Source organism: Scyliorhinus torazame, chromosome 21, assembly GCF_047496885.1.
Source record: "Scyliorhinus torazame isolate Kashiwa2021f chromosome 21, sScyTor2.1, whole genome shotgun sequence".
NCBI lineage: Eukaryota > Metazoa > Chordata > Chondrichthyes > Carcharhiniformes > Scyliorhinidae > Scyliorhinus > Scyliorhinus torazame.
Window position 1 is genome coordinate 29,012,157 of NC_092727.1, and position 71,942 is coordinate 29,084,098.

Sequence of the window (71,942 nt, forward strand, 5' to 3'; positions counted from 1 at the left end):
CTCGACTCCAAGGTGACCCTCATGGAACTGCTTGAGCACCATGGCCTGCATGCTGTGGGGGATAACAATTCGATCCAGTTTCAGAATGATCCCTTCAACAACCGTCAAATCATCCTTGACATTAAAAAATTGGGGGCATTGCTCCTTGCGCCACCCATTAGCGAGGTGGTGCATTACCCTTTGCAGCAGAGGGTCTTTGGCAGTTTCTGCTCATATCTGGTCGACACGTTCATCAGTGGCCGGGAAGTTGCTGGCGCACATCTGCACCTCGATTTGGCGAATGAAGTCTACATGTTCGCAGGGCGTGGTGATGGATCTGGATAGGGCATCCGCGATCATCAGCTCCTTGCCCGGTGTTTAGACGAGGTCAAAATCATATCGGCAGAGTCGCAGAAGAATGCGCTGTAGCCGGGCCGTCATGTCGTTTAAGTCCTTCTGGATGATGTGGACTAAGGGTCAGTGGTCTGTTTCCACCATGAACTTTGGCAGACCGTATACGTAATCGTGGAATTTAACGATTCCTGTTAGGAGACCCAGGTACTCCTTCTCAATTTGTGCGTACCTTTGCTCGGTCGGAGTCATGGCCCTGGATGCGTATGCCACTGGAGCCCAGGGCGAGGAGTCATCTTTCTGGAGGAGCACCGCACCAATGCCGTCCTGGCTTGCGTCCGTGGATATTTTTGTTTCCTTGGCCGGGTCAAAGAACGGAAGGACTGGGTGGTGAGCTTTGCCTTGAGCTCCATCCACTCCGCTTGATGTGTTGGTGTCCACTGGAATACTGTGGTCTTTTTTACTAGATGCCGGAGGGCTGTGGTGTGGGATGCTATGTTAGGAATGAATTTTCCCAGAAAATTCACCATCCCCAGGAAGCGTAGTACCGCCTTTTTGTCCTCTGGGGTCTTCATGGCATTGATTGCCATTACTTTGTCGGAATCAGGTTGCACACCCTGCTGGGATATTTGGTCGCCCAAGAATTTGATTGAAGACAGACCAAATGAGCAGTTGGCCCTGCTTAGCTTGAGGCCATTCTCGTGGGCCCTTTTAAAGACCTGTTTGAGCCGATCTATGTGCTCCTCGGGGGTCGTGGACCAGATTATCACGACATTCACATAGACTCGCACACCCTTGATGCCCTCCACCATTTGCCCCATGCCATTATGCGGTGAAAGACCTCAGAGGCTGAAATGATACTGAAAGGCACACGGTTGTAACAGTGCCTGCCGAACGGAGTGTTAAACGTGCAGAGCTTCTTGCCGGAGTCGTCCAGTCGTATCTGCCAGAATCCACGTGAGGCGTCCAGCTCGGTAAAGAATTTGGCGGGTGCCATCTCAGAGGTTAATTCTTCCCGCTTCGGGATCGGGTAGTGCTCCCTCATGATGTTGCGATTCAGGTCTTTGGGATTGATACAGATTCGTATTTTGCCTGAGGGCTTCTTCACGCAGACCATGGGGCTGACCCAGTCTGTTGGTTCCGTGACCCTTGAGATGATGCCCTGGCTTTGAAGCTCTTGCAGCTGCACTTTTAAACGATCCTTTAGAGGAGCCGGCACCCGGCGTGGTGCATGAATGACTGGGGTGGCATCCGGCTTGAGTAGTATTTTGTAGCGATTCGGGAGCGTGCCCAGCCCATCGAACACATCGGGATATTGCGTGAGGATGTTGTCTATGTCGTCCTGTAGATTCACATGAGATGAGGCAGTCGGAGGTGCAGAGGACATGGCATGGATTCGCTGTACCAGATTAAGGGGTTTACATGCACGGGCACCGAGCAGGGATGCCTTGTCAGGCCTGACAATCTTGAATCTTAACGTCGCCGTGATTGCCTTGTGGGATACAACTAGATGACATGATCCACTAGCAGCTATGGCATTGCCATTGTAATCACGGAGCTGGCAGGCTGGTGGAAGAATTTTGGGTTGGTCTCGGATGCTGTTGAGGTTTGCCCGGGATATGAGGTTTGCAGACGCGCCAGTGTCCAGTTTGAATTGGATTCTGCACTGATTCACTTTAACGACAGCGCGCTATTCATCACCAGAATCCACACTTAGGATTGAGAGGCGCTTTGCATGAGTGGAGGAGACATTCTCACGTGCGGTGATAATGCCCACCTGATATGGAGACTCGAGGCAGTCATCATTTGGGTCCGTTGGGCTTTCGGGATCGGAGTCCTGCATGCCTTGCTGTATGCAGTGGACAGGTCTGCGTTGCTGCTGGGATCGCTGGCTTTTGACTGGTGAAGCGGACCTGCATAAGGCCGCATGATGGCCAGGTTTTCCACATTGGAGACATCGCCTTCCTTTGGCTGGGCATTGCCGCTTTAAGTGGGCAGAGCCACAATTTCGGCACGTCATGACGCTGACGTCAGTGCGTTCCGTGCACCTTCACGCATGCGCAGTGCGGTCGGCCGAAGTTCGCACATGCGCAGTAGGGTTTTCGGCCGCATTGTCCTCCCAGTCACGGTGCGCCTGCGCGCGGCCCCGTGGCAACCCGCAAAACGCCCACTGAAGCCCGCAAAATGGCCACTCTCTTCAATGTTCAGGCCCTGCAGCCTAGCGATGGCCTGGACAGTTTCTGCCTCATGGGAGGCTAGTTTTGCCGTTTCTGCTGCCTTGATGTGGGAGTAGCGATTTCTGGCATGTTCATGGGCAGAGCACATTTCGATGCCGATTGGGAGGGTCATACGTTTGATTTTAAGGAGCTGCTCCCGCAGGGAGTTGGAGTGGACCCCGAAAACGATCTGATCCCGCATCATGGAGTCAACAGTCGAGTTATAGTTACATGACTGCGCTAGGATGCGGAGATGGGGCAAAAAGGAGTGAAAAGGTTCGTCCTTACCCTGAAGCCTCTGTTGGAAGATGTACCGTTCAAAGTTCTCATTCACCTAGACTTCACAGTGGCTGTCGAATTTTTGCAGAATGGTCTGGAACTTTGCTTTATCTTCTCCTTGGGCAAACGTGAGCGAGTTAAAGATGTGGATGGCGTGATCCCCCGCCGTCGCCAGGAGCAGCGCGATTTTCCTGGCATCTGATGCTTCCTCAAGGCCGGATGCTGCGAGGTGTAGGAGGAACTTATGTCTGAAGATCCTTCAGTTGGCGCCGAGGTTGCCGGAGATCCGGAGCTGCGGAGGGGCCTGGATCTTTTCCATACCGCTGGCTGTTTGCTACTTGCTTTTCCGATCGTTTCAGATTTACTCGAGGTATGTCCGTTAGAGTTGATAGTTTCCTGGTACCATGATGTGTTATCTGTTTGGATTAACACGGACCAGGCTTCCAACACGGTAGATGGTTCAACACTGCTTTATTGAACTTGCCGAGTAATGTACATAGTTCGCTGTGAGTCGACACTCTATCAATCTAAGCTTTCTAACCTTGGTCTGGATTGCCCAGACTTGCCATGTGCCATGTGTATTAGGTGCTGACTGTACTTTGCAACCTGACTGCTGCTACAGCTATCACCAGTACCGAGAGCCCGAACCTTCCTGCCTCGTGTGTTTTATACTGGTAATGTACCCTGTAGTGTCCTGCCTGGTGATTGGTTGTTCTGTATTCTGCGTGGTGATTGGTTCCTGTGTGTGTCCATCACTGCCTGTCTGTATCTCATTATGAACATGAGTGCATATTATGACACACGGCATGTTACCCGGCGATGGAGTCAGCTCACCAATGGCCGTGGTGGGATATTCCTGTCCTACCGATGTCTGTGGCCTTTTGCATGGATTGCCTGTCCCACTACTGAGAAACGTGCCTCAGGGGGTCAACTTTGGTGGAAACGGAAGATCCCGCTAGTGTGAAGGTCTGTAAAATCCTGCCCATGAGCTTATTGTCACCTTTGATATTTTCAGCTGTTGCAATAGTTTGTTCAGTAGATCTCACACAGAAGTACGGAGGTTGAATATCAGTGTTTATTGGCATTAGATGACTATATTCGTATGTATAACGTATAGTCCAAACTCAGAACGAACTTCATGGTGGCCTCCATTCGAGTCTCTCCATACAACTCTGTATCATGTCTACTCTCATGTTTCTCTCTACATCATACAATGGGCGGTACTGTTCGCCAGTCCCACAGCAATTCTTGCTACGTGAACACCCTTATACTACATCAGCCTCACTGCTGTCCATGGTCATTCCAATAATAATGAACACCAATGGTGATAAGGACCGCAATTTAGTTGCTGCTGTCTCTGGCTCGGTGCTACCTCGTTCTGCCATTTTGGTAGGTGAGTGATGAGGGTGTGGTGCATTGAGCAGCATGTGAGGCTAGTGGTATAGTGGGTGGCATATGTGCATTATTGAATGTAATTCATCATCTTCTGAAATTACTGAAAAATGAATGATAACAGAATATAATACCTTTTCTTCTGTATTCACCAAATATCTTTGATTAAGTTCTTTGTAACACCTTAGAACTCTATTTGGAGCAATCTTGTAAGTTTAAGAATTTTGCACAAATATATTTTCTTGAACGCTAAGGAACATGGCAACATGTAAGGCGTAAACGATAATAAGGTTGCTCTCCAGCTTAGTGGAATATAAACTTCACGCTTAAACATCCCTGATGGTTTGGAGATAAAATCACCATCACTGAGCTGTGGAGACCAGGAAGATCGTTCTACCCTCAGACTGTGCTGAGTGAGCTGATCGCAGCCAATGGATCACCCTCAGTTCCCTATCCTATTTACTGATCCTTGGTGGAAATAAGTGTAGGGTCACTTAGTAAGGATAGATCAGACTTAGTCGCAAAGTACTCCATAGTTGGCGAGCCTGCCAACATTCAGGTTGCATTTCCAACCCTATCGGAAAAATCACTTCCAACTGGTATTCTTATTTCCCTAATGTTAGTGGATTTTTTTCCCTTTTGGAATGACAATTTCCCCAACTGTTTGCTGTAATTTCAGTCAGAGATCTGTGGAAATGGAGGAGAAATTATGCCGTTCACGCCATTTCTCCACAATCTCAGAGGATCTAAGATTGAAAGAACTCCCCCCAACCATTGGAAATTCAACTCCTCGGTCCAAGGCTCACAACTGATTAATGGGTATCGGGGCACAAACGTTGCCTTAGGGCCTGTGCCTAAGGAGGGGAGTCAGCACCTTCAGCAGAGGTGGGGGGGAAAGCCAAGTGGAAAGTACATCAAGAAAGCAAAGCCTTGTCTGTCTTTGAATGTCTACTCGATTACACAGGATACAAAACCCAACCCAACAAAATCAATCCATATCCCCAGACTTTTAGTGAAATTAAGCAAATCCTTCAAATAGTCCGTCTGTAAATAATGCTAACATTCCAATGTCTGTATAAATGTAACATGAGAAAAATCATGTTTAACATTCACATAGCTCGACAGATTGCAGCGAATATCTGTGTAACATGTGTCACCTGTGTTTTAAACCACTACACCACAATGTAAATCTAAGATGATTTCTCCATAATCATTCTAGGCAGTAAAATACCCAGTCACTCATATAAAAATAAAACTTCCACCTCTAGGCTGTATAAGGAGAAATTAGTATTAAATAATAGAGATCATAAAGTGAAGTTTCTCACTGACAAGCTATGTAATGTTTTATATATAAAGCCGTTCCTTCGACAATTTACTGGATAGTTTGAGCATTAATCTGTCGGTTTCCATAGCTAGTTATTCCCAGAACAGGTTGCTAGTCTATCGCCAGGGGCTTATAACTTGAGGGATGCCACTCCACATTAAGCATGGCTGACCAGGAGTCTCTCCCGCTCATATCGTCTTCCAATTGTTTTGTTGGAAAGATTTTTGCAGGTCCGCACTCAACCTGTCTGGCTGCATTATGAACACATCTTCCTTGGCCATCAAGTCCTGGGGTGGGATCAAACCCAGAGCTTCTGCCGCAGAGGCAGGGATGCTGCCCACTATGCCACAAGACCTCCATACCCGGTGAAATAAGAACGTTTAATCAGTAGTGCTATTTCAATTCACACGCATCACGAGGAAACAAAGCACAACATCGGGATTGTTGACAGTAGGCACTTCAACTAAGTTATTGTAGGGTGATGGTGGCGTAATGGTTTTGTTATGAGGCATGGACTAATGATGCTGAAATGTGAGTTCAAATTCCACCTTGCCACTTCGGAAATTTAAATTCAATTAGTTAATAAATTCTAATTAAAATGTTAGTATCAGTGATGATAACCATCAGATTGTTCCAAAAACTCATCCGGTTCACTGATGTCCTCGAGGGAAGGAAATATGCTGTGTTTACACCGTCTGGCCTCCATGTGTCTCCAAGCACAGAGCAAGGTTATTCACCCTGATCTCTGAAATGGCCTCGCAAGCCATTTAGTTGCACTCAAGAAGGAGATTCACCACCACTGTGTCAAGGACAATTAGGGGTGGGCAGTTAATGTTGGCCTTGCTGGGCAGGACGGTGGCGCAGTGGGTTAGCCCTGCTGCCTCACGGCGCCGAAGTCCCAGGTTCAATCCCAGCTCTGGGTCGCTATCCGTGTGGAGTTTTCACATTCTCCCCGTGTCTGCGTGGGTTTCGCCCTCACGACCCAAAGATGTGCAGAGTAGGTGGATTGGCCGAACTAAATTGCCCCTTAATTGGAAAAAATTAATTTGGTAATCTAAATTTATTTTTAAAAAACCAAAATGTTGACCTTGCTAATGATACAAATTTTAAAAAATATGAATACATAAAACATTTTAAGGTGGGTTATGAAGGTAATACCGTAAATGATTTCAAGAGGTATTTAGATGTGTAATGGGAGATTGTAGTTTCTATGGAAGAGTGATTTATGTGGACCAGGCAATCTCCATCATCAGTTAATGCACAATATAACAAAGAGATTAGCACTTTTCAAGGCAAAAGTCATTCTATTTACATGAACGCATCAATGGCATCTAATCTGTACCTCTATTTGGCTCCCTTGTCTCACTGAAAACCCAATTTACATGTCACACTGCACAAAAAACACTTTTCAGATGGATCGTGTAATGTCAGATTGAATCTACTTAATTGGTCATGTCAAATAACTATGTAAATAACTTGGCATTGATCAGGAGACCAGCACATTGTGGTTTGTAAAATAAAATATGACTGGATGAATCGTGGTTTAATTGGATGCAATTGCTGGCTCATTTAGAGACAACATTTCCAAAACAAGTTGTTGCCGCTTGAGCTTTACATTAGGTTATCTTCTGTTACATTTATGGAATCGGGGAATGCTGTTGAATAATTCATTAAGGATATTTGAACATTAAATGAATGGATAACATTAAATAAGTGGTAACTTATGCAAATAGCGGGGGGGGGGGGGGGGGGGAAATGTTGATTCCTTATATTCTTTGAAATCCAGCAAATAAAAACTACATAGAGCTGGCAAGAGCCATTAATTTGTTAGCACTGCTGCAGCATCTTTCATATCTAAATATTTTAATGAAAATCGCTCATTTTGCTGTACATCCCTATAGGCAAGGTTATGCACTAAGATCTGCCTCATCTGCACTGGTTTCCTCTGTATCTCTAGTGGTTGCCTCAACCAAATCCGGGATATTGCTGCATAGGAAATTGCAGATGCCAATCATTCTGTATTCCTATCTTCTGTGAGATTTCAGTGCATCACAGGTAATTTAAGTGGACTGTTTTGACGTTTTATAGTCCATTACAATTGTGCGCCTTTTCCATAAAAGTGTTACAATCGCATTTGCTCTGACTCCATCGGCATACCAGTTATTAAATGCTCACAATAAGCCGCAGGATGCTACTTACAGCATTCAACAAAAAATAAAATGTGTTCCCCACCCTCCCTGCACCTCTGGAGCTGGGATTTCTGCTCATTGTGGGAACCTGTCCTTTCCTGTCTGAGATCCAAGCACTGCTCATGAGTCATATTGGTAATTTAATGCCATTCAGTACAGGAGCTGAATGAGGGCAGCTCCAAATATAGCACCAACCCGAGGGAAACAGCACATTCACATCATCCTGACTTAAACTGAATGTAATCTTGGTGCGGCGGCTGCAACAGAAGTGGAGGTTTTGTTGAAAATTGACACAATTGGACCCTTTAAATCAATCCATCTCGACGTGCATATTATGCATTTTGATGTAAGTATATGTTACACTGGCTTCTTTTATTGATGGATTTAACTATCCACAGATGAATTAGAAAGACTGGAGATAATTTCTTCAATCACGTTCAACATCTCTGTGCAGCCTGCGGTGCAACAGCGCACAGACTGAATGTAACATCAGAGCTGCAAGCAGGCAACCCTCTCAGGAAGTGACGTCAGCACTGTGCCAACCGTACGTTTGCCACCCTATTCCCCTGAAACTCTGACAAGGACGTGACCATCCTTCCTACTAACTGCGAGCTTATTATATTCAACACTTAAGAAAGTGTGTCATATTTATTCATCAATAATGCAAACTATATCACTGTAATTCACATTTCTCTTTTAATCATTCACTCAGGTCGACATCAATATTTGATAAGATTCATGAGTTCCCCCTTTGTTCCTTGAATTAATAATCCTGAAGGCCTAATAGCTATTTTGGTGACTGTTAACTAATCAAGGTGAGGAAGACATCATTAACATTTTATTGTTTGCAGTATGTGTTCATGGTTAGATTTAAGACAAGTCAGTGAGCTCTCCTGTGCTTCCTTTGCATATGATCTGAGGGTTCCCGCTTCACCTTAGCCTAATCCCCATTTCCCAAATTGCCTAGCCTCTCTGGAGAAGATTTCTGGAATAATGTCAGTTAGAATCCCTACAGTGCAGAAGGAGGGCATTCGGCCCATCAAGTCTGCACCGATACTCCCAAGGAACACCCTACCTAGGCCCACACTCCAGCCGTATCCCCATAACCCCACCTATCCTATTGGACACTAAGGGGCAATTTAGCATGGCCAATCCACCTAACCTGCACAACTTTGGCGTGTGGGAGGAAACTGGAGCACCCGGAGGAAACCCACACAGACATGGGGAGAACGTACAAACTCCACACAGACAGTTATCCAAGGTCGGAATTGAATCTGGGTCCATGGCACTGTGAAGCAGCAGTGCTAAGCACTGTGACTGTGCCATCATGCTAGTTGGTGTCAACTGAAATGGTGTTTTGCTGAGAACGGTCATGCTAATGAAAGCCAATCAAAATCAGTTCACAGAAGCAAAAGCATTAAAGAATAATTATCCTCTGAAAAATATTGAACTTGAAAGTTTGATCACAGTTTTTTATGTAAAGCTGTGGCTGAAGACTTAAGCTGATTTAGTGGGGCAACGGATGAGAGAGGGTGGAATGAGGTGGAGGGTGTGTGGAACAGCAGGTTGGCACTGCCAGGGCACTGGGAGCAGCACTCAGGCAGAGCATCTGGTCTTTCTAGAAAGAACTTCAGAACAGAGGAAACCCCAACAGAAAAAATCTGTTGGAAACAACACCTGCTTTTTCTACGAAGCACTTCAGAGCAAAGAAAAAACCTCTTTAAAAAAAATGGGGGCGATTCTCCAAAATGGAGACTAAGTGTTCGCGCCGTCGTGAACGCCGTCGTGTTTCACGATGGCACGAAACGGGCGCGGGGACGACCGATTCTGTCCCCCAGGGGGGGCCAGCATGGCACTGGAGCGGTTCACACCTCTCCAGCCTTCCTCCCCGGCGGCAAATGGGTGCCGCGCCAACCCGCACATGCGCAATTGGGCCGCGCCAACCTGCGCATGCACGGGGGACATCTTCAACTCTCCGGCCCCGCGCAACATGGCGCGGGGGTTCTGGGGCCAGAAGCGGAACAAAGTAGGCCCGGGGGGGAGGGGAGAGGCCGGCCCGCCGATCGGTGAGTCCCGATCGCAGGCCAGACCCCATCGGAGGCACCCCCCCCCCCCCCCCCCCCCGGGTGAAGGAGCGTTTTCCCTGCCCAACAGGCCGCTCCCCGACCCTTCGCGCAGGGTTCCCGCTGGCAGCGACCAGGGGTGAACGGCGCCGGCGGGACTCTGCCATTTCCGCGTGGTCGCTCAGCCCATCCGGGCCGGAGAATCGGCGCAGACAGCGGCCCGCGACAGGTGCCACACCAAATGCACCGGCACAAATGGCGCCGATTCTCCGCACCTCGGAGAATCGCGCACCGGCGTCGGGGCATCGTGGCGCGGTTGCGCCGATTTTCCGGCCCGGTGTGGGGCTCGGAGAATTGTGTTTAGAAACAACACCTGCTCAAAAGAGGTAGTGCTTCAGAATTAATGGACTGTGAAGAGCTACAAAACCAAATAAAGCTTTGAAGTAGCCTGGATTTCAATAAAGAGACTAGCAAAAGGCAATAGACCATGAAATTGAACATAAACATTGCAGTTCAAAACTTTTAGGCTTCTCAGCAAGCCCAGAGGACAAGGGGAATGAAATTAAATGTGAAAAAAGCACTTCAAAAGGAAGACTTTTGCCTTCATTTGACTGATCTTTGAAATAGACATCCTGAAAAAAAGTTTAAAGGTTTTTAAGGCTACAGAGGGTGGACTTGCCATATGACCCCCATCCCATGAAAGATCCGACCTAAGCCCCTCCAAACCAGCCCAGCACCCAAGAAAGAGGCAATCAGTGGACATTTCCATCATTCAAAAATATGCCCACAGGTTGACACCCAGTTAAGGAGGTTGATGAAACGTATGATCAAATTGAAAAGCTAATCAAACAGGAGATTGGAATGAGCTATGTGGATCTGGGAGATTAGAGCAGAGCAGTTGCTGGAGAAGGAAGAGATGATGAAGTAGGGGCTCATGGACTCCGAAAAATAAATGAATGGGGCATAAAGCTGGTAGACTTTCGCAGAAGAACAGGACTCATGCTGACAAATACATGGTTTAGACATCATAAAATAAGATGATGTGCATGGAAAATGTTTGGCATCACAGGAAGATTTGAAATAGGTTAAATAATGATAAGACAAAGATACAGGAACAGTGTTCAAAACTTGAAAGCTCATCCAGGAGCTGATGAAGATTCAGATCATAATCTTGTGAAAATTAAACAATATTTCGACTGAAGAAGATCCAAGGAGGACTCTGCAGAAAATAGTTGAACCTAGAGGCTGAAGTTAATGAAAAATTTGTGAATGAAGTAAACACAGCAGTAGCTAGAAGGGATAAGGATACCCGGCACAAATGAGCAATGAACACAGATGAAAGAATCTCAGAGGTTAATTTGAGGTCAAATGAAAAATGAATCTTAATAGCCAGTAATCAGCATGAAACTCAATCTCCTTTTTACACTCATGGTAACTTCTAACAGTTACACATTCCCAATGAGATGAGGACAGAACCATTCAAGTCAAGACAGAACAGATTCTCTGCAACACAACAGCAATGTATACGGGAGTATTTCAAAGACAATCCACTGCATTATTGAAATGTTAATTTAATGATATCTGTGACAATATGATAATCCAAGCAGTCCACATTAGAATATGAACTGTTTAATCATGGATTGAGTAATTCATTTTGCAGGAGGATCACGCTTGTGCACGGTGATACCTCAATGACAGCACAATAACCAAGATAGCAGATGACTCTCTATCTGCAAAAACCAATACAGCTATGATTAGAAAAATGCACCCAGGAATGTCTCTTTTTCAGGTGCAATTTCATTGCCCTTGACATTTACAAATTCAGATGCAAGAATCATGGAGAAATGCCTTAGTTAAAGAACTATTTTGGTTGGACGGAATTGAAGCTTAAGCACTTGGGGTCATTAAAGGGCAGCATGGTAGCATAGTAGTTAGCACAATTGCTTCACAGCTCCAGGGTCCCAGGTTCGCTTCCCAGCTTGGGTCATTGTCTGTGTGGTGTCTGCACGTTCTCCCCATGTCTGCGTGGGTTCCTCCGGGTGCTCCGGTTTCCTCCCACAGTCCAAAGGTGTGCAGGTTAGGTGGATTGGCCATGCTAAATTGCCCTTAGTGTCCAAAATTGCCCTTCGTGTTGGGTGGGGTTACTAGGTTATGGGGATAGGGTGGAGGTGTGGGGTTGGGTAGGGTGCTCTTTCCAAGAGCCGGTGCAGACTTGATGGACCGAATGGCCTCCTTCTGTAAATTCTATGATTCATGATTCATTAACAGGAAGATTGCTGCACTTTGAGTAGGTTAATATACCTCCTGTTCTTAGAGGTTTATTACATTTTTATTTCTGTCAGCTACTAGGCCTGATGGGAATTTAATATGCATCTACTCTTTTCAATTTTGGACACTTGTCAAAACTGGCTTGTTTTAGGACATCTGTACACAGAAAAGACAGGGGAGAGGAAAGCTAGTCCTATGTCAGTAGAAAGATTTTGACAACCTGGGGGAGTAAATGAACAAAGATTGTGGTGGGTGGCATTGACATCTTGGGTGCGAAAAACAAGAGTCCAGTTTTGGATGAGTTTAGGGGGATGTCTCCAGGAGCTTGCAGCGCTGAGAACCACTCCGCTATTAAACGGGACTCTGCTTCTTTTTCGGGCCTCGGCGAGGAACGCCAGGCTGCACTTAGACTAATTTCCTGCACTAACGTGCTCAGTTCACCAGTGGAGGAAGAGATCGGGGTGCCATTTCTGAAAGCCTGTTCGATCCTGCGCCTCGAGTAACTCCAACGCAGGCATGTTCAAGTGAGACTAATTACTCACTTGAGTATGCAAATCTGGATGATGTCCTCAGAGATCACAATGCCTTGCGAGATCTCATTAGATCTTGCAAGGCATAACGTGCATCATAAATCCCGTAACACGCCTCTCGCAAGATTTAACGGCCTCCTCGCGTCCCGAGTCGGGCTGATATGGCAAAGTCTATTGTATTATAACAAAAATGTAACTTTACAGTCATTAAAACTTGCCATTTTAAAGGCAGCTATGTGTTGTAAAAAGTTGTGAGATATTCAAATTTGATTTCTGGATTAATATATGACTACAGTACAGACATGCTATCCATTTTGATATTAAGTCCTTCAGCTGCAACTATGACAATGACACACTTTCTTTCTTAATAAGTTCAAGTTTATTAATAGACTAAAAATTAGTGAAAATAATTTTTTTAATTTGCACCAATTGATGTGGTGCTACACAGTAATTAAAACAAGCAATAAAGGAGTTAATTTTCATTGCACCATATCTGACCTACTTTTAGCCGAAAGAAAGGCTACCTTCAAGGTAGGCCGAATGCTGGCCGACCCGAGAGTATAGTCCTGGATACATTCCAAAATCTGAGAGTGCATGCTGGATGGAAGTGCAATAATTTGCACAGTTCGGCAGATATTGCCATTTGAAATAAAGCAGAGATTTAGAGCTCAAAGCAGGTGAATCTGATTTAAGTGCTACTATTTCCACAGCTGTCAAAACAGTGTAGTTCTTCAGGTCAACTGAAAAACACATGTTTTATTTCAATCACCACTTTTTGATAATAGGAGATGTTTGCTATAAGAAAGGGAATGTTAAAAACTGCTCTGATAGTTAATTCATTATTTCCTTTATTTAAAGTTTGAAAGTTAATTACAACCCTCAATTTAAATAGTTCAGGTAAATAATTAGGGGCTTATTCAGTGTGACAATACTGGCGTAATTTACAAACAGGCAGGGGACCGTTATACAGTTCTGAAAATGGCGGGTGTTAAAGTGTGGCAAACATACAATCAAATGACGCGCTGCAACTGGCGCAAACCAGTTGTCATTATATTTGAGCCTGTGGGTTTTACAAAGCTTCGAACTGAAACAAAAAGAGAAACTAAGCAATGAAAGCAAAGGTTTTGAATGCCATGAATCAGAGACAACATCTGACTGTACATCATAGAAAGAGTGAATAAAGTTCTGAGAAGAAGTGTTCAAATGATTGTACATACGACCAAATGCTGTAGCTTTCCTCGCCCAGGCTGTGGTATGGTCAGCCGATGCAGAGCATGGCAGAGTGTGCTGAAATTCATGAAGCTGCAAATGTGGACCCAAGATGACAATTATACGAAAAAGTCGCTTTGCTTTGATGAATCCTGTGGGAGAAGTATTTCCTTTGGGATCTTCCAGAATAAAATCTGCACTCGTTACTGTGAATAGAATTTGAAACTCAGGTGAGGTGCACCCATTTCAACCCAGCAATAAAGTTTAAAATTACTGTTGTATTCATTACGTTCTTTATTTTTCTTTCTAATGAAGACATTCACTACTGTGGTTCCTCCTTAAGGACAGAATGAGAACATTAGTGTTAACTCACGATTGGATAACGCATATTGGAATAAAAATTGTTAGATCCAAAGAGGAACATGGTTGAGAATATTAAGCGCAGCATGACCCAGCAACACATTTTAAAAATATTATTGTCTAATAATAATCTTTATTGTCACAAGTAGGCTTACATTAACCCTGCAATGAAGTTACTGTGAAAAGCCCCTAGTCGCCAAACTTCGGCGCCTGTTCGGGTACACAGAGGGAGAATACAGAAAGTCCAATTCGCCTAACAGCACGTCATTCGGGACTTGTGGGAGGAAACCGGAGCACCCGGAGGAAACCCACGCAGACACAGGGAGAATGTGCAGACTCCACACAGACAGTGACCCAAGCCGGGAATCGAACCTGGGACACTGAAGCTGTGAAGCAACAGTGCTACCCACTGTGCTACCGTGCTGCCCATATTGAGCTTTTCTCGAGTTGAAGTTTACCCACGTGAAACAATTTTGTTGTAATGATGGTTAGGGTATATTTTAATACTTTTTCTTTCTGTTTCTTTTAATCTCTCTCTGTCTTCTAATCTTATCTATCTTTCCCTCTTTTTGTTTCATTTTCAGTACATGATTTTGCATTCAATTACACTTCCTGCAACAAACCCTTGGCTGCTCAGTAACAATTCTTCAATCTGGTTAGTTAAGGAAATACAAAGTTGCTCCCCCTTTTCATACAGATCCCAAATCCCCTGTAGAGGGCACTGCATTGACTATGTAATCACCACAGGCTCCAGTGCAAAACCCCATGTAAGGAGAAGGCTTGAGTACAATGAAAAATGGACACCACCCATTCACCACTGATCACAAAGTCTAAACCGTTAACCTATCTTTCCTTCTTTCGGGTGCAGTTAGTATTTGTACTTCCAACATTTTATGTTGTATCTCAGATTGTCAGCATTCATAGATTTTGTCTCAATCTTTCCAAAGTATGTTGTCAAAATAATTGGTAATATATTTGGTGTGTAACATTAAGGAACCTTAAAAGCCATCCTATTTACAATAATTAACCATTGTAGAAGATAGAATTATTAATCATATCTACAAATAGGATTAAATAATTGTCTCCAATCAGACATATGATGAAGCTTAGCACTTTGATTTTTATTTGCAGGAACAATTGTCCTGATTTAGTGTGATGTTCACATAATTCTAATTCAGTGAGTAGAATTACCCATTAATAAAAACAGCACTTTGTTCAGCCTCAGCCAACATGGTGAGTGCTTTTCAATGAGTTTGATGGGATTATTTTTAGGCAGCCCTTTCTACGTCTGAATTTTCAAGCCTCTCAATTGCATCCAAAATGTTTTATGACTTGGACCTATTGATTGTTGTTGTCTGTAAATTATCAGACACTGCGACCAGTTTATTATTAAAATGTTTTACCCATGTGCCCTTATTTGTGAGACGAACAAAGGAAAAAACAGGTTCGTGATTCAACCCAAATGTATTCACAATTTCAATAAATGTTCACAGTCACTATCACAAACTACATTAATCTTATTGGCCCAAGATTCCAATACTACCCACGCCGATGAACTTGATGGAGCCGTGGGTCCAATTCTCTGAGTCTCTGTAGTCTCAGAGTTCTCATCAGTGAAGGTGATTCTCGCACACCCTCTTCCGTCCGAATCTGGGTTGCCACCGAGTCTTGTCTGTAGTCTCTGTGTCGAGGCTTTGCTGGGGATGGTCTTCAGGTCTCCCTTCCTATCCCCCACTTTGCGCCCTTCCAGAGGATTCTCTAGCCTTCAGCCAACATGGTCACTGGGTGGGGGTTGTAACGGCCAGTTGTGGATTCCAAATCTGTAGGATGCCAAGAACCCCCCCCCCCCCCCCCCCCCCCCCCCCCCCACCCTCAGGTCCATCATCAGGTGCATTGTCTGCACATAACACTATTCCATGTCAGGTAATGGCGGGAATCTTAGGTGTCAGAAAGTCTGGCTGAATCTGGGGAATTCACAACTATCACTCTTATTTGGACAGAGCCAATTATCTCTGATCTCCATTTGCAGGACAAGTTCAGACTTGCCCTGGGTTTCCCATCTTTAGCCAGTCAGTGTATTCGGACTTGGTCCATTTAGATTCCCATCAGGCCTGGCTGCAGGCTGTTGGCTGTGGTTTATTTAAAGTGTCCAATTCTGCTGTGTTGGGCCGACATTTCAGGCCGTTGGCCATCTGACCACATTATCAAACACCTCAAATAGTTCTGGGATGTTACGATCACCTTCTTCACTCCTGCTTATTAATTATTTACCAATTATGTTTAATTATTTGCCAATGATGGACCTCAATTAGAGTTTTACTTGAGCACACTTAAAGAAACTCTTGTTGAATCATGGTATAGTTGGCTAAGGAAGTGTGTGCTTGTAATGTTTCACTCTGTAAATAAATGTAAGACTAAATGAGGATTGGCTCCAGGACAACCATTCGCCAATTAACTTCCTGGAATAGAACGCAACCAGTAGATACATATGGCTGGAGAATTCCTACTGCCTTCCTGACTTTAAGCACTCATAATAATTGAATAATTTCCCAACATAGATTTCATCCTACTTTGTTTCCTCCCAGAAAGGTGACAGATGCGTGACCTATAATTTTGTGCTTAAGTTCTAATCTTTTACACCTTCCTTAAACCTGATGCAGGCATGATAGCAGGGGTTTATGTATGGGTATTGGATTGCAATTAATAATGCTATATTATTGGAGATCGGGGGCGAAATTCTCCGACCCCCCGCCGGGTCGGAGAATCGCCGGGGGCTGGCGTGAATCCCGCCCACGCCGGTTGCCGAAGTCTCCGGCACCGGATATTCAGCGGGGGCGGGAATCACGCTGGTTGGCGGGCCCCTCCGCTCGATTCTCCGGCCCGGATGGGCCGAAGTCCCACCGCTAAAATGCCTGTCCCGCCGGCGTAAATTAAACCACCTACCTTACCGGCGAGACAAGGCGGCGCGGGCGGGCTCCGGGGTCCTGGGGGGGGGCGTGGGGCGATCTGGCCCCGGGGGGGTGCCCCCACGGTGGCCTGGCCCACGATCAGGGCCCACCGATCCGCGGGCGGGCCTGTGCCGTGGGGGCACTCTTTCCCTTCCGCCTCCGCCACGGTCTCCACCATGGCGGAGGCAGAAGAGACTCCCTCCACTGCGCATGCGTGGGAAGCTGTCAGCGGCCGCTGACGCTCCCGCGCATGCGCCGCCCGGAGATGTCATTTCCGTGCCAGCTGGCGGGGCACCAAAGGCCTTTTCTGCCAGCTGGTGGGGTGGAAATTCGTCCGGAGTCGACCTAGCCCCTCAATGTTGGGGCTCGGCCCCCAAAGATGCGGAGCATTCCACACCTTTGGGGCGGCGCGTTGCCCGTCTGATTTGCGCCGTTTTGGGCACCAGTCGGCGGACATCGCGCCGTTTCCGGAGACTTTCGCCCCAGAAGTTCGGATCTCATGGTGGCATTTTATGAAATGTAAACAATTAAATCTGATAGTTTGTAGGCTGGGAGTAGAAAAACCATGAAAATTTGCAGAATTCTTGTTAAAACTAATAAGTTCAATAATGAACGTCAGCCAAGGGAATATGCTAGTCCCACCTGATCTAGCCAACATTTACATTTGATCCACAGTAACTGGTTGAATTTGGGGAAGGATAAGGGATTGGAGGGAAATGGGGGTTTGTGTAGAGTCTATTGGGGCTGAATAGCGTGCTCTTATTAAAGCCCTCTGAACTGACCCACCAAGCCATTTAGCTGTAGAAGTAATTACTCAACAGGACGTTCATTGACGCTTGGAGTTGGCAATAAATGTGATCTTAGCAGCATCGCCCAAATCCCGAAATCAAATTTAAAAATATAGATGGAATGTTTTGGCTTTAGATTAGAAAGTGATTTATACACAGGCAAGAAACATACCTCTCAAGAAAATCACTTACAATTTGTAAATCACAGCTTAAGTAGTGCTTCTGTAACAAGTTCAGTTATGTCAATTTGCATAAACATACTTTATAGTGACAGCTAGGAGTGCTGGACTCTCAACTGGGAGGTCCCAGTTGGAATCTGACTTTTTTTTTGCATTCCAGCTCCAATCTTCCTATCCTTATGCTGCTGTCGGCCGACAGAATTATCCTCCAGGTTCAGGGTAAAATGACTGCGAGCATCGAATTTGGGAGAGGAATGAAAATGGAGAAAAGTACTTTGGGGGATTTTCTAAAATTCCAAAAAATTTGTGGCGGAAGTAACATTTGAGGAATGCAGACTTGTAATCCCAATGAGCGAGCAAGTGTATTTTGTTCCGGTTTTCTGGTAGGCACGTCCATTCCATTAGCTTGAATAGATTTTGTTTCATGTTGCATGTCTGCACAATCAACGAGATGGCTGTGCCAGGAAGCAGTACAGAGCAGGGCATTTGATTAAGGAGTACACAACTGAACAAAACCCGACAAGGAATAGCATGCAGAATATTGTTGACTACTTTTTTGCTTTCCTCCTGTTCTTTTATTCATTGCTATTGACAAACCTTCTTGTTTTGAACCCTTCTTGCTCAATGTGTTTCCAAAATCTCTCCTTATCGGTTTTGTTTTCAGTGAGTACCAACTAAATGTAACATCAACAGACCTGGGGCTTGGAATGTGAATTTGCGATAGTGTGCTATGATATATTGTTAAGCACTTGTAGGAATTACTACAAGCAAATTGCCTGCAGTGTACCAGGTAAAGTGTTCTGTAATGCAATTTCATTACACTTAGATTGTGTTCTTGCTTTTAATAACGTGCTTTTGCCATTATTTTCATTCTTTGCAATGTAACGAAAGCTAAGGGATGGATCATGCTGAATATGAGTTAAGCATGTGAACTAAGCTCACAGCAGTCAATGCACCTTATTTACATTTCTGACATATTATACAGCATCCTTGGAGAAGTGCACAAAAGCTGTTTTGAAATGAGCAGCTCACTGGGAAGACGTGGAGCAGACTAATTCTCTGAACATCCAGATATCCTCTTTCAAAAATGCAGCTAAAACTCAAAACACCTACCCTTTTGCTGTAAATACAGAATTACGCCAATTATCAATACATCCTTCTTCTCAAAAGAGAATAAGCTTTCAAACAAGGAACACTTCCTCAGCAAGAACAATCAAATCAATGTCATTGATGAAGTCCTGTATCTCCATCATTAATAATTCAGACCTAGTCACCGATAGTTAAAATGGTTGTTTGTGGTTTTCACCTGCCCTTGACGGGACTGGAAAATCTTGGACATTGTGTTCCTGGGACACTTTTCCATTTGAGATGCCAGTCATGGTGACAGTGCCTGCGGGCTGTTTACTGTGACTGGCTGAATAGACTCACTCTGCCTCCTGGAGTGTTATCGTTGATCTTTTATCAAATAATTATTAGCGTAGCTGCCTTATTTTCCTCCCCAACACCGTTGGTCCTTCAGACGTTAAACCAAAGTCCCATCTTCCCCTTCAGATGGATGTAAAAGCTCCGATGGCACTATTTGAAAAAGAGTGGCGAGCTCCCTCTCGATGACCTGGACAACATTCATTTCTCAAACAATGTCACTAAAAGAAGGGTCATCTGGTCATTATCTTTCTAAAAGTAAATTTAGAGTACCCAATTCTTTTATTTTCAATTAAGGGGCAATTTGACGTGGCCAATTTACCTACCTTGCCCATCTTTGGGTTTGTGGGGAGTGAGACCCCCGCAGACTTGGAGAGATTGTGCAAACTCCAGACGGACAGTGACCTGGGGCCGATTATGGCCCCGGGTCCTTGGCGCCGTGAGGCAGCAGTGCTAACCATTGCGCCTCGGTGTGACCTAATTCTGGTCATTCTCACATGTGGGACCTTGTATGTGCAAATTGGCTCCCAAATTTCCTCCAATCTGACAGTGTGCAAGCTTCAAAATTACTTAACTACTTAATCAGGTGGGCTTACGGGGATAGGGGGCTTAGGTATGCTGCTCTTTCAAGGGTCGGTGTAGACTCGTGGACCGAATGGCCACCTTCTGCACTGTAAATTCTATGATTCTATAATTAGCTGTAAAGCATTTTGGGACATCCTAAAGCCATAACAAGTGCTGTATTAAGTGCAAATCTTTTTTTTCAACTTTGTTTCTTACATTGATGGGTCTTGCATTTAGCATTGAACTTGTGGTGGCAACCAAATCCCTTTACCTTTTCGCTGAATTCTGAAAATATCTTCGAGGAACATCATACATTTTAATATCTTTATTACAGACCTAGGTCTGTTCGTTATTTCTGGGGGATTATTTCACTCTTGCATCACTCACAGTACAGTCAGGAAAATTGAGACCCTTGTCCACTCTCCTCCACCGACACCTGAGATGCTTCCAATGTCTCCCACCACTTTAACAGTTGCTAGTTTCCTGACGCAAGCCAGCTCCTTCTCAACATGGCTGTCCATGTCTTTATCTCCCAGTAGGAAAGCTCTGGGCCCCCACTTTTTCATTGATCAGAAGGCCAACCAGTCTCCATCTACCAACACCCTTCTCTGCCTGGGTGAATTTGATCTTACATTGGGCAACTTCTCATTCGACTCTACTCACCACTTCCAAAGAAAGTGTAGGGCTGAGGCCTACAGCCAGGGGGGAGTAGAGTCTGGGGAGGGGTGGGGAGTGAGTGGGTTGGGGCACTGGGGTGGTTGTTTTCTCTTTGTGCAAGGTTTGTTTGGGCTGGGGCGTGTTCTCCTTCTTATGTATAAAATGTTAAAATCTTAATAAAAATACTTTTAAAAAAACATATTGTTAACTGGTAAGACCTGGACTTTTATCCCAAGGGTTTTTTTGCACTTCATACTCACAGCTGCTGTTTTGTTGTTTTGCCTGAACATTGTAGAGGGCCGTTAAAAAACAAGGCAGCTATATTTTTGTCCCATTGTTTTAAAAAGAGGAACTGGTCTTACTATATTGACCCAAATGACCCTTGGACCACAAGCCAGGACGATGAGTGGCCTTACAAGGGATGATCAACTGGTGTGGTCATCAGGAGGTGGAGTTTGATTGATGAGCATTATACCTGATCGATGGCAGATGAGAAGGCACCATCCAAACAACTTGGATATTGAAGAGTCTTCATAATCTTGCTGTGCCTGTGAGGAGAATAGATAAGAACTGAGATTTGTTTTGAGAACGTCTGTACCAGGCCTCAAAAGATTGGAATGGAACCAGAAATCTGGCTTGGGGGGACATTGCTCCCAGGGCTCATAGCTGCAGCCAGAGTGGAACAGTCACCACTGGAGATTATGGGAGGAAGGGCCAGGAGCGGGTGACCGGATGTAGTGCCCACCCATTAGGTAAGTTATTCAGAGACTTTACCTGAACTCTCATGAGAGCGAGTGCATGATGCCCGTAATCCTGAGAGTCAGCGGTGGACATATCCCTGCAGCCTCCGACAGGCCCGCTGCCATTTTACGCTCAATTGAGTGTTGATTGTCAACAGGCAGGACTTCGGTCTGCCCTTGGTCGAAAGTCCCGTCTTGGAGAGCTGTTGGTCAATCGGATTGGCTGACAGCTCTCCAGCCCCTCCTGGCACATCACTGCAATGGCTAGAAGAAGTACTGCAGGGCTGTGCCTGAGCCCAGGTTCCATGACCACACTTCAGGTAAGTACAAGGGATCCTGGTGTTTGGGAGTAGGTCAGGCTGGGAGGGAGGGCTGGAGCTCTAAGATCCCTGATGGAAGGGCACCCCATATCTGAAGGGGAGTTAAGTGTATTCTAATCATGCCCCTTCATGCTTCAGTGATGTTGAAGTGCTGAGCAGGAAATTGAATGCACTTAGCTCTCTTTGATGTGGTGAATATTTGTAAACATTGCGGTTTCAGAACTTAGACTTATTCATCCATGAGGAAGATGAATGGAGCAAGGCTCACAGCTGCCTTATGAAAGCATTCAATCACAGCCCAATGGCAGAAATGAATGAATGGCTTGCAGCTAATGGATCTGAGGGGTTTAATCACAAGTCACAGTTGTTCTCTTTCCAAGACTGGACACAGAGTGCTTCCAGGTAAGTGTAACAACTGTAACTTTTTTCACTGCCCTGGTCTGGAATGCTCTGTAAATTCCAGATAGGTATCCTTTTTCTGGGGAAAGGGGGTGGTGTGTGTGGGAGTCCCTCAATTCAGGGGTTCTCTGTGGGGGTCCCTTTGGTTAGACGATCCCTTGGAGGGGAGAGATCTCCCTATTAAGGGGGCCTCTGTGGGATTTCCCTATTAAGGGGGTCCTGGGGGATCTCCCTATTTAGGGGATCCTGGGGAGGGGGTGGTTGGGCCGGGTCACTTCCTGCACCCAGAAATTCCGGGGGAGGGTGGCTGCTTTGTAATGCTGGGGCGGCTGATTGGTGGTGGTGGGGGGGTTGGCCACAGGGCTGCACTATCGGGCTGCCCACTCAAAATGGCGGCCCTATAGTGAGATTCCTTCGAGAATCACTCGTATTCCTCACCATGCATAAATTTGCTTGACGAGGGACACTGAATTGCTCAGTGATTTGCGCTCAAATCATGTACAATTCAGCTTTGGCAGGAGAACCTAGTCTACCAAACGGAGAATTTCATCCATTACTTGACATCGTCACTGTCATTCCTGTTACATCGCAGGTACATCTCTGAACTTCAGTGAGAGTTCAAAGGAATTCCCATGTGCCCCTTACAGATTTTTGTCAAGCCAGCCAGGAACCGAAAGACAAACATGGATGAGATCAAAGAGAAGTATCTTAGAGCTAAGTCACCCCTGAAGGAGGGATGGATTTGACTCACTGAGCAACCGGATGGTCCAGTCTTTGAGGCCGAACTCTGGATGGGGGGATCCACTTGTAAACTGGGGCTGTTAAAAGTGGTCAGAGAAAATGAAACGATTGTCCAGTCGACGAACATACTCAGGGTCAACTCCAAATGCAGAGGGAAGGGAGAAAGAGGGTCAAGGAAATATATGCCACCATTGGACAGGAGAGGTGGAATGTTTTGAAAGCTGGTGTCAGGAAAAATAGTGATGACAGGAAAATATCCGGGAAATCCAATAAATTGGAATATTTTTGGCTGGTTATATATTTTTTAAAGTGTGGGAAAATGTAAGCTGCTTAAGGCAGGGACATTTGGGTGATGCTAATGGACCTAGTGCTTTTGGTATGTTAATGAGCCTAGCAACACTGTAAATAGATGTTTACCAAAGGTAAGTTGGTAACAATAGCTAATAGAACAAAGGGTTTTTGAATATAGTGTTACAGGTTCAAAGAAAAAGAAAAGGTGTGAAGAGAGGGTCATGAAGGGACTATACTTTACCTCCACAATTTAAAAGCTAGACTTAAGAAATGAAAGTAATTACGTTTGACTTCTGGAGAAGTTAGCTCAGATAAGGGACTATCAAAAGGGAAAACTGTATATCAGTAGGTTAGTAAACCTGTGCAAGTGTAGCTGTTCTTTAGACCTCAACCACAGCAGGGATAGCTGTTCTTAACTCCCAGCAAACAGTGAGTGTGAAGAAAGCCTGTCTTGTAAAAACTAGCTGTTTTGTTCCATCTCAGAAGCAACGCCAGCGAGATATAACTGCCTGGTGTGGTAACCGTTAATAGATTGTTAAAAATTGTTTTTGAAATCTATAGGGTATTTTGGAATATTCGGGGAAAATTAGCTCCAATGGTAGTTAAGCAAAGGTTATTTGGGGCTGGGTAAAGTTACTGATGCTGTGTGTAGCCATTGTTATAGTTAAATATACTTCTAGTTGACTTTATTCTTGTCTACTGTATTGCTTAATCCGCCTTTCTTTTTATTTAAAATCATCACAAAACGCCTGGGACATTATCCTCTGGATTTGAAACCTTTCCTCGCGTTATACCAAATTGAAAAAATACTGTTGAGGGCAGTTGTTTCACATCTCCCGTCTGGGATTTGGAATATTTTGGCATTTTCCATCAGCCATGTCTTTGATACCAGAATGCAGAGCATGTGGAAAGCAGAGAGATTTGGAAAAGTCAAATGAGGATGTCAAGAAGGTGGCAGAGAAAGGTTAGGAGGAATTGAGTTAAAAGGACCACAATATGTTAAATGTTTTTGGAAAAGACAACTTTAAAAAAAAGGAAAAACTTGTGTGTAAGTTTTTGATGTGTACATTATTAGTATTCTGTGGCCTGGTTCTGCCTGTAGTTTAAGTAATTTAAAATTCCTGAAGCATTTTTTGTAACAGAATCAGAGAAGGGATGCCCCTCCCGGAGGATTGGGGTGGTGGGATTAGGTTGGAGTGTTAATAAATGACACTCAAAGTACAACTCTGAACCTAACTGAGACTCCAAAGGGACTCTCACGTGCCTCGTACAAAAGACGATGTTGTGGGAACCCAAATGCATCCTAGTTACAGCTGCCTTTCTTGGAGAAATGTGGAACTGCTATGGGCGGCGCTGTGGCACAGGGGTTAGCACTGCTGCCTCACAGCGCCATGAACTGGGGTTCGATTCCAGCCATAATTGACTGTGTGGAGTCTGCACATTCTCCCTGTGTCTGCGTGGGTTTCCTCCGGGTGCTCCAGTTTCCTCCCACAGTCCAAAGATGTGCAGGTTAGGTGGGTTGCAGGGAAAGGGTGGGGGAGTGGGCCTGGGTAAGGTGCTCTTTCAGAAGGTTGGTGCAGACCCGATGGACCGAAATGGCCTCCTTCTGTACTGTAGTGTTTGTATGGATTCTATGACTGATCTTTGTTCCCTGGTTCACCACATTTTCAGCTACATGAAAATCGTATCAATTCCGCTTCCTACTCTTATCCCAAACTGGGAAACATTGTTAGGTTTGCTTCCAATTTCCACCTTGCCTTTGCCTTAATAGTCCCTCTCTGACTCTCCTTTCCTTGGCTTCTCTGCCTCCATTCCTGGAGATAGGCTATTGAACAACATCTGCTATAAACCGACCGACTCCCAAAGCCAATTTAATAATACTTTGTCCTATCCCACTTCTTGTAAAGATACTTTTCTGATCTCCTGGTTCCGCCATTTCTGTGGTAACTGTTCTAGAATGCCACTTTCCACATCAGTGCATTCGATGGAATATATCTTCTTTTTTGCTCAGCCGAGGATTTCATGTAACTATGGTTGGCAGGGCTCTTGACCATGTCAGCTCCATTTCCTTCTCTTCTGCTCTCACCTCTTTCTTTCCAACAAATAACAGAGTGTTTCCCCTGTCCCTACCTTTCACCTGCCAGCCTCCACATTCAATGAATCATCCTCTGCCATTTCTGCCACCTCCACTGTGTTGCCATCACCAAGTATGGCTTCCCCTCCCCTTCCTTTAAGCGTTCAGACAGGACTTTTCCTGCCATGATACACTGATTCAGCCATCAGTCAACTCCAAAACCCCTTCTCACAGCATATTCTTGTGCAAGCACAGATCTTTAGCTCCCTTTCTACCATCTAGGACCCAAAGCTCCCACCCACATGGAACAATGGTTCTTTCAATTTAGTATACTCTATTCACTGCTCACAATATGATGACCTGTGGAAACCAGAAACGTCTTGTGTGACCATTTTGCAGAAGACCTTTGTTCAATCCACAAACTTGACCCCAAGAGTCTAGTCATTTGTCCGTTTCATTCTATGCCCATCTTTCCCTCTGACTTCTCTGTCCTGTGCCTCCGCCAGTGCCTCAATGAAGCTCAGCACAAGCTCAAGGAATAGCACCTTGTCTTTTGATTGAGCACTTCACAGTCTTCCGGACTCAACAAAGCTCAAATTCAGATCATATCCTCTGCTCCCGTTTTTCCAGACAGCAGCTGTCGGTAATGATTCTGCCGCAATGATTTGCTGCTCCTCCAGACCCATCTCTTGCCCCATTCCCACCTCCTTTTGCCTCACTGCATTATTCCATTTGCCATTGAATCACTCCCCCCTTCCACCCTGTCCCAGGCCTTGCCGTTTGCTTTTCCCACCATCCCCATTCCCCTTTTCTCTGAATCTGTACTTGCTTGCAATCTGTTACATCTGATTGCTCCCTGCTCTGATGAAAGATCATTGACCTAAAGCAGAACCGTTACTCCCTCCACAGACCACTGCATGAGCTGCTGGAGGCATGTCAGACACATATCATTCTGTTAAACTGATGGAATTCAGGTGAGTTATAAGGTTGGCCATTCTCGGGTTTGACATCCTTTGAAACACCATGACCTTCCAAATGACGTTTAACCTTAGTTAGAGTGATATGACATGTTTTTAAGCAGTTCATTTCAGAGTCAGCACACACAGTGTACTTGCTTCCAGATGCTTCAGGCAGATGACAACCCATTTGTTCCAAGATCTTGCACATATTGGCTAGAGCATTCGTTTTGCTCTTTGGTGTACAAGTGCTGGCAAAAGTAATGCGTGACGAGGTCTGTCTCAGCGTTCTTGCTCATCAGGGGCAAGGAAATTACTTCCCCAGCTCTCTGGAAGCAATGCTGGCTCTCAGTGTGACTTGGGTGAACTCTGCTCTTCATCTGTGCTCCCATCCAAAGTAAAATAACTACCAAAGGTCCCTTGGCTGTCAGTCCATCCTGTACATTGCGTTCCTCCACAATGTTGTAAACCATGGTAACTTGGGATAGTTCTTCACTTGGCTTACGCCGTCAGCTGTTTATTGTCATTGTGGAGAAATAGCAGCGTCTGGGGTTTCCACAAAGGCACAATCAAAATGCATTGCTGGACCTCAAAATGCGCTCATTCTACATACATTCCTGATGCAATGTGTCACGACTCTATGCCCCTTTATTTTTGAAGATATGTTTTTTTCAACTTTCAACTGGAAATTTTTCAATTTGAACTAAGATAGAGCAAATGCCTTAAAAAATGCATGGCCACATTCCAAGGTGAAGGTGAGAAACAACCAAATCACCCTCAGGAAAGTGTGAAGAGAGAGATATTTCCTATAATCCAGACACCCATCAAGACTCGTAATTGTCAAAGGAAGAGACATTATAAAAGCAAGGTACTGGATATTGAAATAATGACCACCTAGACAGGCCCACCCACAATTGCTTGACAAAATACACTGGGTGAAACATTTCAAGGCAAAGATTCCCAGCTACTAGAGAGATTTCAAGTGACACAGGCACTGTCAAGGAGGGCATCAGCAGAAGAAACAGGCTGGCGGTTTCTCTCTCTCTCCCTCTCATGATGTAAGTGTATCGCCCGCTTTGAGAAGCCAACTTGTCCAGAAACCTATCAGTGAACTGAGATCTTGTAATAATTGCACAATGTTCTACATTTGATTGGATCCAATTAATTAATCTTTAATTTGTTCATGGGATGTAGGTGGCGCTGGCTCAGCCAATATTAATTGCCCATCCCTAAGGGGAATTAAGAGTACACCACATTGCTGTGGATCTGGGGTCACATGTAGGCCAGACCAGGTAAGGACGGCAGATTTGCTTCCTGAAAGGACAGTAGGGAACCAGATTGTTTTTATTTATCATAATGGTCATCAGACTTTTAATTCCGGATTTTGTTTATTGAATGCAAATTTCACCACTGCCATGTTGGGACTCGAACCCAGATCCCCAGAGCATTACCCGAGATCTTTGGATTGCTAGTCCAGCGACAATACCTCTCCGCCACCGCCTCCCCAAATAGAGTTGGCCACAATGTTTTAAAGCTGTACCTTACAGACAATCAACGAATGCTTTACTTTATATACACTTACCTTTATATATTAGACTCAAACTCCCCTTATTTCTGATACATGCATGTGTGTGCATGTGCGTCTGTGAGCCCAAATGGCTGACTGAGGGCCGAATGCTTGATATGGCATTTTTATTGGGCCTGACATTCCATGGAGTGGCAAACAATGTCATAGTTCCTAACCTTAAAATGTTTTTGATCTGTCTGACCCAACCTTCCGACTCAGGCCAGGTGATAACTGTGCAGGGCAGTGTCATGATATTCAGGTAAACATCATGGTACAAACATACATACATACTGATGGACAGATCAACGGACCAATCAACAGACACACAACACCACAGCCAATCACAGGCAAGAGCATACACATTACAAAACAGGGAACACGACACTTCCCGGGGATTCCAGCAGGAGACAGCTCAGGGCACAGAGCTCACAGCAAGCAACTCAGACATCCACCATGTGCTGAGTGCCACTCCAAGATAGTATTAGGAATAAATCCACAGATTCTAGGGTTATGATCGAACCTCAGTAACCAGTTTACCACTGTAAATAAATGTTAGTAATAAAACTGTGTTGTACCATTCGCAACCGTGCTGGTTCGTCTGTGTAGCCGAGTACCCAACACATCAGGCAGTACGCTCCTGAGGTCTTCAGTTGTGCATTGCTGAATTGGTGGTATGGTATCCTTCTTTACAGCACCGGCTGCCGTAAATCAGGTCAGTTTAAAGGTCCGTCCATTTTCTATTTCTTTTCATAAATTTAGAGTACCCAATTCATTTTTTTCCAATTGAGGGGCAATTTAGTGTGGCCAATCCACCTAACCTGCACATTTTTGTGTTGTGGGGGCGAAACCCACGCAAACACGGGGCGAATGTGCAAACTTCACGCGGACAGTTACGCAAAACCGGGATCGAACCCGGGCCCTTGGCACCATGAGTCAGCTGTGCTAACCACTGCACCACCATGTTGCCTCGGTCCATCCATTTTCAACTCAGGGAGTAGGTAGGTCTGTCAGGTAAGTTGTTAGAATTTGGGGTAGGGGGGATCAGCCAGTTGGGGGCGGGAGGTCTGCTTGCCAGGCAGTGGAACAGGGTATTGACCAGGTGGGGCATGGGGGGAGGGTCAGGGGAGGGCAGTTGACTGGGGGAGATGTTTCAGTCATTGGGAGGGTGCGGAAAGGTGTCAGCCTGTTGGGGAAGTGCGAGTTATCTGCCAGTCAGAGAGGGGGGAGGTTGTGCAGTTGGCCGGGGGGGGGGGGGGGTTGAGTTGGGTTGGGTGGGTTGGCCAGGCCTGGGAATTGTTTTGGGGAAAGTCACTTGGAGGGTGCGAGTCACATCTGGGGGCAGTCAGGGAAGGGGGGGGGGGGTGAATTGCATGGGGGTTAGTCAGGAGGTGGGAGGAGTCCAAGTGGTTTTAATTCTTCTGATTTTTTTCTGGGTAACTATTGCTGAGTGGCAATCGGAATTATCTAAAGTTTGCAATTTAAATCACAATATTTTTGTGTTTTGCAGGGTGATTTCCCAATGGACGTTTGCGCTTCTTAGGCAATTGCCATGAAATCCGTAACTGGGAGCGTCCGACGTGGTGGAAGGAATCCCTAAAGAATCTTTGGGTTATCCTCCAGATACAATACTCCTGAGTTCGAAATTATTTCTCTCAGGTTTCGTTGTTAATAAATTTACTCTTTCTTTGACTCAAGAAAACCTAGTTCGATTGTCTCCGCATTGTTCACAGCTTCAATAGTTCGATACATTTTCATTTGGGTAAAGCACATCCTCATCGAAAATAAACTTAAACCTTCATTGGGACCAGCCAAGGAGTTTTGAATAGAGGGTAGCCAGTTCACCCCTTCCCACCCGGTCATAACACTTGGGGGGCTCATGTCTGTGATTGTTCCGACAGATTGACTGAAGAATTGTAGTGGGAAAAGTAAATTGTTCCTTCAAAAGCAATTTAAAAACTGCAAATGCTTCCTTGAGAATGAAATGTTAAAGTGCCAAACTGTCCACATTCAATGCCAATGTTTTCATGGAACTGAATGAGAAAAGCAGCGAGACGCTAGGAGCACTGTCCTGGGAAGATATAAAAGACTTAAAGGTGGAGTTCGGCCTGTAGGCCAGAAAGATGGAAACTTTAAAATGGAGGGCGAAAATTGTAGAGGAGGACATTGGGGACACTGAAAAGTTAAATTATCGGCGGAGAAATTAAGATTGGAGCAATGGAAATTGCAACTGGAAATTGTGGATACAGAGAGGAAGGCAGGAATGGACATAAGAGAGAGAATTCCATGAAAGGGAAAGGGAGTTTAAGTGAGAACAGCTCGAGCTGAGAAGGAAGGATCCCACGGTGCCCACTCTCACCCCCCCTGAAGACCCCCCTGGTGAGGGAACAGCCCTCAGCTCAGAATTTTCCCATTTAATCCCTAAGTTTGATAAAGACGAGGTGGACACCTTCTTTATCTATTTCAAAAGGTTAGCACAGCCAAAACTGACCAGGCCAGCATTGATCCTTGCTGTTGCAGAGGAAGCTGACAGGGAAAAGCTCAAGAGGTTTACTCTCTCTTCCATAGAAGAATCCCATAGAATCCGTACAGTGCAGAAGGAGGCCAATCGGCCCATCAAATCTACACTGACCCTCCAAAAGAGCACCCGAACTTAGGCGCACACCTCCACACTGTCCCCATAACCCCACTTGGATACTAAGGGGCAATTTAGTATGGCCAATCCACCTAGCCTGCACATCTTTTGACTATGGGAGGAAACCGGAGCACCCGGAGGAAACCCAGACAGGGGAAGAATTAGTAAACACCACACAGTCACCCAAGGCCAGAATAAAACCGGGTCCCTGGCGCTGTGAGGCAGCAATGCTAACCACTGTGCCGCTGTGCTGTCCTCTGGTCTAAGGAAAGTACAACGAGCAATGAGGTAGCAAAAAGGGGCTATTTTAAGCATGTAACAGTTAGTGCCAGAGGCGTAGCGTCAGAAATTCTGTATCCTGAGGAATCGGCCTGCCCCGAGGTACCTGGAATATGAATGGCTTAAGCAGCTCATTCTTGATTGGTAGGTACAGATGCTTAAACATCGTGCCATCTACAAAAACAATTGTGAAATAGTTCTCCACAAGGAGTTCAAAAACTGCACATCCTTTGTGATAAGAACTCAGGTAGATGAGTGGAGAGTAACAGGGGCCAGACAGGCGGAAACCCTTGTTGATGATTATGAACTTGTCCACAAACACTCATTCCAAAGGAAACCCTTCCCTAGTCAACCTCGACCAACTCAGAAGGTAAGATGGTGGGAACATTGGAGAGAAGAGACCGCTGGAAGCACCAGGGACTCTCTTTAGACCAGAAAGGATGGTCCTGAGACGAGGAGTGAGGCCAAGACACGTGAGTTTTTTAACTGTCACAAGGCAGGAGACCTCCATGCTGATTGCTGGAAGTTGAAAGAAAAACCCATGGGATTTGTTGTGGCACACAAAACCCCGTGAAGAAAATGGGAGTCAAACAGAGAGCATAACCGACCAGGCTATGGCTCTGACTGTGGCAGCAAATTCCTGTTGGCGCAATTCTGTGCTGCGGGTGAGATTTTATACCCTCACTAACGACGATTAGAGTGTAAATGGTAAAGAAGGCTTTATTAAGCTAAGAACTAGCCTGGTGCCGAGACGTGTGCTAACAGAGGTGCCGCCCAGAAGGCGGCCCCTTATATACGGCTCCCAGATGGGCGGAGCCGGAGGTGGAGTCCCCCAGGGTTCCAAGCTCGGTCTTAAAGGGGACATCACCTTACATGATGACAAGGGTACAGTATTACAGTAACCGTTCATCACACTGGCAAAAAGCATGACCTTTCCACCAGGGAATGTAGTAAGTGCCAAGGTGTTAGTAAAAGGTATTGAAGGAGGACACATGTCCTTCCCCTTATACCGAGTGCACCTGGAGTGCAATCTTGGGCGGGATTCTCCAACCCCCCGCCTGGTCGGAGAATCGCTGGGGGTCGGCGTGAATCATGCCCCCGCCGTCCTCCTAATTCTCCGTCCCCCAGAAAATCGGCCCGGTGTGAGTCGCGCCGCCTGCCTCGGAGCATGGTGGGTCCGGCGCGATTCAATGGGCGCCGGGGCTGCCCGAATTCTCCGGCCCGCGATGGGCCGAAGTCACGCTCGTCTTTTGCCAGTCCAGCCGGCGTAAATTGGAGTAGGTCCCTCACCGGCGGGACCTGGCGGACGGGCGGCCTCTGGGGTTCGTGGGGGGGCACAGGGAGATCTGGCCCCGGGAGGTGCCTCCACGGTGGCCTGGCCCGCGATCGGGACCCACCGATCCGCGGGTGGGCCTGTGCCGTGGCGCACTCTATCCTTCTGCACCGGAGGCTGTACCAGTCTGCCATGACCGGTGCGGAAACGAAGCCCACTGCGCATGCGCGGGGATGACGCCAGGCACTCCCACGCATGCGCCAACTTGCGCCAGCCGGCAGAGCCCCTTCGGCACCGGATGGCGTGGCGGCAAGCCCCTTTCCCGCCGTCCGGTGGGGCGCAAACCATTCCGGGGCCGGCCTAGCCCCTGAAGGTGCAGAGGATTCCGACCCTTTGGGGCGGCCCGATGCCGGAGTGGTTCACGCCACTCCATCCTGCCGGAGTTGCCCGCCCCGCCGGGTAGGGGAGAATCCCGCCCCAACTAACTTAAATCGGCATTTAACATCTATGGTTCAAGGACAATCAAAGGAGACTCAACACTATCTTATTTTCCCTTTTGAGATTGGACTCTAACTCCCCTTACTTCTTTATTTTTAATTTAATGTACCCAATTCATTTTATTTTCCAATTAAGGGACAATTTAACTCGGCCAATCCACCTATCCTGCACATCTTTTGGGCTGTGGGGGTGAAACCCACGTAAACACGGGGAGAATGTGCAAGCTCCACACGGACAGTGTCCCAGAGCCGGGATCGAACCTGGGACCTGGGCGCCATGAAGAAGCAATGCTAACCACTGCGCCACCGTGCTGCCCAACTCCCCTTATTTCTGATACCTGTGTGTATGTGTGTGTGTGTGTGTGTGTATATGTGTATATCTGTGTGTGCGAGTGTGTGTGTAAATGACTGCATGAGGGTCGAATGCTCGAAGTCATGTTTTTATTATTTCTCTCAGATTTAATGGTTAAAACATTTACTCTTTCTTTGACTCAAGCAAACCTTGTTTGAGAGGCTCCTTTTTGTTCACTGCTCAAATAGCTAGATATGTTCTGATTTGGAAAAGGCACAAGCTTGTGAAAAAGAAACTTAAATATTTGTTGTGACCAACCGCGGATGTTGAACAGAAGGGAGCAAGTTCACCCCTTCTCATCTGGTCACAACAAATGTAAACAATCTTGCCCAAGTGGTAACACCAAACTTACACCCATACTTTTCCTCTTTGAATATGAAAAATGAAAACTCTGATTTTTCTGAGATAGAGATGAAGAGGGAGCAGAAGAGCACGATGGCAGGGAGGGGACAGGAGGGAAAATCTGAAAATTCTGAGGTTGCGAAGATCCTCCAAAATTGAAACAGAAATATATTTATCTTTGTTTCCTCCCTAGCAGCTGAGGAGGTGTGATGGTGTATTGTCACTGGGCTAGCAATCCAGAGACCCAGGGTAATGCTCTGGGGTCACAAGTTCAAATACCACCATGGCAAATGGAGAAATTTGAATTCTAATGAAATTAAAAGTCTAATGATGGCCATGAAACTATTTTCAATTGTTGCAAAAACCCATCTGGTTCACTCAAGGCATTTTGCTAATTTGCCATCCCTCACTGGTCTGGCCTGCATATGACTACAGATCCACAGCAACGTTGTTGACTTTTAAATGCCCACCCTGTTCAAGGGCAATCAGGATGGACAATAAATGTTGGCACAGCCAGTGACATCCAGATTCCATCAATAAATGAAAAAACTCAGCCAGCCTGTCAATCTGCTAGGTGGGAAGCTATGGTAGTCACCACTGTTGTATTGTATATACCGCGTACGAAGGGTACTACGGTAAGGCTCCTGTACTACAGGTACGGGGGTAGATCCCTGCCTGCTGGCTCCGCCCAGTAGGCAGAGTATAAATGTGCGGGCTCTCCGAGCTGCAGCCATTTTGGCAGCAGCTGCAGGAGGCAACACATCTCTGCGTAATAAAGCCTCGATTACTCTCCACTCTCTCTCGTCGTAATTGATAGTGCATTAATTTATTACGCAGAGATTTTACAACGATGGATCTCCGCATCAAGCCTGATCACCTGCAGCTGCACCCTCAAGCAGACAATGCCAAGTTGGCCTTCGCACATTGGCTACCTTGCTTTGAAGCATACATCGGATCTGCGACAGAACCACCCTCAGAGGCACAGAAGTTCCAGATCCTTTACACGCGGCTGTGCTCCGATATCTATCCCCTCACCCGGGACGCGCCGACCTACGCTGAGACCATGGCGCGACTGAAGGAGAACTACACTCAGCAGACCAACAAAACCTACGCCAGGCACCTCCTGTCCACACGGCATCAACTCCCCGGTGAGTCGGTGGAAGATTTCTGCCGTGCCCTGCACGTCCTGGTGAGAGACTGCGATTGCCAGGCCGTTTCAGCCGTTGAACATTCTGACCTGCTAGTTAGAGGCACGTTCGTTACGGGCATAGGGTCGGCCTACATCCACCAACGCCTCTTAGAAGGGACTACCCTCGACCTCGCGGCGACCAAGAAACTAGCGATCTCGCTCACAGTCGCCTCACGCAATGTACAGGCGTATGCCCCCGACCGCACGGCCCACCCCTCCTGGGCATCGTGGACCCCGCAAGCGAACACCCCATTGTGGACCCCATCAGCGACCTCCCCCAGCCAACCCCAGGCCTGCGCTGCGCAGGAGCCAACCAACCCCGGGGGACCCAAGTGCTACTTCTGTGGACAGACAAAACACCCCCGGCAGCGCTGGCCAGAGCGGAGCGCGCTCTGCAAGGCCTGCGGCAAGAAAGGACATTTCGCTGCTGTGTGCCAGGCCCACTCAATCGCCGCTATTGTCCCTGCACCCCCCGTGTGCGACCCGTGGGTGCCGCCATCTTGCTCGCCTCACAACACGTGCGGCCCGTGGGCGCTGCCATATTCCCCGACTCAGGACCCCTCATCAGCCACCTCATCAGGCCGCTCATCGCCTGCAACTGCCGCCGACCAGCTGCGGCTCGCCTCCATCACGATTGACCAGTCCCGACCGTACAACATCGCGACCGCGTCGACGACAGTGAAGGTCGGCGGGCACAAGATATCCTGCCTTCTAGACTCCGGGAGCACTGAGAGCTTCATTCACCCCGATACGGTAAGGCGCTGCTCCCTCACAGTACACCCCATTAACCAGAAAATCTCCCTGGCCTCCGGATCCCACTCCGTGGCGATCGGGGGTACTGCACCGCCGCCCTCACCATCCAGGGCGTAGAGTTCAGCGACTTCCGGCTCTACATCCTCCCCGACCTTTGCGCTGCCTTGCTACTTGGCCTGGATTTCCAGTGCAACGTCCAGAGCCTAACCCTGAAATTTGGCGGGCCCCTACCACCCCTTACTGTCTGCGGTCTCACGACCCTTAAGGTCGACCCGACTTCTCTGTTTGCAAACCTCACGCCGGATTGCAAACCCGTCACCACCAGGAGCAGACGGTACAGCGCCCAGGACAGGACCTTCATCAGGTCTGAGGTCCAGCGGCTACTACGGGAAGGTATTATCGAGGCCAGCAACAGCCCCTGGAGAGCCCAAGTGGTAGTTCTGAAAACTGGGGAGAAAAACAGAATGGTCGTTGACTCCATTTAGACCATCAATCGGTACACGCAGCTCGACGCGTACCCCCTCCCATGCATATCTGATATGGTCAATCAGATTGCACAGTACCGGGTCTTCTCGACAGTGGACCTGAAATCTGCCTATCACCAGCTCCCCATTCGCAAAGCGGACCGGCCGTACACCGCGTTTGAAGCGGACGGCCGCCTTTACGACTTCCTTAGGCTTCTCTTTGGCGTCACTAACGAGGTCTCGGTCTTCCAACGGGAGATGGACCGAATGGTTGACCGGTACGGACTGCGGGCCACTTTCCCATACCTGGATAACATCACCATCTGCGGCCACGACCAGCAGGACCACGACGCTAACCTTTCCAAATTCCTCCACACCGCTAAACTCCTCAACCTAACCTACAACAAGGAGAAGTGCGTGTTCAGCGGGAACCAATTAGCCATCCTCGGCTATGTGGTCCAGAATTGAGTGTTTGGGCCCTACCCCGATCGCATGCGCCCCCTCATGGACCTCCCCCTTCCCCACTGCCTCAAGGCCCTCAAACGATGCCTGGGCTTCTTCTCGTACTACGCCCAGTGGGTCCCTAACTATGCGGACAAGGCTCGCCCACTCATTCATTCCACCGTTTTCCCCCTGACGGCCGAGGCTCACCAGGCCTTCAACCGTATCAAGGCCAACATTGCCAAGGCCGCGATGCACGCGGTCGACGAGACGCTCCCCTTCCAAGTCGAGAGCGATGCATCAGACGTCGCTCTAGCTGCCACCCTCAACCAGGCAGGCAGGCCCGTTGAATTCTTTTCCCGCACCCTCCATGCCTCTGAAATTCGGCACTCCTCCGTCGAAAAGGAGGCCCAAGCTATCGTTGAAGCTGTGCGTCACTCGAGGCATTACCTGGCCGGCAGGAGATTCACTCTCCTCACAGACCAACGGTCGGTTGCCTTCATGTTCAACAACACACAGCGGGGTACGATCAACAATGATAAGATCTTGAGGTGGAGGATCGAGCTCTCCACCTACAATTACGAGATTTTGTATCGCCCCGGTAAGCTCAACGAGCCCCCGATGCCCTATCCCGAGGTACTTGTGCCAGTGCACAAGTGGACCGACTCCAGACCCTGCACGACGATCTCTGTCATCCAGGGGTCACCCGCTTTTATCACTTCATTAAGGCCCGCAATCTGCCCTGCTCCATCGAGGAAGTCAGGGCTATCACCAGAGACTGCCAGGTCTGCGCGGAGTGTAAAGCGCACTTCTACCGGCCAGACCAAGCACACCTGATGAAGGCTTCCCGCCCCTTTGAACGCCTCAGCGTGGGCTTCAAAGGGCCCTTCCCCTCCACCGACCGAAACACGTACTTTCTTAATGTGGTCGACGAATATTACAAATTCCCCTTCGCCGTCCCATGCCCCGATATGACGTCTGCCACCGTCATCAAAGCCCTCAACACAATTTTCGTTCAGTTCGGTTTCCCCGCCTATGTCCACAGCGACTGGGGATCCTTATTTATGAGCGCTGAGCTGTGCCAGTACCTGCTCAACAGGGGCATTGCCTCGAGCAGGACGACCAGCTACAACCCCCGGGGAAACGGGCAGGTGGAGCGGGAGAATGGGACGGTCTGGAAGGCCGTCCAGCTTGCCCTACGGTCCAGAAATCTCCCGGCCTCCCACTGGCAGGAGGTCCTCCCCGACGCCCTTCATTCCATTCGGTCGCTCCTTTGCACTGTGACTAACGAAACTCCCCATGAACGTCTCCTTGCCTTCCCCAGGATGTCCACCTCGTTGCTGGCAGCTCCAGGACCCATCCTCCTCCGCAAGCACGTGCGGCTACACAAAGCGGACCCGTTGGTTGAGAGGGTACATCTACTTCACGCAAACCCGCAGTACGCCTACATAGCGTACCCCGATGGCCGCCAAGACACAGTCTCCCTCAGGGACCTGGCACAAGCTGGGTCCCCACACCCTCCCTCCCCTCTGCCCTGGCTCCACCCTCCCTCTCCCCAGCGCACCCCACCAGAGCCCCCGCTCCTGGATGATCCGTCCTCCCCTTAGTCCCACCTGGGGATGAAGATGAGGTCGACATACTCCCGGAGTCACCGCCGACTGAACCAACGCCAAAATCGCCACCAGAACTGCGGCGCTCACAACGACGGATCAAGGCACCCGATCATTTGAATTTGTAAACTTTTCCTTAAAATGTTAAACACCTGAATGTAAATAGTTTTCCACCACCCCACTTTTAACAGGGGGTGAATGTGGTAGTCACCACTGTTGTTTTGTATATATCGCATACGAGGGGTATTACGGTAAGGCCCCTGTACTACAGGTACAGGGGTAGATCCCTGCCTGCTGGCTCCGCCCAGTAGGCGGGGTATAAACGTGTGGGCTCTCCGAGCTGCAGCAATTTCGGCAGTAGCTGCGGGAGGCTACACATCTCTGCGTAATAAAGCCTCGATTATACTCTACTCTCGTCTCGTCGTAATTGATAGTGCATCAGAAGCCAGTACCGGGAGACTTCAGCTGGGGACTGCCAGGGTTGTTTGTTGTGACCCAATGCTTTGTCGGGTGGGGCAGATAGAGCTGTGACTGGAAAGAAGCAACCGGAGGGGAGAGGAAGTCTGAGGCTTTTGATCAGGGCTTGGTGATGTTCAGGGTGGTCAGAAACCAATGGTAGGTCAGACAATCACAGCGGCTGGCTGCAATCAGGAGTAAGGGGTGAGCCAATCACAATAGTGAACAGAGGCCATAATTGACAGAAGGCGGCTGAAGATTTTCTTGAGCAGCTGTGGGAATACTCTCAGCTCCTGGAGCCAGATACTCCCATCTCCATTACCTGCTATCTCTGCTATCTTGGGAAACCAAAAATAATGACCAAGAGTTTGGTATCGTTAGAGATCTAGAAGCATAGACCACGTTGTGCGGGAACAAGTGAGTCATAGAGGAGAAGGATACCAAGGTGCACAGAAAACTGAGAGAGACAGATAGCACCAGCGGAGCAAGTCATAAGATATTAGATGGGTTCAGCATAATGGGAAAAGTAATAAATTCCAAATTATGTTTACTGTGCATGTATGTGAATGCGAGGAGTGTGGTAAATAAGACTGATGAGCTGCAGGCACAGATGGCCATGTGGACACATGGGCCTGGATCCTTTGGGTCCACCCGCTAGAAGCGGGATTCACGATTGGCCGCAGAATAGTGCGACAAAGTTAAAAGCAATCCCTTTAAAGTGGTGGAAACCTTTGAAGTGGTTTTCACACAGTCAATTTCATTGCCCTTTGAAGTATAGCAGACCGGGTGTATGCCAAGAAGGCTGAGGCAGGGGGAGCCCTTTCCAGAAATTGGGTTGTGGGCGGGGTACCCTGACAGTGGTCGGGGGGTGGGTAGAGGGTTGATGGTGGGGGGGGGGGGGGGGGGGGATGCATAGCTTTTTGAGATGAGAGTGCCGTTTAAAAATGGTGCCCTGATTTCAGAAGTGAGGGACCTGTCAGAGAGATTAGGTCACGCCCCTCTCAGTTGCAGCATGGACCCCATAAAATGGCACTTAAAAGGCGATTCAGCTCAAAACATTTTCCAAGGCCAAAGCATGGCGTGTCGAGATCGCTCCTTGCACCGGCAGGAATCATTCGGCTTTTCCTGTTGGTGGGGGACTTAATCGCGATTCTGGAGAATTGCACCCATGATGTTGTGGTGATAATGGAGACCTGCCTCAAAAAAGGGTGGCACAGTGGTTAGCACTGCTGCCTCACAGCTCCAGGGACCCGGCTTCAATTTCAACCTTCGGTTACTGTCTGTGTGGAGTTTGCACTTCTTCCCAGTGTCTGCGTGGGTTTCTTCCGGGTGCTCCTGTGTCTTCCCACAGTCCAAAGATGGGCAGGTTAGTTGGATTGGCCATGCTAAATTGCCCCTCAGTGTCCAAAACGTTTGAGGGGGTTACTGTGTTGCAGGGCTAGGGTGGAGGCGTGGGTTTAAGACAGGTGCTCTTTCCAAGGGCCGGTACAGAGTTGATGGGCCAAATGGCCTCCTTCTGGGCTGTAAATTCTATGATTCTCTGACTCGTTAAATATTCCTGGATGTGAGGTGTTCAGGAAAGATGGGAAAAAAACAAAAGGGGAATGGATGTGAATGTTAATTAAGAAGAACATTGCAGTGCTGGAGTGACACAATGTCCCAGAATGGTCAAGGACGGAATCTATTTGGCTGGTGCTCAGGAACAAATAAGGTGCCTTGATGCATCTCAGTGTAGTCTTTGGGCCACCAACTAGTGGAAAGGGCAGAGAAGTGCAAGAATTCCTGGTAAGTGTTCAAGAAAGTTTTCCACAGCAATATATTAAGAGTCTATCAAGAAAGGAGGCACTGCTATACCTGGATCTTGGGAATGAGGTTGGCCAGGTCGATCAGGATCAGGAGGAAAACATTTAAGGGACAAAGATCATTGCATCATAAAGTTTTGGTTGGTTAGGGAAAAAGTCAAGGAAAAATCCAGAGTAAGAATAATTAACAGGGGCAAAAGCTGACTATAATTGGATTGGAATGGATCTGACCCAGATAAATAGAATCAAAGGTTAACAGGCAAGTCTATAAATGAACATCAGGTTAATTTTAAAGAAGAGAGAGTTTGGACAGAGTCAAGGGAAAAAGTAAGGCAAATGAATCAAGAGTTCCCTGGATGACAACAGAAATCAATAATAATAATCTTTATTAGTGTCACGAGTAGGCTTACATTTACACTACAATGAAGTAACTGTGAAAAGCCCCTAGGCTCCGCATTCCGGCACCTGTTCGGGTACACAGTGGGAGAATTCAGAATGTCCAATTCACCTAACAAGCATGGGTGGGATTCTCCAATTGGCGATGCCGAAATTGCATTTGGCGATCAGCCGGAGAATCCCCGTTTACACCGGAATCGGGGCGGCGCTGCTTTTACATCAACTGAGGCCCTCCCCCAATGCTCCGTCCCCGATGGATCGAGTCCCCGAAGGAGTGGGGCGCATGTGCTCACATCGATTGGGAACCTCGCGTGGCGACTGCCAGTCTGAGACCAGCGCCCCCACAGCCGGGGGTGGGGGGGGTGGGGAGAGCCATTCAACGGGTAATGGGGCTTTGGTGGGTGCTGGGGACACTGGTGAGGGGTGGTCCGGGGATGCCGAGGCTGGTTACAGGGGGGCAGATTTTGGCAGGCCGGGTCGGTGCACGGGCAGCGCCATGTTGTACAGCGCCATCGCCGCAGGTCGTTACCGTGCGTATGCGTGGCCATGGACCTGGCCATTCTGTGGCCGTATCCATAGGTAAAGCTGGGGGCTTTACGCAGCACGGCTGCTAGTACCCCACCGGATGCAGGATCGGTGCGGGGCCAGCGCTGACTTTCCGGTCGTAAGACCAGACCGACCTTGCGGACATAGCCGCAGGATCGGATAATCCCGCCCCCTGTCTTTGGAAGTTGTGGAAGTAAACCGGAGCACCCAGAGGAAACCCACGCAGACACGGGAGAATGTGCCCACACAGACAGTGACCCAAGCCGGGAAGCGAATTTGGGTCCCTGGCGCTGTGAAGCAACAGTTCTAAACACAGTGCTACCGGGCCGATGAAGAAGCAACCATATGCTTCTGACAGGTGTCAGGTGTAATACAACCAAAAACCAGGCTGAATATAAAAGGTTCAGTGGGGAATTAGAAAATCAAAGAAGAGAAGTAAAGCAAGATTATCAAAAGGGACTAGCAGCTAACACAAAAAGGAATCTAACAGTCTTCTATCGGCATGTAAATAGTAAAAGGATGATAAAAGGAAGAGTGGGGTCAATTAGGGACCAAAATGGGAATGATACATGGAGAATAAGGACATGGCTGAGATATTAAATGAATATTTGGCATCTATCATTACCAAGAAAGAAGATTCTGTGCAGATCACAGTGAAAGAGGAGGCGGTTCAGACAACTGAAGGGTCTAAAATTGAGAAAGGGGAGATATATGGGGGGGGGGCATTTTCTGTGCCCTCGCCGCGTGTTTTGCCATGGCGGAGGTGGCCTGCCATTGGTTGGCGGCAGGGTCATCTGGTCTTGCCATTGTCAACGGGATTTCCCGTTGCCTGGACCCCCCCCCCCCCCACTGCCGGGAAACCCGTGGCGAGAGTTCATTATCAACAGGACAGGGAAAACCCGCTGGCGGGAACAGCTGGAAAATTCCGGCCATTGGATCTCTACTTAAAAGTTGAAAAGGCAGCAGGACCACATGGGATGCAAGAGTTGAAACTGCAGAGGTCTGGAGAATTGCAAATGTTAAACCCTCATTCAAAACAGGGTGTAATGATAAATCCGAGCAACATCAGACCATTCAGTTTTACTCTTGGTGGCGAGGAATATTTAAGAGGCGATAATCCAGAACAAAATTATTCGTGACTTTTGCAGGCTAATTAAGGAGAGTCAGCCCAATTTGTGTTGAACTGACCAACTTCCATTTCGTGATAGGTAACAATGAGAATTTTTTGAAAAATATTTTATTCAAATATTTTCGTAAAAACAAATAAAAGCAGAATAACAACCAAACAACATTATAAACAACCGACACCCACTCCCCCGATCCTCCAATACCGTCCCCTTCTTCCATCCTGCCTTCCCCATTTCAACCCCCTTACACTCCCCATTCCCTATTGTTGACCCTCCAACTTCCTTAAAGGAATCAATAACTGGCTTCTACCTCCGAGTGAACCCATCTTCTGACCCCCTCAAGACAAACTTGATCTTCTCCAGCCTCAGGAATCCCGCAAGGTCGCTCACCCACACCCCCGCTTTCGGTGGCTCCGAGTCTCTCCACCCGAGCAAGATCCATCACCGGGCTATCAGGGTGGCAAAGGCCAAAACATCGGCCTCCTGCACTCCTGGATCTTCCGACACCCCAAATATCGCTACCTCTGGACACGGGGCCACCTCCATGTCCGCACCTTGGACATTATGTCCGCAAACCCCTGCCAAAACGCCTTCAGCTTTGGACACGCCCAAAGCATGCGGACATGATTCGCGGGCCTCCCCACACACCACCCACACCTATCCTGCACCCCCTCACAGAACCTACTCATCCTTGCCACCGTCATATGCGCCCTATGCATTACCTTAAACTGAATGAGGCTTAGCCTCGCACACGACAAAGACACATTCACCCTCCGCAGGGCCTCTGCCCACGTCTCGGCCTTCACCTTCCCTCCCAGCTCCTCCTCCCACTTGCGTTTTATATCCCCCACCAGGGCCCCCTCCCCCCACTCCATCAACTCCTTGTAGACCTCAGATACCTTCCCCTCCCCTATCTCAGCCCTCGACAGTACCTTATTCTGCAGCCCGGGGGTGGCAGCACAGGAAAGGACGGCACCTCTTTCTTTACAAAATCCCAGACCTGCAGGTGCCTAAAACCGTTCCCTCTGGGCAGCTCGTACTTTTCCTCCAGGTCCTCCAACCTCGCAAATTTGCCCCCTATGAACAGATCGCCAAATCGCTTGATCGCTGCTCGCCGCCAGCCTCGAAACCTCGCATCCAACCCCCCGGCGCAAACCTATGGTTGTCCCACACTGAGGCACCCTCTAGTCCCAAATGCTACCTCCAATGCCCCACACCCTCTGGGCCAACAACACCACTGGCCTCATGGAGTATCTGGCCAGCGAGAATGGCAGAGGTAATGACAACAAAGCCCTCAAACGCGTTCCCCTACATGATGCTGCCTCCATCCGACCCCAGGCCGACCCCTCCTCCACAACGCATTTCCGAACCATTACGATATTCGCTGCCCAATAGGAGTTCATCATGTTCGGCAGCGCCAGCTGCCCCCTCTCTCCCCCTCCTCTCAGCCCCTCCAGAAAAACCCTCCTAACCCGCGGGTTCTTCCCTGCCCCACAAATTCAGACTTCATTAATTCAGAGTGTATTAATCACCTTGAAAAACGACTTTGGAATGAAAATCGGGAGTTCTGAAACAAGAACAGAAACCTCGGCAGCACTGTCATTTTCACTGTCTGCAATCGCCCCCTCCAGCAGCAGCAGCAGATCCCACCTCTTAAAATCCATTTGAATTTGCTCCACCAACCGAGGCAGGTTCAACCTGTGTAACTGCCCATCCCCGAGTTACCTGGATGCCCATGTATCTAAAGCTCCCCATACCTCCTCTCCAGCCCTCTAGTCTCAATTGGGAACACCTCGCACTTTCCCATGTTCAACTTGTACCCGGAGAACCAGCCAAGTTCCTTCAAAATCCTCATAATGTCCCCCATACTACCCAACGGGTCTGAGATATATAACAACTGGTCGTCCACATACAATGAGATCCTGTGCTTAAAGCTTCCCCCATCCCTCTCCACTCCCTTGACGCCCTAAGCGCCATTGCCAATGGCTCTATCCGCCAATGGGGAGAGCGGACATCCCTGCCTCATCCCCTGATGCAGCCCAACATATCTCAAACTCACTCAGTTCGTCCGCACACTTGCAACTGGCACCTAGTACAGCAACCCGACCCAGCCCACAAACCCCTGGCCAAACCCGAACCGATCCAACACCTCTAACAGATAGTCCCACTCCGCTCGGTCGAACACCTTCTCCACGTCCATCGTCACCATTACCTTCACCTCCTGCCCCTCCGAAGGCATCATGATTACATTAAGCAGCCTCCTTACGTTCGCAGTCAACTGACTCCCATTCACAAACCCCGTTTGGTCTTCGCCGATCACCCCGTGGATACAGTCCTCGATTCACGAGGCCAACACCTTCGCCAACAACTTGCCGTCTACATTCAGTAGTGATATCGGGAGGTCCGACCTACATTTCTCCGGATCCTTATACTTTTTTAGTATCAGGGAGAAGGAAGCCTGCGACAATGTTGGGGTGAGTTACCCCCTCTCCCTTGTTTCATTATACGCCCTCAGCAGCAATGGCCCCAGGTCCGCCTCTCACTATTTATAAAACTCCACTGGGAATCCGGCTGGACCCGGGGCCTTCCCTGCCTGCATCACCCCAAACTGCCAATCACCTCCCTCAACCCAATTGGGGCCCCCAATCCCTGAAGCAGCTCCTCCTGTACCTTGGAAACCTCCAGCCAGTCCAAAAATCACTGCATCCCTCCCCTCCCCCCCCGGGTTCCGACTCATATAGCCTCCTGTAGAACCCCTCAAACACACCATTCACCGCATCGTAGCTCATCACCACCTTACCCTTGTCATCCCTTACTCTGCCAATCTCCCTCACCACCTCTTGCTTTCTCAACTGGTGGGCCAGCATCCTGCTCGCCTTCTCCCCATACTTATTTCCTGCCCCTCTGGCGCTCTGTAACTGCCCCACCATCTTCCCCACAGACACTAGCCCAAACTCCAGCTGGAGCCTCTACCTCTCTTTCAACAGCCCTGCCTCCGGGCCACCTCTCTTTCAACAGCCCTGCCTCCGGGCCCTCCGAATACCTCCTGTCCACCATCGGAATCTCATCGACCAGGCTCACCGTCTCCATCCGTTCTGTTTTCTCCCTATGTGCCAGAATTGAGATCAAATCTCCCCTGACCACCGCCATGAGTGCCTCCCACTGCAAGGATGCTGTGACCTCCCCCCTGTCATTGAGCTCCATGTACCCCCGAATGGCAGCCCTCACCCACTCGCGCACCTCCTCCTCCGCCAGTAACCCCACACCCAGTCTCCACTGTGGGCGCTGGCTCCCCCTGGGCCACGCGCAAATCCGCCCAGTGTGGCGCGTGGTCAGAAAACACAATCGCCGAATACTTCGAGTTGACCACCCCCGCCAGCAACGCCTTTGCTAACACAAGAAAATCAATCCAGGAGTACACTCGGTATACGTGGGAGAAGTATGGAAATTCCTTCACTCGCGGCTCCCAAACCTCCACGGGTCCGCCCACCCCCCCCCCCCCCCCCATGTGATCCATGAACCCCTTCAGTTCCTTCGCCACTGCCGACACCATTGCCGACTTCGAGGTCCAAGCTCGGTTCCATCAGCATATTAAAATCCCCCCCATAATCAACCGGTGCGAGTCCAAGTCAGGAACCTTCCCTAACGCCCACCTCATCATATGCATAAAATATACATCATCCCAATTTGGTGCATAAACATTTACCAAAGCCACCGGCATTCCCTCCAACTTCCCACTCAACATCACGAACCTCCCCCATCCCGTATCTGCCACAATGTTCCCCACCTCGAACACCACCTGCTTATTCATCAACACCGCCACCCCCCTCACCCGCCCCATCCACCCCTTTCTCAGCCTTGCCTGGTCCCCCATCTTCAGGTGCATTTCCTGCAAAAAGGCCACGTCCACCTTCCGACTCCTCAAACATACATGACCGTCTGATTGGCCCATTCATCTTCCTCACGTTCCACGTGATCAGTGCACCCCCCACCGATCAGCCAGATCCCTTTTTGAACCGGCCCCCGCCCGTGTAACACGACACTCCAGGCCCATCCTCGGATGTCCACCGTCATCAATCCCTTTTGCGCCACACCAACCCCATCCTTGTCAACAACCCTCCCCCTCCCTCCTCCCTTGAATACAACACTAAATCCCCCCTCCCCATCTGCGCCTTCCTCCTGACAACCCTCCACTTCACTCCTGCCCAGTTAGCATGGTGACCCCCCACCCAAGGCCTCCAACCTCCCTACCACCCCCTCGATGATCCACCCTGGAAAACCCGCCGTCAAAAACGTTTAACAAAAACACAAAGACTCCTCCAAAGTTCAATGTCTTCACTCTCCTCCCAGTCCATTGTCCCTCATAAACTCCATCCTCTGGCATGCCGAAATAATACTCTCGCTTCTGGAAAGTCGCCCACAGGCGGACCGGCTACAATACTCCGAATGTCCCCCCCCCCCCCCCTTTTAAGCAGGGCAGCCTTGACCCGCGTTGAACCCGGCCCTCCTCTTTGCCAGTTCTGCTCCCAGATCTTGATACACCCGCAGCTCATTCCCTTCCCAGGTATATTTCCTGCTCTGCTTCGCCCATTGAAAAATCTTCTTCTTGTCCAGAAAGCGGTGCGACCGCACCACCAACCCCCTTGGCGGCCTCCTCATCAATGCCCTGAGCACTCGGTGGATCTCCATGGGCCGGTCAAAGGCCCCCTCCCCTCCCCCATCTTAGCCATGTACACGTCGGCATCCACACCTTCGATGCCTTCGGACATCCCCACAATCTTATGGTTTTGCCGTCAGGAGTGATTCTCCAGATCCTCCGCCTTCTCCTTCAGCCTCTTTTGGGTCTCCCGCATCACTCCCACCTCAGCCACCAACGAGGCCAATTGCTCCTTGTGCTCCCCCACCGCCTCCTCCACTTTCTGTATCGCCCAGCCCTGGGACTCCAGCCTCTGCTCCACCCTCTCAATCACCGACTTCCCTTCTGGGAATTATAGATGGAGTTTAATGCAGCACGGCGTGAAGTGATTAATTTTGGTAGACAGAGAGACAATGGGCTGGATTTTATGCGGCGGGTAATTGCTCGGCCCTCCAGAAGGAAAGTAGGTGTAGCCTCTAAAAGCCTGCCATGCAGCAACTATAACAGACTCGGGGTGGGCCAATCAGGCTGATGCGGGTGGGGGGGGAAGGGGGGGCTTACCACCCTTCAGTAGTCAAGAAATCCCACCCATGGGAGTGAGAGCTGTAATAAAGATTATAAAGATTATCATTATTACCAGTCAATCAGTTCCAGTAGCCAGAATTCAGTTAAGACTGCTGCTGGAGCTGCAAGTCAGTCCCAGGAAGAGGATTATGGTGACTGGACCCAAGTGAGTCCCAGGCCTTTAGGGTGGGTAGGGATTGGAGAGCTGAGGCAGGCTTCAGGTTTTGGAGGGCATGTGGAGAAGAATGAAGGGGGTGAGGTTGACATCTTGAGGGGAGGATTTGCCTCTGATACACACAGAGCAGCTCCCGATTGATAAGCAACTACTCCCCCTTTCTGTCCTGCCCCTTCAAAGAAGCAGTTTCAAAAACAGCCTGTTTCCTGGGCAGTTAAGGTCCTCAATAGGCCTCAGGGTGATCAGCTTGGTGGCCACTTACCCACCTCCCGTATTATGGGAAACAGGTTGGGAGAGGGCGGGACAGAATTGGACTATGTACCCAACATATTTTGTATGACATCCTGCCAAAAACACTTGGCAGGGCTGGCATGAAATCCAGTGAAATATAAAATAAGGGGTTGTATATGTGTTGAACATGGCAGGATGGGCTGAGAGGCTGGTTGATAAAGCAAAAGGGGCATCCTTGGCTTTGTCAAAAGCATCATAGAGGACAAAAGCAAGGAAGTTATGTTAAATCTGTTCAAAATACTGGTTCGGCCTTAACCGGGGTAATGCATTCAGCTCTGGGTGCCACACTTTAAGAACGATGAAGAGGCATTTGAGAAGGCACAGAAAAGATTCACGAGAATGATTCCATGAACGATGAGGCACAAATTGGAGGGAATTAGCAAAAGACGCAAAGGCAACAGGAGGGGAAACCTTTTTATGCAGCGGATGACTCAGATTTGGAATGCACTGCCTGAAAGTGTGTGGGAGGCAGGTTCAATCATCGCATTCACAATTTATTGTCTGAAGAGAGAGAGTGTGCAGGGCCATGGGAAAAGGTGGCGGAGTGGCTCGAGGTGAATTGCTTCTTCAGAGAACTAGCACAGACATGGCGGGCTGAATGGTTTCCGTCTGTGCTATAACCATTCTATGATTCCAGATTGAAGTCATTGCACAAGGTGTGTTCCCAGTCCTTGCGTATACATTGCACTGTGAAGTTTATCTTGTACTGATGTCAAAACCTCTTAGTCATAGCTCTTGAGAGATGATTCTCTAGTCTCATCCAAACATTTCTCATGATGACAGTCCCTTGTGAGATGTTCTTAGATATGACATTCTTGTATGTCACTTCCAGAAATGTCAACCTGTGGTTCATGCCTCAATGTGAAGTCATCTATCTCTCTTATGTAGGTCATGAAGAGGAGCAGTTACCTCTGATAATTTTTGAACAAACTTGTGCAGCTATTCATTCTGAAAATGGCTAACTTTTTTTGTCAGTGGGAAAGGCATCTTTAGCACTGCCCTGCATTAAAACATGTATTTAATCTCCCCGGAGAGATTGTAGAACTCTTTCTTGTTCTTTCAATTGCATTTTATCCTTATTTGATTTGATTTATTTTTGTACATGTTTAACAGAACTTCAAGTTACTCATCATCCTCCATGACAGTAATATCTTTCAGATTTTTAAGAGTCTCCTGAAGGCTCCTTGTTCAGGAGCCTGGAGAGATTCCAAAAGTCACATACAACCATCTTTACCTTTCAAATGGCATTGACAAACATATTTGGCAGACTTCATTTTCACAAAATGCAGAAGACCATGGTTTCCATCCATAACCATGAATTGTTATAGTTTTACTGCTTCAGGCAAAATATTACTTAACTCGAAGGGAGTAGGGGGCGCACGGTGGCACAGTGGCTAGCACTGCTGTCTCACAGCACCAAGGACCCAAGTTCAATCCTGACTCCGGGTCTCTTTCTGTATGGAGTTTGATGTGAAGGTGTCAGGAGCCGTGTCAATGCCAGATTCATCAGTCGCATTCACAAAGCAGCCCTGAACATCACCCAAGCACAACGCAACGCCATCCGCGCTCGCAAGACCAGCCGCAACATCGTCATCAAACCAGCAGACAAAGGAGCGGCCACCGTCATACTGAACAGAACGGACTACTGCAAAGAAGTGTACGGACAACTCAACAACCAGGAACACTACAGACAGTTACCCATAGATCCGACCAAGGAACACACTCGCCAACTCAACAGACTGATCAAGACCTAGGATCCAGACCTTCAGAGCACCCTACGTGTTCTCATCCCACGTACTCCCCGCATTGGAGATCTCTACTGCCTCCTGAAAATACACAAGGCCAACATGCCAGGCCGTCCTATCGTATCAGGCAATGGGACCCTGTGTGAGAACCTCTCTGACTACATCCAGGTCATCTTGAAACCCATCGTACAAGGAAAGCCCAGTTTCTTTTGTGATACGACGGACTTCTTACAGAAACTCAGCACCCATGGACCAGTTGAACCAGGAACATTCCTTGTCACAATGGATGTCTCGGCACTCTACAGCAGCATCTCCCATGACGACGGCATTGCTACAACAGCCTCAGTACTCAACACCGACAACTGCCAATCTCCAGACGCAATTCTGCAACTCATCCGCTTCATTCTGGATCACAACGTCTTCACCTTCGACAACAAGTTCTTCATCCAGACACACGGAACAGCCATGGGGATCAAATTCGCACCTCAATATGCCAACATCTTCATGCACAAGTTTGAACACAACCTCCTCACCGCACAGGACCTTCAACCGAAGTTTCCTTTGGACCCATGGCAAACAATCACTGAAACAACTACACGATGACATCAGTAAGTTCCATCCCACCATCAGACTCACCATAGACTACCCTCCAAAATCAGTTGCATTCTTGGACACACTCATCTCCATCAAGGACGGTCACCTCAGCACTTCGCTTTACCGCAAATCCACGGATAACCTCACGATGCTCCACTTCTCCAGCTTCCACCCTAAACACATTAAAAAAGCCATCCCCTATAGACAAGCCCTCCATATACACAGGATCTGCTCAGACGAGGAGGAGCGTAACAGAAATATCCAGACGCTGAAAGATGCCCTTGTACGAACGGGATATGGCGCTCGACTCATCGATCAACAGTTCCAACCCGCCACAGCAAAAAAGCTGCACCGACGTCCTCAGAAGACAAACACGGGACACAACCGACAGAGTACCCTTCGTCGTCCAGTACTTCTCCGGAGCGGAGAAACTACGACATCTTCTTTGCAGCCTTCAACACGTCACCGATGAAGACGAACATCTTGCCAAGGTCATCCCCACACCCCCACTACTTGGCTTCAAACAACCGCGCAACCTCAAACAAACCATTGTTTGCAGCAAACAACCCAGATTTCAGAACAGCGACCATGACACCACACAGCCCTGCCATGGCAATCTCTCCAAGACGTGCCAGATCATCGACATGGGTACCACCATTACACTTGAGAACACCACCCACCAGGTATGCGGTACATACTCGTGCGACTCGGCCAACGTTGCCTACCTCATTCGTTGCAGGAAAGGATGTCCCGAAGCGTGGTACATTGGCGAGACCATGCAGACGCTGCGACAACGGATGAACGGACATCGCGCGACAATCATCAGGCAGGAATGTTCCCTTCCAGTGGAGGAACACTTCAGCAGTCAAGGGCATTCAGCCTCTGATCTTCGGATAAGCGTTCTCCAAGGCGGCCTTCAGGACGCGCGACAATGCAGAATCGCCGAGCAGAAACTTATAGCCAAGTTCCGCACACATGAGTACGGCCTCAACTGGGACCTTGGATTCATGTTGCATTACATTCACCCCCCACCATCTGGCCTGGGCTTGCAAAATCCTACCACTGTCCTGGCTTGAGACAATTCACACCTCTTTAACCTGGGGTTACCCCTCTCTCTGGATCTGTAAAGACTTAATTATCTGCAAATGCTCGCATTCAAAGTATCGTCTTGCATCTTTGATTTTGTCTATTTATATGTTTCTGGAACCTACCTCTTCATTCACCTGAGGAAGGAGCAGTACTCTGAAAGCTAGTGATTTTAAACAAACCTGTTGGACTTTAACCTTGTGCTGTAAAACGCCTCACTGTATGGAGTTTGCACATTCTCCCAGTGTCTGCATGGGTCTTACCCCCACAACCCAAAGATGTGCAGAGTAGGAGGACTGTCCATGCTAAATTACCCATTAATAAAAAAAGAAATCGAAGGGAATTGCAAAAACAGTTGAAGACTTTGTTAAGTGACTTTGAAAACAACAAAAGCTTTTGATTTATATAGTGCCTTTCCTGGCCAAAGGACATCCCAAAGTGCGTTATCGACAATGAAGCACCTTTTCAAGTAATGACATGGAACATAGCAACGAACTTGCGAGAAGCTAGTTTGACAAACAACAGTGATAATAACCAGATAATCTTTCTTCTTTATGATATTGATTGAGGGATAAATATTGGTCAGGACAGTTGGGGATTACTCGACCTGCTCTTCCTCAAAACAGTGCCGTATGGTCTTTGATGTACATTTGTTGGGGGCTCCAGAGGTTGGATCAATGGCAGCACGTTACCATTTATTTTATTCCCATCGAAGTGGCCTCCTTCTGTCCTACAACTATTCTATAGACAACCAGTCAGAGCAGTGATGTGCTTCTTGACATGTTATTTTACACCTGGAGTTAGTTTCCTGGAATAAATTGTCTAGTGAGACCTGAAGATTGATTTAAGTCTGCAGTATACCTTTGAAGACATCTTTGTATTATCCCACTACATCTTGTTAATGAATAGTCTAGAAATGAGAACAGTGGAGTCTTGCGATCAGGCTGAAACTGCCACGTGCTTTCCAAATTTATCTTTCTTTTGAACGCATTCTGCTATTTACATGCCCCAAATTGCTTTGTGAGCATTGATAAATTCCTTCATCCTCATAATACTTCCATGATTCATTGTCACAAGCTATGTATCTGTTTGAATCCACCACAACAGGAGGTCTACATCAATTTGGAACGTGTTCAAAATCAATGCTGTACTTCCTATTGTTCTCAACACCCACTGTTACTCAATGTCTTAATTTCTGTTTTGTTGAATCCGAACAGATAACTGTTAGAATCCTGGGCGCGATTCTCCGCTCCCGCGCCGGTTGGGAGAATCACCTGGCGCGCCATTTTTCCCTGCGACGCCGGTCCGACGCCCTCCCGCCATTCACCCAAGCGGCGAGAACGGCCCCGTCAAGTTCTGCGCGGCGCAGACCGGAGAATCGCCCGGGACACCCAAAATGATGATTCTCCAGCCCGTATGGGCCGAGCGGCCTGCCCAAAACGACGGCTTCCCGCCGGTGCCATCCACACCTCTGCTGGCGGGAACAGCGTGGGAACGCTGGGGGGGCGGCCTGTGGGGGGGCGAGGGGGGTTCTTTCACCGGGATAGGACTCAAAAGTGGTCTGGCCCGCAATCGGTGCCCACCGATCCGCGGGCCGGCGTCTCTGAAGAAGGACCGCCTTTCCTCCGCGCCCCGCAAGATTCATCCGACATCTTCTTCCGGGGCGGCCTCGGGGAGGACGGCAACCACGCATGCGCGGGTGATGCCAGTTACGCGGCGGATTTTATACGGTGCCAATGCCCAGCGCGCGCTGACAACGCTGCTTTCGTGACACGCCCCCGAGTTTCACGCGCCCCCGATCCTAGCCCATTTTCGGGCCCTGAATCGGTCGGGATCGGGGCCGTTATGCGCCATTGTGAACCTCAACGGCGTTCACGATGGCGTGGGCACTTAGTCACGGGAGCGGAGAATTGTGCCCCTTGAGTTCTCTGCTACTTTGTTCATCAAACTATCTGTTATTCATTTCCACAGCGGCGGCAAAAAGAAGTTGGACTTATTTTGTGCTTTTCATGCCCAGAATGCTTCTCAGCCAGTGAAGTAAGTGCCCCTCTGGTTGTTTTTCCTGCAGGTGCTGGGCCAGTTTGTACACAGCGAATTCTCAAACAACAATGATGTGGAATCAGTTTTGCAAGTGCTGGTTGAGTAATGAATATTGACCAGGGCAGCAGGAGAGCTCTCCTTCCATCGTCCAAAAAATGCCCTTTTATATTCAACTGAACAAGACAGCTGCAACCTCGGTTTAGCATCTCATCTTGTACCTCTGACAGTCTCGCACTCCTTCAGTATTGCACTCAACTCCAGGAGTACATGGACACGCAACATTCATATTCAGAAATGAGAGTACTACCACCGAACCAAGCTAATAATAACCCCACAGTCTAGCTGAAACATGACTTTCATGTTGTTTATGCACATTTTGGCATTTAATACATTAGCATATTTCTTAGTCACAAGTAGTTACGTCTATATTTTGCAGCTGCTCTTTGCCTACCTTCCAGTTCAAATCTTTGGACCAATCGAATATTTTGGCCCATTTGGAATGAGTGTGGAGGCAGGCATGCATAAGTATTCACGGCATTGGCCGGTGTGCCAGTTTACCAACACCATCTGCACCCCAGCTGTTTTCCCGGTGGAGGAACGGGAGTGTTGGCAGGGCTACCCGCCCACAAGCATTGAGTAACTAGTAAAGGTTATTTAAAGGTCACTGACTTCCTATTATCAAAGGGTGATTCAAATTTTCTATTATCCTCGGCCATGTCAACATCATCTCCTCACCCCCTCACCAGCCAGTGTCAGAGGAGGAGCATAACGTTAGGGGATGAGGCAGGGGTGAGCTTTGTTAGTGGGTGGGGGTGATCGTTTTTGGTGGATGGGGGTGAGCGTGGTTGATGGATGGGGATGAGTGTTGTTGATAGATGGGGGTGAGCATTGTTGGTTGATGGGGAAGAGCATTGTTGGTGGATGGGGATGAGCATTCTTGGTGGATAGGGTGAGCGTGGTTAATGGATGGGGGTGAATATTGTTGGTGGATGGGGGTGGGTGTTATTGGTGGATGGGGGTGAGCATTGTTGGTGGATGGGGGTGAGTGTTGTTGGTGGATGGGGGTGAGTGTTGTTGGTGGATGGGGGTGAGTGTTGTTGGTAAATGGGGGTGAGCATTGTTGGTGGATGGGGGCGAGTGTTGTTGATGGATGGGGGCGAGTGTTCTTGGTGGATGGGGGTGAGTGTTGTTGGTGGATGGGGGTGAATGTTGTTGGTAAATGGGGGTGAGCATTGTTGGTGGATGGGGGCGAGTGTTGTTGATGGATGGGGTGAGTGTTGTTGGTGGGTGGGGGTGAGGGTGGTTGATGGATGGGGTGAGTGTTGTTGGTGGATGGGGGTGAGTGTTGTTGGTAAATGGGGGTGAGCATTGTTGGTGGATGGGGGCGAGTGTTGTTGATGGATGGGGTGAGTGTTGTTGGTGGATGGGGGTGAGTGTTGTTGGTGGATGGGGGTGAGCATTGTTGGTGGATGGGGGTGAGTGTTGTTGGTGGATGGGGGTGACTGTTGTTGATGGATGGGGGTGAGTGTTGTTGGTGGATGGGGGTGAGTGTTGTTGGTGGATGGGGGTGAGTGTTGTTGATGGATGGGGGTGAGTGTTGTTGATGGATGGGGGTGAGTGTTGTTGGTGGATGGGAGTGAGTGTTGTTGGTGGATGGGAGTGAGTATTGTTGGTGGATGGGGGTGAGTGTTGTTGGTGGTTGGGGGTGAGTGCTGTTGGTGGATGGGGGTGAGTGTTGTTGGTGGATGGGGGTGAGTGTTGTTGGTGGATGGGGGTGAGTGTTGTTGGTGGATGGGGGTGAGTGCTGTTGGTGGATGGGGATGAGCGTTGTTGGTGGATGGGGGTGAGTGTTGTTGATGGATGGGGTGAGTGTTGTTGGTGGATGGGGGTGAGTGTTGTTGGTGGATGGGGTGAGTGTTGTTGGTGGATGGGGGTGAGTGTTGTTGGTGGGTTGGGGTGAGTGTTGTTGGTGGATGGGAGTGAGTGTTGTTGGTGGATGTGGGTGAGTGTTGTTAGTGGATGGGGGTGAGCGTTGTTGGTGGATGGGGGTGAGTGTTGTTGGGGTGGGAGGGGTGAGCAAACTCATGGGGTGAGAGGAGGGAGTGAAGTGTGAGGGTATGCACTATAGGGAATGAGGGAGGTGAGGGGGAAGATTATTGCCAGGGAGTGAGGGAGTGAGCATTGTCGGTGTGAGGGAAGGAGCATTGTCAGGGGGTGAGGGAGTGTGCATTGCCGGGGGTGAGGGAGTGAGCATTGTTGGGGGTGCAGGAGTGAGCATTGTCGGGGGTGAGGGAGTGAGCATTGTCGGGGGTGAGGGAGTGAGCATTGTCGGGGTGAGGGAGTGAGCACTGTCGGGGGTGAGGGAGTGAGCATTGCCGGGGGTGAGGGAGTGAGCATTGTCGGGGTGAGGGCGTGAGCATTGTCGGGGGGGACGAAGTGAGCATTGCCAGGGTGAGGGAGTGAGCATAGTCGGGGGTGAGGGAGTGAGCATTGTCGGGGGTGAGTGAGTGAGCATTGTCGGGGGTGAGGGAGTGAGCATTGCAGGGGTGAGGGAGTGAGCATTGCCGGGGGTGAGGGAGTGAGCATTGCCGTGGGTGAGGGAGTGAGCATTGTTGGGGGTGAGGGAGTGAGCATTGCCGGGGGTGAGGGAGTGAGCATTGACGGGGGTGAGGGAGTGAGCATTGTCAGGGGGTGAGGCAGTGAGCACTGTCGGGGGGGACGGGGTGAGCATTGTCGGGGGTGAGGGAGTGAGCATTGTCGGGGGTGAGGGAGTGAGCATTGCCGGGAGTGAGGGAGTGAGCATTGTCGGGGGTGAGGGAGTGAGCATTGTCGGGGGTGTGGTAGTGAGCATTGTCGGGGGGTGAGGGAGTGAGCATTGCCGGGGGTGAGGGAGTGAGCATTGTCGTGGGTGAGGGAGTGAGCATTGTCGGGGGTGAGGGAGTGAGCATTGTCGGGGGTGAGGGAGTGAGCATTGCCGGGGGTGAGGGAGTGAGCATTGCCGGGGGTGAGGGAGTGAGCATTGTCAGGGGGTCAGAGAGTTAGCATTGTCGGGGGTGAGGGAGTGAGCATTGTCGGGGGTGAGGGAGTGAGCATTGCAGGGGTGAGGGAGTGAGCTTTGCCGGGGGTGAGGGAGTGAGCATTGTCGGGGGTGAGGGAGTGAACATTGCAGGGGTGAGGGAGTGAGCTTTGCCAGGGGTGAGGGAGTGAGAATTGTCGGGGAGAGGGAGTGAGTATTGCAGGGGTGAGGGAGTGAGCTTTGCCAGGGGTGAGGGAGTGAGCATTGTCGGGGTGAGGGAGTGAGCATTGTCGGGGTGAGGGAGTGATCATTGCCGGGGGTGAGGGAGTGACCATTGTTGGGGTGAGGGAGTGAGCATTGTCGGGGGTGTGGTAGTGAGTATTGTCGGGGGGTGAGGGAGTGAGCATTGCCGGGGGTGAGGGAGTGAGCATTGTCGGGGGTGAGGGAGTGAGCATTGCCGGGGTGAGGGAGTGAGTATTGCCGGGGGTGAGGGAGTGAGCATTGTCAGGGGGTGAGAGAGTGAGCATTGTCGGCGGTGAGGGAGTGAGCATTGTCGGGGGTGAGGGAGTGAGCATTGTCGGGGGTGAGGGAGTGAGCATTGTCGGGGGTGAGGGAGTGAGCATTGTCGGGGGTGAGGGAGTGAGCTTTGCCGGGGGTGAGGGGGTGAGCATTGACGGGGTGAGGGAGTGAGCATTGCAGGGGTGAGGGAGTGAGCATTGCCGGGGGTGAGGGAGTGAGCATTGTCGGGGTGAGGGAGTGAGCATTGTCGGGGTGAGGGAGTGAGCAGTGTCGGGGGGTGAGGGAGTGAGCATTGCCGGGGGTGAGGGAGTGAGCATTGTCGGGGGTAAGGGAGTGAGCATTGCCGGGGGTGAGGGAGTGAGCATTGTCGGGGGTGAGGGAGTGAACATTGCAGGGGTGAGGGAGTGAGCTTTGCCAGGGGTGAGGGAGTGAGCATTGTCGGGGTGAGGGAGTGAGCATTGCAGGTGTGAGGGAGTGAGCTTTGCCGGGGGTGAGGGAGTGAGCATTGTCGGGGTGAGGGAGTGAGCATTGTCGGGGTGAGGGAGTGAGCATTGTCGGGGTGAGGGAGTGAGCATTGTCGGGGTGAGGGAGTGTGCATTGTCAGGGGGTCAGAGAGTGAGCATTGCCGGGGGTGAGGGAGTGAGCATTGTCAGGGGGTGAGGCAGTGAGCACTGTCGGGGGCGACGGAGTGAGCATTGTCGGGGGTGAGGGAGTGAGCATTGCCGGGGGTGAGGGAGTGAGCATTGTCAGGGTGAGGGAGTGAGCATTGCCGGGGTGAGGGAGTAAGCATTGCCGGGGGTGAGGGAGTGAGCATTGCCGGGGGTGAGGGAGTGAGCATTGCCGGGGGTGAGGGAGTGAACATTGCCGGGGGTGAGGAAGTGAGCATTGTCGGGGTGAGGGAGTGAGCATTGCCGGGGGTGAGGGAGTGAGCATTGTCGGGGGTGAGGGAGTGAGCATTGTCGGGGGTGTGGTAGTGAGTATTGTCGGGGGGTGAGGGAGTGAGCATTGCCGGGGGTGAGGGAGTGAGCATTGTCGGGGGTGAGGGAGTCAGCATTGTCGGGGTGAGGGAGTGAGCATTGTCGGGGGTGAGGCAGTGAGCATTGTCGGGGTGAGGGAGTGAGCATTGTCGGGGGTGAGGGAGTGAGCATTGCAGGGGGTGAGAGAGTGAGCATTGTCGGGGGTGAGGGAGTGAGCATTGTCGGGAGTTAGGGAGTGAGCATTGTCGGGGGTGAGGGAGTCAGCATTGTCGGGGTGAGGGAGTGAGCATTGTCGGGGGTGAGGCAGTGAGCATTGTCGGGGTGAGGGAGTGAGCATTGTCGGGGGTGTGGGAGTGAGCATTGTCAGGGTGAGGGAGTGAGCATTGTCGGGTGTGAGGGAGTGAGCATTGTCGGGGGTGAGGCAGTGAGCATTGTCGGGGGTGAGGGAGTGAGCATTGTCGGGGTGAGGGAGTGAGCATTCCCAGGGGTGAGCGAGTGAGCATTGTCAGGGATGAGGGAGTGAGCATTGTCGGGGGTGAGGAAGTGAGCAATGTCGGGGGTGAGGGAGTGAGCATTGTCGGGAGTTAGGGAGAGAGCATTGTCGGGGGTGAGGGAGTCAGAATTGTCGGGGTGAGGGAGTGAGCATTGTCGGGGGTGAGGCAGTGAGCATTGTCGGGGTGAGGGAGTGAGCATTGTCGGGGGTGAGGGAGTGAGTATTGTCGGGGTGACGGAGTGAGCATTGTCGGGAGTTTGGGAGTGATCATTGTCGGGGGTGAGGGAGTGAGCATTGTCGGGGTGAGGGAGTGAGCATTGTCGGGAGTTTGGGAGTGAGCATTGTCGGGGGTGAGGGAGTGAGCATTGTCCGGTGTGAGGGAGTGAGCATTGCCGTGGGTGAGGGAGTGAGTATTGTCAGGGGTGAGGAAGTGAGCATTGTCGGGGGTGAGGGAGTGAGCATTGTCGGGGATGAGGGAGTGACCATTGTCGGGGGTGAGGCAGTGAGCTTTGACCAGTGTGAGGGAGTGAGCATTGTCGGGGTGAGGGAGTGAGCATTGTCGGGGGTGAGGGAGTGAACATTGTCGGGGGTGAGGGAGTGAGCATTGTCGGGGGTGATGGAGTGTGCATTGTCGGGGGTGAGGGAGTGAGCATTGCCGGGGGTGAGGGAGTGAGTATTGTCGGGTGTGAGGGAGTGAGCATTGTCGGGTGTGAGGGAGTGAGCATTGTCGGGGGTGAGGGAGTGATCATTGTCGGGGGTGAGGGAGTGAGCATTGCCGGGGGAGAGGGAGTGAGCATTGTCGGGGGTGAGGCAGTGAGCATTGTCGGGGGTGAGGGAGTGATCATTGTCGGGGGTGAGGGAGTGAGCATTGTCGGGGGTGAGGGAGTGAGCATTGTCGGGGGTGAGGCAGTGAGCATTGTCGGGGGGAGGGAGTGAGCATTTTCGGGGTGAGGCAGTGAGCATTGTCGGGGGTGAGGGAGTGAGCATTGTCGGGGGTGAGGGAGTGAGCATTGTCGGGGGTGAGGGAGTGAGCATTGCCGGGGGTGAGGGAGTTAGTATTGACAGGGGTGAGGCAGTGAGCATTGTCGGGGTGACGGAGTGAGCATTGTCAGGGTGAGGGAGTGAGCAATGTCGGGGGTGGGGGAGTGAGCATTGTCAGGGTGAGGGAGTGAGCATTGTCGGGGTGAGGGAGAGAGCATTGTCGGGGGTGAGGCAGTGAGCAATGTCGGGGTGAGGGAGTGAGCATTGTCAGAGGTGAGGGAGTGAGCATTGTCGGGGTGAGGGAGTGAGCATTGTCGGGGGTGAGGCAGTGAGCATTGTCGGGGGTGAGGGAGTGAGCATTGTCGGGGGTGAGGGAGTGAGCATTTTCGGGGGTGAGGGAGTGAGCATTGTCGGGGGTGAGGGAGTGACCATTGTCGGGGTGAGGGAGTGAGCATTGTCAGGTGTGAGGGAGTGAGCATTGTCGGGGGTGAGTGAGTGAGTATTGTCAGGGGTGAGGAAGTGAGCATTGTCGGGGATGAGGGAGTGAGCTTTGCCGGGGGTGAGGCAGTGAGCTTTGACCAGTGTGAGGGAGTGAGCATTGTCGGGGTGAGGGAGTGAGCATTGTCGGGGATGAGGGAGTGAGCATTGTCGGGGATGAGGGAGTGAACATTGTCGGGGGTGAGGGAGTGAGTATTGTCAGAGGTGAGGGAGTGAGCATTGACGGGGGTGAGGGAGTGAGCATTGTCAGGGTGAGGAAGTGAGCTTTGACCAGTGTGAGGGAGTGAGCATTGTCGGGGTGAGGGAGTGAGCATTGTCGGGGGTGAGGGAGTGAGCAATGTCGGGGTGAGGGAGTGAGCATTGTCAGGGGTGAGGGAGTGAGCATTGTCGGGGGTGAGGGAGTGAGTATTGTCAGTGGTGAGGGAGTGAGCATTGCCGTGGTTGAGGGACTGAGCATTGTCAGGGGTGAGGGATTGAGCATTGTCGGGGGTGAGGGAGTGAGCATTGTCAGGGGTGAGGGAGTGAACATTGTCGGGGGTGAGGGAGTGAGCATTGCCGGGGTTGAGGGAGTGAGCATTGTCAGGGGTGAGGGAGTGAGCATTGCCGGGGGTGAGGGAGTGAGTATTGCCAGGGGTGAGGCAGTGAGCATTGTCAGGGTGAGGGAGTGAGCATTGTCGTGGTGAGGGAGTGAGCATTGTCGGGGGTGAGGCAGTGAGCATTGCCGGGGGTGAGGAAGTGAGCATTGTCAGGGGTGAGGAAGTGAGCATTGTCGGGATGAGGGAGTGAGTATTGTCAGGTGTGAGGGAGTGAGCATTGTCGGGGGTGAGGGAGTGAGAATTGTCGGGGGTGAGGGAGTGAGCATTGTCGGGGTGAGGGAGTGAGCATTGTCGGGGTGAGGGAGTGAGCATTGTCGGGGGTGAGCGGGTGAGCATTGTCGGGGATGAGGGAGTGAGCATTGTCGGGGGTGAGGGAGTGAGCATTGTCGGGGGTGAGGCAGTGAGCATTGCCAGGGGTGAGCGGGTGAGCATTGTCGGGGATGAGGGAGTGAGCATTGTCGGGGGTGAGGGAGTGAGCATTGTCGGGGGTGAGGGAGTGAGCATTGTCGGGGTGAGGGAGTGAGCATTGCCAGGGGTGAGCGAGTGAGCATTGTCGGGGGTGAGGGAGTGAGCATTGTCGGGGATGAGGGAGTGAGCATTGTCGGGGGTGAGGGAGTGAGCATTGCCGGGGTTGAGGCAGTGAGCATTGCCGGGGGTGAGGGAGTGAGCATTGCCAGGGGTGAGCGGGTGAGCATTGTCAGGGGGTGAGGGAGTGAGCATTGCCGGGGGTGAGGGAGTGAGCTTTGCCGGGGATGAGGGAGTGAGCATTGTCGGGATGAGGGAGTGAGCATTGTCGGGGGTCAGGGAGTGAGCATTGCCGGGGGTGAGGGAGTGAGCAATGTCAAGGGGTGAGGGAGTGAGCATTGTCGGGGTGAGGGAGTGAGCATTGTCGGACGTGACGGAGTGAGCGTTGTCGGGGGTGAGGGAGTGAGCATTGCACGGGGTGAGGGAGTGAACATTGTCCGGGTGAGGGAGTGAGCATTGCCGGGGGTGAGGGAGTGAGCATTGCCGGGGGTGAGGGAGTGAGCATTGTCGGTGGTGAGGGAGTCAGCATTATCGGGGGTGAGGGAGTGAGCATTGTCGGGATGAGGGAGTGAGCATTGTCGGGGGTGACGGAATGAGCATTGTCAGGTGTGAGGGAGTGAGAATTGTCGGGGATGAGGGAGTGAGCATTGCCGGGGGTGAGGCAGTGAGCTTTCACCAGTGTGAGGGAGTGAGCATTGTCGGGGGTGAGGGAGTGAACATTGTCGGGGGTGAGGGAGTGAACATTGTCGGGGGTGAGGGAGTGAGTATTGTCAGAGGTGAGGGTGTCAGCATTGTCGGGTGTGAGGGAGTGAGCATTGTCGGGGATGAGGGAGTGAGCATTGTCAGGGTGAAGGAGTGAGCATTGTCGGGGGTGAGGGAGTGATCATTGTTGGGGGTGAGGGAGTGAGCATTGCCGGGGGTGAGGGAGTGAGCATTGTCGTGGTGAGGGAGTGAGCATTGTCGGGGGTGAGGCAGTGAGTATTGCCAGGAGTGATGCAGTGAGCATTGTCGGGGTGAGGGAGTGAGCATTGTCTGGGTGAGGGAGTGGGCATTGTCTGGGTGAGGGAGTGAGCATTGCCAGGGGTGAGCGAGTGAGCATTGTCGGGGATCAGGGAGTGAGCACTGTCGAGTGTGACGGAGTGAGCATTGTCGGGGGTGAGGGAGTGAGCATTGTCAGGCTGAGGGAGTGAGCATTGCCGGGGGTGAGGGAGTGAGCATTGCCGGGGGTGAGGGAGTGAGTATTGTCAGGGGTGAGGAAGTGAGCATTGTCGGGGGTGAGGGAGTGAGCATTGTCGGGGTGAGGGAGTGAGCATTGTCGGGGGTGAGGGAGTGAGCATTGTCGGGGATGAGGGAGTGAGCATTGTCGGGGGTGAGGGAGTGAGCAGTGTCGGGGTGAGGGAGTGAGCATTGTCTGGGTGAGGCAGTGAGCATTGTCGGGGTGAGGGAGTGAGCATTGCCGGGGGTGAGGGAGTGAGTATTGCCAGGAGTGATGCAGTGAGCATTGTCGGGGTGAGGGAGTGAGCATTGTCGGGGTGAGGGAGTGGGCATTGTCGGGGTGAGGGAGTGAGCATTGCCAGGGGTGAGCGAGTGAGCATTGTCGGGGATCAGGGAGTGAGCATTGTCGAGTGTGACGGAGTGAGCATTGTCGGGGGTGAGGGAGTGAGCATTGTCGGGCTGAGGTAGTGAGCATTGCCGGGGGTGAGGGAGTGAGCATTGCCGGGGGTGAGGGAGTGAGCATTGTCGGGGTGAGGGAGTGAGCGTTGTCGGGGGTGAGGGAGTGAGCATTGTCGGGGATGAGGGAGTGAGCATTGTCGGGGGTGAGTGAGTGAGCAGTGTCGGGGTGAGGGAGTGAGCATTGTCGGGGGTGAGGCAGTGAGCATTGTCGGGGTGAGGGAGTGAGCATTGTCGTGGTGAGGGAGTGAGCATTGTCGTGGTGAGGGAGTGAGCATTGTCGGGGGTGAGGCAGTGAGCATTTTCGGGGTGAGGGAGTGAGCATTGCTGGGGGTGAGGAAGTGAGTATTGCCCGGGGTGAGACAGTGAGCATTGTCGGGGTGAGGGAGTGAGCATTTTCGGGGTGAGGGTGTGAGCATTGTCGGGGGTGAGGGAGTGTGTATTGTCAGGGGTGAGGCAGTGAGCATTGCCAGGGGTGAGCGAGTGAGCATTGTCAGGGGTGACGGAGTGAGCATTGCACGGGGTGAGGGAGTGAACATTGTCCGGGTGAGGGAGTGAGCATTGCCGGGTGTGAGGGAGTGAGCATTGCAGGGGGTGAGGGAGTGAGCATTGTCGGGGGTGAGGGAGTGAGCATTGTCGGGGGTGAGGGAGTGAGCATTGTCAGGTGTGAGGGAGTGAGAATTGTCGGGGATGAGGGAGTGAGCATTGCCGGGTTGAGGCAGTGAGCTTTCACCAGTGTGAGGGAGTGAGCATTGTCAGGGGGTGAGAGAGTGAGCATTGTCGGCGGTGAGGGAGTGAGCATTGTCAGGGGTGAGGGAGTGAACATTGTCGGGGGTGAGGGAGTGAGCATTGTCGGGGGTGAGGGAGTGAGCATTGCCGGGGGTGAGGGAGTGAGCATTGTCGGGGATGAGGGAGTGAGCATTGTCAGGGTGAAGGAGTGAGCATTGTCGGGGGTGAGGGAGTGATCATTGTTGGGGGTGAGGGAGTGAGCATTGCCGGGGGTGAGGGAGTGAGCATTGTCGTGGTGAGGGAGTGAGCATTGTCGGGGGTGAGGCAGTGAGTATTGCCAGGAGTGATGCAGTGAGCATTGTCGGGGTGAGGGAGTGAGCATTGTCTGGGTGAGGGAGTGGGCATTGTCGGGGTGAGGGAGTGAGCATTGCCAGGGGTAAGCGAGTGAGCATTGTCGGGGATCAGGGAGTGAGCATTGTCGGGGATCAGGGAGTGAGCATTGTCGAGTGTGACGGAGTGAGCATTGTCGGGGGTGAGGGAGTGAGCATTGTCGGGTGTGAGGGAGTGAGCGTTGTCGGGCTGAGGGAGTGAGCATTGCCGGGGGTGAGGGAGTGAGCATTGCCGGGGGTGAGGGAGTGAGTATTGTCAGGGGTGAGGAAGTGAGCATTGTCGGGGGTGAGGGAGTGAGCACTGTCGAGTGTGACGGAGTGAGCATTGTCGGGGGTGAGGGAGTGAGCATTGTCGGGCTGAGGGAGTGAGCATTGCCGGGGGTGAGGGAGTGAGCATTGCCGGGGATCAGGGAGTGAGCATTGCCAGGAGTGATGCAGTGAGCATTGTCGGGGGTGAGGGAGTGAGCGTTGTCGGGGGTGAGGGAGTGAGCATTGCCGTGGGTGAGGGTGTGAGCATTGTCGGGGGTGAGGGAGTGAACATTGTCGGGGGTGAGGGAGTGAGCATTGTCGGGGTGAGGGAGTGAGCGTTGCCGGGGGTGAGGGAGTGAACATTGTGGGGGGTGAGGGAGTGAGCATTGTCGGGGTGAGTGAGTGAGCATTGTCAGGGTGAGGGAGTGAGTATTGCCAGGGGTGAGGGAGTGAGCACTGCCGGGGTGAGGGAGTGAGCACTGCCAGGGGTGAGGGAGTGTGCGTTGCCGGGGGTGAGGGAGTGAGCGTTGCCGGGGGTGAGGGAGTGAGCATTGTCGGGGGTGAGGGAGTGAGCATTGTCGGGGGTGAGGGAGTGAGCATTGTCGGGGGTGAGGGAGTGAGCATTGTCGGGGGTGAGGGAGTGAGCGTTGTCGGGGGTGAGGGAGTGAGCATTGTCGGGGGTGAGGGAGTGAGCATTGTCGGGGTGAGGGAGTGAGCGTTGCCGGGGGTGAGGGAGTGAACATTGTCGGGGGTGAGGGAGTGAGCATTGTCGGGGTGAGGGAGTGAGCATTGTCAGGGTGAGGGAGTGAGTATTGCCAGGGGTGAGGGAGTGAGCACTGCCGGGGTGAGGGAGTGAGCACTGCCGGGGGTGATGGAGTGAGCGTTGCCGGGGGTGAGGGAGTGAGCGTTGCCGGGGTTGAGGGAGTGAGCATTGTCGGGGGTGAGGGTGTGAGCGTTGCCGGGGGTGAGGGTGTGAGCATTGTCGGTGGTGAGGGAGTGAACATTGTCGGGGGTGAGGGAGTGAGCATTGTCGGGGTGAGGGAGTGAGCGTTGCCGGGGGTGAGGGAGTGAACATTGTCGGGGGTGAGGGAGTGAGCATTGTCGGGGTGAGGGAGTGAGCATTGTCAGGGTGAGGGAGTGAGTATTGCCAGGGGTGAGGGAGTGAGCACTGCCGGGGTGAGGGAGTGAGCACTGCCGGGGGTGAGGGAGTGAGCGTTGCCGGGGGTGAGGGAGTGAGCGTTGCCGGGGGTGAGGGAGTGAGCATTGTCGGAGGTGAGGGAGTGAGCATTGTCGGGGGTGAGGGAGTGAGCATTGTCGGGGGTGAGGGAGTGAGCGTTGTCAGGGTGAGGGAGTGCGCATTGTCGGGGTGAGGGAGTGAGCATTGTCGGGGGTGAGGGAGTGAGCATTGTCGGGGTGAGGGAGTGAGCATTGTCGGGGTGAGGGAGTGAACATTGCCGGGGGTGAGGGAGTGAGCATTGCCGGGGATCAGGGAGTGAGCATTGTCAGGGGTGAGGGAGTGAGCATTGTCGGGGGTGAGGGAGTGAGCATTGTCGGGGGTTAGGGAGTGAGCATTGCCGGGGATCAGGGAGTGAGCATTGTCAGGGGTGAGGGAGTGAGCATTGTCGGGGGTGAGGGAGTGAGCATTGTCGGGGGTGAGGGAGTGAGCATTGTCGGGGTGAGGGAGTGGGCATTGTCGGGGTGAGGGAGTGAGCATTGTCGGGGTGAGGGAGTGAGCATTGTCAGGGTGAGGGAGTGAGTATTGTCGGGGTGAGGGAGTGGGCATTGTCGGGGTGAGGGAGTGAGCATTGTCGGGGTGACGGAGTGAGCATTGTCAGGGTGAGGGAGTGAGCATTGTCGGGTGTGAGGGAGTGAGCATTGTCAGGGTGAGGGAGTGAGCATTGTCGGGGTGAGGGAGTGAGCGTTGTCGGGGGTGAGGGAGTGAGCATTGTCGGGGGTGAGGCAGTGAGCATTGTCAGGATGAGGGAGTGAGCATTGTCGGGGGTGAGGGAGTGAGCATTGTCAGGGTGAGGGAGTGAGCATTGTCGGGTGTGAGGGAGTGAGCGTTGCCGGGGGTGAGGGAGTGAGCATTGTCAGGGTGAGGGAGTGAGCATTGTCAGGGTGAGGGAGTGAGCATTGTCGGGGTGACGGAGTGAGCATTGTCAGGGTGAGGGAGTGAGCATTGTCGGGTGTGAGGGAGTGAGCGTTGCCGGGGGTGAGGGAGTGAGCATTGTCAGGGTGAGGGAGTGAGCATTGTCAGGGTGAGGGAGGGAGCATTGTCGGGGTGAGGGAGTGAGCGTTGCCGGGGGTGAGGGAGTGAGCATTGTCGGGGATGCGGGAGTGAGCATTGTCGGGGGTGAGGGAGTGAGCATTGTCAGGGTGAGGGAGTGAGCATTGTCGGGGGTGAGGGAGTGAGCATTGTCAGGGGGTGAGGGAGTGAGCATTGTCGGGGGTGAGGCAGTGAGCATTGTCGGGGGTGAGGGAGTGAGCATTGTCGGGGGTGAGGGAGTCAGCATTGTCGGGGGTGAGGCAGTGAGCATTGTCGGGGGTGAGGCAGTGAGCATTGTCGGGGTGAGGGAGTGAGCATTGTCGGGGTGAGGGAGTGAGCATTGTCGGGGGGTGAGGGAGTGAGCATTGTCGGGGGGTGAGGGAGTGAGCATTGTCGGGGTGAGGGAGTGAGCATTGTCGGGGTGAGGGAGTGAGTATTGTCGGGGGGTGAGGGAGTGAGCATTGTCGGGGGGTGAGGGAGTGAGCATTGTCGGGGGTGAGGCAGTGAGCATTGTCGGGGTGAGGGAGTGAGCATTGTCGGGGTGAGGGAGTGAGCATTGTCGGGGTGAGGGAGTGAGTATTGCCGGGGGTGAGGAAGTGAGCATTGTCGGGGGTGAGGGAGTGAGCATTGTCGGGGGTGAGGGAGTGAGCATTGTCGGGGGTTAGGGAGTGAGCATTGCCGGGGATCAGGGAGTGAGCATTGTCAGGGGTGAGGGAGTGAGCATTGTCGGGGGTGAGGGAGTGAGCATTGTCGGGGGTGAGGGAGTGAGCATTGTCGGGGTGAGGGAGTGGGCATTGTCGGGGTGAGGGAGTGAGCATTGTCGGGGTGAGGGAGTGAGCATTGTCAGGGTGAGGGAGTGAGTATTGTCGGGGTGAGGGAGTGGGCATTGTCGGGGTGAGGGAGTGAGCATTGTCGGGGTGACGGAGTGAGCATTGTCAGGGTGAGGGAGTGAGCATTGTCGGGTGTGAGGGAGTGAGCATTGTCAGGGTGAGGGAGTGAGCATTGTCGGGGTGAGGGAGTGAGCGTTGTCGGGGGTGAGGGAGTGAGCATTGTCGGGGGTGAGGCAGTGAGCATTGTCAGGATGAGGGAGTGAGCATTGTCGGGGGTGAGGGAGTGAGCATTGTCAGGGTGAGGGAGTGAGCATTGTCGGGTGTGAGGGAGTGAGCGTTGCCGGGGGTGAGGGAGTGAGCATTGTCAGGGTGAGGGAGTGAGCATTGTCAGGGTGAGGGAGTGAGCATTGTCGGGGTGACGGAGTGAGCATTGTCAGGGTGAGGGAGTGAGCATTGTCGGGTGTGAGGGAGTGAGCGTTGCCGGGGGTGAGGGAGTGAGCATTGTCAGGGTGAGGGAGTGAGCATTGTCAGGGTGAGGGAGGGAGCATTGTCGGGGTGAGGGAGTGAGCGTTGCCGGGGGTGAGGGAGTGAGCATTGTCGGGGATGCGGGAGTGAGCATTGTCGGGGGTGAGGGAGTGAGCATTGTCAGGGTGAGGGAGTGAGCATTGTCGGGGGTGAGGGAGTGAGCATTGTCAGGGGGTGAGGGAGTGAGCATTGTCGGGGGTGAGGCAGTGAGCATTGTCGGGGGTGAGGGAGTGAGCATTGTCGGGGGTGAGGGAGTCAGCATTGTCGGGGGTGAGGCAGTGAGCATTGTCGGGGGTGAGGCAGTGAGCATTGTCGGGGTGAGGGAGTAAGCATTGTCGGGGTGAGGGAGTGAGTATTGTCGGGGGGTGAGGGAGTGAGCATTGTCGGGGGGTGAGGGAGTGAGCATTGTCGGGGTGAGGGAGTGAGCATTGTCGGGGTGAGGGAGTGAGTATTGTCGGGGGGTGAGGGAGTGAGCATTGTCGGGGGGTGAGGGAGTGAGCATTGTCGGGGGTGAGGCAGTGAGCATTGTCGGGGTGAGGGAGTGAGCATTGTCGGGGTGAGGGAGTGAGCATTGTCGGGGTGAGGGAGTGAGTATTGCCGGGGGTGAGGAAGTGAGCATTGTCGGGGTGAGGGAGTGAGCATTGTCGGGGTGAGGGAGTGAGCATTGTCGGGGTGAGGGAGTGAGTATTGCCGGGGGTGAGGAAGTGAGCATTGTCGGGGTGAAGGAGTGAGCATTGTCGGGGTGAGGGAGTGAGTATTGCCGGGGGTGAGGAAGTGAGCATTGCCGGGGGTGAGGGAGTGAGCATTGTCGGGGTGAGGGAGTGAGCATTGTCGGGGTGAGGGAGTGAGCATTGTCGGGGTGAGGGAGTGAGCATTGTCGGGGTGAGGGAGTGAGCATTGTCAGGGGGTGAGGGAGTGAGCATTGTCGGGGTGAGGGAGTGAGAATTGTCGGGGTGAGGGAGTGAGTATTGCCGGGGGTGAGGAAGTGAGCATTGTCGGGGTGAGGGAGTGAGCATTGTCGGGGTGAGGGAGTGAGCATTGTCGGGGTGAGGGAGTGAGCATTGTCAGGGGGTGAGGGAGTGAGCATTGCCGGGGGTGAGGAAGTGAGCATTGTCAGGGGGTGAGGGAATGAGCATTGCCGGGGGTGAGGGAGTGAGCATTGTCGGGGGTGAGGGAGTGAGCATTGTCGGGGGTGAGGGAGTGAGCATTGTCGGGGTGAGGGAGTGAGCATTGTCGGGGTGAGGGAGTGAGCATTGTCGGGGTGAGGGAGTGAGTATTGCCGGGGGTGAGGAAGTGAGCATTGTCGGGGTGAGGGAGTGAGCATTGTCGGGGTGAGGGAGTGAGCATTGTCGGGGTGAGGGAGTGAGCATTGTCAGGGGGTGAGGGAGTGAGCATTGCCGGGGGTGAGGAAGTGAGCATTGTCGGGGGTTGAGGGAGTGAGCATTGTCGGGGGTGAGGGAGTGAGCATTGTCAGGGGGTGAGGGAGTGAGCATTGCCGGGGGTGAGGGAGTGAGCATTGCCGGGGGTGAGGGAGTGAGCATTGTCGGGGGTGAGGGAGTGAGCATTGTCGGGGTGAGGCAGTGAGCATTGTCGGGGGTGAGGGAGTGAGCATTGCCGGGGGTGAGGGAGTGAGCATTGCCGGGGGTGAGGGAGTGAGCATTGTCGGGGGTGAGGGAGTGAGCATTGTCGGGGTGAGGGAGTGAGCATTGTCGGGGTGAGGGAGTGAGCATTGTCGGGTGTGAGGGAGTGAGCATTGCCGGGGGTGAGGGAGTGAGCATTGTCGGGGTGAGGGAGTGAGCATTGTCGGGGTGAGGGAGTGAGCATTGTCGGGGTGAGGGAGTGAGCATTGTCGGGGTGAGGGAGTGAGCATTGTCGGGGGTGAGGGAGTGAGCATTGTCGGGGTGAGGGAGTGAGCATTTTCGGGGTGAGGGAGGGAGCATTGCTGGGGGTGAGGAAGTGAGTATTGTCGGGGTGAGGGAGTGAGCATTGTCGGGGGTGAGGGAGTGAGCATTGTCAGGGTGAGCGAGTGAGCATTGTCGGGAGTTAGGGAGTGAGCATTGTCGGGGGTGAGGGAGTGAGCATTGTCGGGGTGAGGGAGTGAGCAATGTCGGGGTGAGGGAGTGAGCATTGTCGGGGGTGAGGGAGTGAGCATTGTCGGGGTGAGGGAGTGAGCAATGTCGGGGTGAGGGAGTGAGCATTGTCAGGGGGTGAGGGAGTGAGCATTGTCAGGGTGAGCGAGTGAGCATTGTCGGGAGTTAGGGAGTGAGCATTGTCGGGGGTGAGGGAGTGAGCATTGTCGGGGTGAGGGAGTGAGCAATGTCGGGGTGAGGGAGTGAGCATTGTCGGGGGTGAGGGAGTGAGCATTGTCGGGGTGAGGGAGTGAGCAATGTCGGGGTGAGGGAGTGAGCATTGTCGGGGGTGAGGGAGTGAGCATTGTCGGGGGTGAGGGAGTGAGCATTGCCAGGGGTGAGCGAGTGAGCATTGTCGGGGTGAGGGAGTGAGCATTGTCGGGGGTGAGGGAGTGAGCATTGTCGGGGTGAGGGAGTGAGCAATGTCGGGGTGAGGGAGTGAGCATTGTCGGGGGTGAGGGAGTGAGCATTGTCGGGGGTGAGGGAGTGAGCATTGTCGGGGGTGAGGGAGTGAGCATTGTCGGGGTGAGGGAGTGAGCAATGTCGGGGTGAGGGAGTGAGCATTGTCGGGGGTGAGGGAGTGAGCATTGTCGGGGGTGAGGGAGTGAGCATTGCCAGGGGTGAGCGAGTGAGCATTGTCGGGGTGAGGGAGTGAGCATTGTCGGGGGTGAGGGAGTGAGCATTGTCGGGGGTGAGGGAGTGAGCATTGCCAGGGGTGAGCGAGTGAGCATTGTCAGGGGTGAGGCAGTGAGCATTGCCAGGGGTGAGCGAGTGAGCATTGCCGGGGGTGAGGGAGTGAGCATTGCCAGGGATGAGCGAGTGAGCATTGTCGGGGGTGAGGGAGTGAGCATTGTCGGGGTGAGGGAGTGAGCATTGTCAGGGTGAGGGAGTGAGCATTGTCGGGGGTGACGGAGTGAGCATTGCCGGGGGTGAGGGAGTGAGCATTGCCGGGGGTGAGGGAGTGAGCATTGTCGGGGGTGAGGGAGTGAGCATTGTCGGGGGTGAGGCAGTGAGCATTGTCGGGGTGAGGGAGTGAGCATTGTCAGGGGGTGAGGGAGTGAGCATTGTCGGGTGTGAGGGAGTGAGCGTTGCCGGGGGTGAGGGAGTGAGCATTGTCAGGGTGAGGGAGTGAGCATTGTCAGGGTGAGGGAGTGAGCATTGTCGGGGTGACGGAGTGAGCATTGTCAGGGTGAGGGAGTGAGCATTGTCGGGTGTGAGGGAGTGAGCGTTGCCGGGGGTGAGGGAGTGAGCATCGTCAGGGTGAGGGAGTGAGCATTGTCAGGGTGAGGGAGGGAGCATTGTCGGGGTGAGGGAGTGAGCGTTGCCGGGGGTGAGGGAGTGAGCATTGTCGGGGATGCGGGAGTGAGCATTGTCGGGGGTGAGGGAGTGAGCATTGTCAGGGTGAGGGAGTGAGCATTGTCGGGGGTGAGGGAGTGAGCATTGTCAGGGGGTGAGGGAGTGAGCATTGTCGGGGGTGAGGCAGTGAGCATTGTCGGGGGTGAGGGAGTGAGCATTGTCGGGGGTGAGGGAGTCAGCATTGTCGGGGGTGAGGCAGTGAGCATTGTCGGGGGTGAGGCAGTGAGCATTGTCGGGGTGAGGGAGTGAGCATTGTCGGGGTGAGGGAGTGAGTATTGTCGGGGGGTGAGGGAGTGAGCATTGTCGGGGGGTGAGGGAGTGAGCATTGTCGGGGTGAGGGAGTGAGCATTGTCGGGGTGAGGGAGTGAGTATTGTCGGGGGGTGAGGGAGTGAGCATTGTCGGGGGGTGAGGGAGTGAGCATTGTCGGGGGTGAGGCAGTGAGCATTGTCGGGGTGAGGGAGTGAGCATTGTCGGGGTGAGGGAGTGAGCATTGTCGGGGTGAGGGAGTGAGTATTGCCGGGGGTGAGGAAGTGAGCATTGTCGGGGTGAGGGAATGAGCATTGTCGGGGTGAGGGAGTGAGCATTGTCGGGGTGAGGGAGTGAGCATTGTCAGGGGGTGAGGGAGTGAGCATTGCCGGGGGTGAGGAAGTGAGCATTGTCAGGGGGTGAGGGAGTGAGCATTGCCGGGGGTGAGGGAGTGAGCATTGTCGGGGGTGAGGGAGTGAGCATTGTCGGGGGTGAGGGAGTGAGCATTGTCGGGGTGAGGGAGTGAGCATTGTCGGGGTGAGGGAGTGAGCATTGTCGGGGTGAGGGAGTGAGTATTGCCGGGGGTGAGGAAGTGAGCATTGTCGGGGTGAAGGAGTGAGCATTGTCGGGGTGAGGGAGTGAGTATTGCCGGGGGTGAGGAAGTGAGCATTGCCGGGGGTGAGGGAGTGAGCATTGTCGGGGTGAGGGAGTGAGCATTGTCGGGGTGAGGGAGTGAGCATTGTCGGGGTGAGGGAGTGAGCATTGTCGGGGTGAGGGAGTGAGCATTGTCAGGGGGTGAGGGAGTGAGCATTGTCGGGGTGAGGGAGTGAGCATTGTCGGGGTGAGGGAG